At 48.5% G+C, this 70,199-nt stretch overlaps 1 protein-coding gene across 7 annotated transcripts; it reads right to left on the bottom strand.

The window, feature by feature from the left end:
- Window positions 1-18,940: 18,940 nt before the first annotated feature.
- Window positions 18,941-55,852, bottom strand: AKAP1 (A-kinase anchoring protein 1). 7 transcript variants are annotated; one of them, XM_082372877.1, is made up of 12 exons: window positions 55,631-55,852; window positions 45,604-45,927; window positions 30,838-32,485; window positions 28,205-28,338; window positions 26,514-26,640; window positions 25,579-25,706; window positions 23,525-23,702; window positions 22,053-22,203; window positions 21,585-21,652; window positions 20,666-20,739; window positions 20,370-20,432; window positions 18,941-19,949 (listed from the first exon to the last, which is right to left on the bottom strand). In XM_082372877.1, exons 3-12 carry the CDS (start codon window positions 32,459-32,461, stop codon window positions 19,875-19,877), a joined length of 2,622 nt encoding a protein of 873 aa, XP_082229003.1. In that variant the 5' UTR covers window positions 32,462-32,485; window positions 45,604-45,927; window positions 55,631-55,852; the 3' UTR covers window positions 18,941-19,874. The 7 variants fall into 7 exon arrangements, with proteins under 7 accessions (XP_082229003.1, XP_082229002.1, XP_082229004.1 ...); XM_082372876.1 differs by lacking the exon at window positions 55,631-55,852 and adding an exon at window positions 51,223-51,256 and having other exon boundaries at window positions 45,604-46,003; XM_082372878.1 differs by lacking the exon at window positions 55,631-55,852 and adding an exon at window positions 51,223-51,238.
- Between the last annotated feature and the right edge of the window lie 14,347 nt (window positions 55,853-70,199).

Genomic DNA, 70,199 nt, shown 5'->3' with positions numbered 1-70,199 from the left:
GAATGCTACATAACAGTAAAAAGAATAAACCACCGCTAAATGCAAAAGCATGGATGATCTCACATATTACGTTCAGTGAAAGAAGCCAGGCACAAGAGAATATACATTGTATTACTCAACTTACATGAAATTCAAGAACAGGCAAAATCAACCCATGGTGATAGAAGTCATGATGGTGGTTACCTCTTAGGGGGTATTGACTGCAAAGGGGCATAAGAGAACCTTCCAGGTGCTGTAAATATCCTGATCTGTGTAGGGTTACAGGGATGCATGTAAGAATGTAAAAGCCACCAAGTTGTATACCTAGGATTAGAGTACTTTACACATACTTTGCTGTATGTGTTATATCCCAATAAAAACGAAAGAATACTTATATTCCTTTACCAGATTCTATTGTCTGTGTGAGCTGTGAACAAATAAATCCACTAACTATCTTGGAAAAAGCACACTTAAATTACTTTATATTATTTTTTGCGCTAATGGCCTTAATTTTAAACATGTTCACAATTGAAATACACTACAATGTTTGCAAGCCATTTTGGCATGTCTTCATTGGGTAATAAACCGAAGCTTGAAGAAAGGGCCTCTCTGGCCCCCTCTGAACCTCTGGGAGGCCCCGTCCTGAACGCAGCCACAGGACAGGTGAAGACGGGTGGGGTCTGTGGGAGGTGGGAGATGGGACAGGGTCTGAGAAAGTGCCCACATTGGGGGCCCTGATGGGGCAGGAGGGTGGCCTCGGGGGCCCAGTCCAGGCTCTAGTCCCAGCTAGGTCTCTTGCTGGCTGAGACATCTCAGCCGAGCTATAAACCTCTGTGCTTCAGCCCTTTGGCTGCAATGTGAGGGTAACAGCAAAACTCCTAGAGAAGATGTCAAGAGAATTAAATCTGCCTTTGGCACCGGGCCTGGCACATTACAAGTGCTCAATAAAGTTTCGTGATTAGTGTTAAGATGATCGAGGGAGGATTATTGCGGCTGTAGTCTTGCCTGGACCTGCCTCAGAAATGCCTTTTCTAAAGGCAGGAGCCAAAGAAAGAAGATTTAGGATTAACTCTTCCAAAATAGCAAATGTTTTCTCTTTGGCATTAGGTCTAACACCAGCTGCATTGTTACACCCCAGGAGAAATGTGTCCTCATCAAGTCACAAAAGGCTGGTTTCAACCCACAGAGGGAACAACAACACAACAAAAATAGTCTGAAATCCTGAAAAAGCCAATAGCTTCAGGTACACATTATCCAGTCCATCTTTGATTTGGGGGTTCACTGAAGCATGGCTGACGCGTGGTTATCTTGGGTCCTATGTGTCGCTTCTGTAAATAGACTTTCATTTAAAAAGAAAAAATGGACTGACTTGGAAAAATGGAAAGAAATACGAGGAGCAGGGAGAAATACTTTTTCTCTCTATCCCTTCCCAGGAAATTGACAGGTCTGAGGAGTCTGGCTGTTCACACATTAGTTAACCTCTCGTAGCCACTGTTTCTGCCCTTGTACATGGGATGCACACAGTGGAGACTAGGAATGCAGATTCTGGAGTCAGACTCCAGGGGGTGTCTTCACACCATCACTTTCCAGTTGCTTGGCCTGGGACCAGTCGTGGGGCTCCCTGTGCTTCTGCTTCTTCACCTCTAAATGGAAGAAATAATGATACCTGCCTCCTGGGGTTCTTGTGAGGATGACAACACATGTTTGGTATATAGAACGGTGCCTGGCATAGGATGCACTCAATAGATGTTAGCTGCCGGTCACAAGCATACTGCACCCAGACACTGTCGTGCAGAATAATGAGGGAGTAGTAGTAGCGACCATCGTTATTGCTATTTAGACAGCCCCAGGACCTCTGGTCTTGTGGCTGCAGGTCCCTTTTGAGGAAGCCTTCAAGAAGGTCACACCAGTGATGGTTCAAGGCCTGGGAGACAACCTCCACCTACCTGAGATCCTCCCAACCTTCCGAGGGCAGTGACCATAGAGCTCAAAGGCATTTTAATGTCAGAGTGAAGAAAGCTGGCCTTAGTGGGCAGCGAGTCCACATTCCTCATTTATATGTGAGGAACCAAGGCTCAGAGAAGGCAAGCGACCCGCCCAAGGTCACATAGCAGAGTATGTGACCTGAGCTGGGAAGCCGGCTCAGGGCTCATGACTTGCCATAGCCCTGCCCTGCTCCTTCCCTCCCACAGCTCGTTCTGCCAGAGCTTCTGGCACCTCACACAGTCCTCCCACCTCACCATCTCCCGGGTGGGCTCTCTATCAGGTTATGGGCTCATCTAATTCTTGGCCACATCCTGCTGAAGACCCATTTTTCTTACTGAATCAGGCCGCCATTAGGTCCTGAAAGCCCCATAAGTCTTCTGTGGATGAGCACATCCTTTAATCTATTATTCCACAGTCCTATTTATATGTATTTATCCATATGGCTATATAAATAGGGCTTTGAGACATATACGTGGCAGGTTATTGCTGTAGCATAGCTGTTCTCCCCAAGAGGAAAACAAAAATGATGTATGGCTGAGGCTCTTTTCCATGCAGAAAGCTCCCATCTGATTTATTAAGAGTTAGGTGGCAGCCACATGCTCTGGAGGTAGAGAATCTATTGCAAAGTTATCTAAGACCAGGACGCTCTCAGCTCCAGACACCAAAAGGCAAGGCTGGGGCGTGGCAGGAGCTCAAAGAGGCTTAGAGAACCTGCTCACAGACGCCTGCCATGCCCTGGTCCATTAACTAGGAGCCCTTTGGTTGCAAATTTAAGCAAAAAGGGGGAGTTTGGTATAAAGATACTGGGTGTCTCCGGGAACCCAGAGAGGAACGTGGCTGGGTATCAGGAATGGCTGGGTTTGGAGAGATGAACACCAGTGTGTCTGTCTGTCTGTCTGTCTCTCCCCCTCACACCTCTGCTTCTCTCCATGCCTTGCTTCCAGTCCTCCTGCCCCCTCCAGAGTGACATTGTCCATATGGAAGAAGACACTCCCAAGTTCTCCTCTTACTGCTTCCACAGGCTGACTTTGCCTTTTCTCTGATCCCGAGTACAAGAAACCCATGGACTTGAACTCCTGTCCCCTGCTTGGTCCAAGGGCCATAAGCAGGGTCATGAGAGACCAGAGCAGCTACTGCAGGCAACATATGGACAGACTGGGTGTGAGAAGAAGCAGTTCCCCAGATGCAAGTGAAGGGATTTTGGTGAAGAAGTGCCAGTAGACAAAGCCACCAGATTGCTTATTCTGTTCATTTGTTCCATTCGCTGTGTAAACTCAGAAAAGGCACTTAACCTCTCTGTGCTCCAGCATCCTTAAGTGTAACATCAGAATTGTGGTGTGCTCCATAAAGGCAGACATTTGCAACTGTTGCATCTCCAGTGCCTAATCAGAGCCTGGAACACGGTCATGTTCAATAAATCTCTAAATACATAAATAATATCTAAACCTCTATTTAAATGAATGGAGGATAACTCCCTTGTAGGGTTGTTGGGAGGATTAATTGAGATAAAAATAACTAACATTTAGAGAGCACTTACTTGCCAGGAACTGTTCTAAGCATGTAATTTAGTATGTGAAGTGTGCTTACAATAGTGCCTGGTGCACGCACCCACACATAAGAATAAACTAGGGTCCCCGGAATTTAGGCAACGTGGTGAATGGCAAAAGCAGGATTCAGATCGAGGGCTTTCTGAAGCCACAATGCTACCTTCCCCATCACCGACATCTCTAGTCCGGTAGTTTCCAACCACGGATGGAGAGGTGGAGGAATGTGTATAAATCCAGGATGTGGAGCACATGTCCGTATATGTATAAAACATGGTGTTGAAGAAATATGTTGATCACAGATACATTTATGACCATTTCAAAATATATTACATGTTACAGTGTCTAATGAAGTACAAATTCATTGTAAATCACTCATGAACTCACAGTAGCCTAGGATGGTATTGTATTTTCTCAATCACAGAATACTGTGAGTACATCTGTTTTTTACGGGGAAGGTGGTGAAATTTTAATTTTGAGTGAAAACACTCAGATTAGGAACCTCTGAGCTAGCGCTACCTCCTCATGTCACAGATGAGAGTCAGGCTGGGGTGGGGGCCCAGGAAGTGACTCACCCAAGGCCACACGGTGAGTTAGGACAGGCTCAGGGCTAGAACTCAGTCCCGGGACAATCAAGGTTTCCGGAGGGCAAGGGTATCACACACTAGCGGGATGGTGGGGGGCACAGTCCCCTTCCTTTCTGACAATTCCAACACAGGTGAGGATGGGGAGTTACAGGGGGGTGTGCTCTGCTCTGGAGGGGAATGCAACTCTTATAAGCCTTGGAGATGATTTAGCATTTTCCGGTGAAGTTGGGGTATATACACCCTGTGATTTAGGATTGTGTCCTAGAGAAGCTCTAGACACATGAATAAGGAAATATGCTCAAGATGGTTCACTGGAGCTTTAAAAAATGGAATAAAGTAAATGACCATCAAGAGGAAAACATAAGTTGAAGCATTCGAAGACTTTCTTTCCAGTGGTTAGAAAGAATAATCCAGTTATATCCATTCACAGGAATAAACCTCATGGCTGGAAACAGGACAACCTGGGCTGGCGCTGGACCTGTTGTGAGGCCTTAGTCCCTTCTCCTCTCCAGGCCTCAGTTTCTTCATCTGTAAAATGGGAACGTGTGATTAGACCAGTGGTTTTCAAACTGTGCTTGGCAAAGCCCTAGAGAGGCTTCACAGGTTCTGCAAATTTAGATGCAAATGTCACCTTTCAAAAAGATTTTAAACTACTTTAAAACCGTAGGAAACAGCATGCACACTCCAATGTGCTTTGTACAAATGTTAACCCCTCGCAGACTGGTGGTGCCAGGGCAGTGTGAAGGCTGCTCCACTCCTATTCTACAGAACTCAGAGTGAGCTCCCCGCCTTCCCTGTTTCATCGGAGCGCATCCTGAGACGGCAAGGCAGCAGCTGTTAAAATCTGTTGCCATTTTCAACTGCTCAGCTGAGAAAGTCAAGGTTTTGTTTCAATGTCGTGTAACCAAAGCAAAACATAGCAATAATTTCTGTGTTTTAGAAGATGATAATGGTCATCCATAATTTCAAATTTGTACTTTTTGTTAAATTTTATTTACTAATGCAATAAAATTGTTAAAATAACCTTTTTCTTTTGCAAATTTTATATTCACAGGAGACTTGTAGTCCCAAGAGTTCCTGAATACCCTCATACAATTTCAGTTTCTCCTAATATTTGCCATCATACATTACGGTGGTATATTTGTCAAAACTAAGAAACCAACCTGGGTATATTACTATTAAGTAAACCCTAGATTTTATTTGGATTTCACCGGTTTTTTTCCCCACTAATGTCCTTTTTCTGTTCTAAGATCCAATCAATCCAGGATACCATATTACATTTTGTAAAATTTGTATTTTCCTCAATCTCAATATCCTCCTTTAACAAATAAATGTGCTAAATGTAAGCCCGTAGTTCTTTTCATTTAAATATTTATTTATTTATTTTTTTATTTTTGGCTGCATCGGGTCTTCATTGCTGCACGCGAGCTTTCTCTAGTTGTGTCGAGCAGGGGCTACTCTTCATTGTGGTGCACGGGCTTCATGGGCTTCTCATTGCGGTGGCTTCTCTTGTTGCAGGGCACGGGCTCTAGGCTCACGGGCTTCAGTAGTTGTGGCATGCGGGCTTCAGTAGTTGTGGCTCGCGGGCTCTAGAGTGCAGGCTCAGTAGTTGTGGCGCACGGGCTTTGTTGCTCCGCGGCATGTGGGATCTTCCCAGCCCAGGGCTCGAACCCGTGTCCCTGACATCCAGGGCAGACGGATTCTTAACCACTGCACCACCAGGGAAGCCTGAGCCCGTAGTTTTATACTAATAAAATTTTATCTATTTTGTGTAATGAAATTCCAGGAAGACTCTCTAGGGGAAAAGAGCAGGGATACACTGTTTTTTTAAACAGTTTGCAAACACCTGGAGGAGCTGATCCTTGAGGTCGGTGTGATCCCAACAGCCCGTGGGGCACAGTTCCAACACTGTTGGGTCTACCAGGACTTGCTAAAGAGAGCTAAGTCTCCAGCTCTCAGTGCGGAAGTTTCATGCCCTCTTTAGGTTGAAATTGCCTCTGGCTATTCATCCTGAAGGGACTGGGATGCTCTTCTCCAATAGAACGAACATGAACCAGGCATTCATTTATTCATTCAGGTGCATTAAATATTTAAGCACCTGCCATGTGCCTGGCAGTCTAGGAGCTGGGGCTACCGATGGGTCAAGTAGACAAATTACTGCCCTTGCGGAGCTTATATTCTAGTGGAGGAGATAATGATAAACGAGAGAGAAGTAAACTATACGATGTGTTAGATGGTGGTGCCTAGAGAAAAAACATAGTGGGAAAGGGACATGAAAGGTTGGTGGGAGGTGAAATTTTAGATAAGGAAGGAGCACACATCCTGGGGAAGAGCATCCTAGCAGAGGGATTGGCAAGTGCAAAAGCCCTGAGGCAGGAACACACCTGTGTGCTTGAGGAACAGCAAGAGGGCCGGTGAGGCTGTGGGGGAGAGACCAGTTAGGAGGCTGGATGGAACCTAAGGGGCTGCCCAGAGCCTTCCAGAAACGATAGCTGGAGACTTTCGGGCAGCCCTGAGGCTCTAGGTGAGCAGCAGGGGCTGAGCACTCATAGTCTGAGCTTATATACGAGTGTGACCACGTGTGCGTCCCTGGGGCAGCAGGAATACACCCTGACAGACAGTGGAGCATCTCAGATGTGTCCCTACATGGAGCGAACTGGTAGAGTAGGGCTGGCCTGGGTACCATGCTAGGGCGGCTGCTGGCACCTCTCCTGACCCAGCTCCCTGAGGAGCCACAGACGCAAGGAATGGGTGTTAGCCAGCCCCCCACGCCCAGCCTGCCCTCGGATGGGGCCCATGGGGGTGGAGTGAGGCAGGGCACTGCCCAGGCAGGTCTCCCTGTGCTGGCAGCAGGCCCTGAACTTAACAACCCACGGAGAAATGAACCCTGCAGCTCTTGGGGCTCTTGAGAAATTAGGAGAAACTTGGGAAGCAAGAGGAACTTCCTGCAATGCATGGCATGGGTGGGGGGGCGGTTAGAGATATTTTCATGTGAATATTAAACTGAAATGTCCTTCTACACATGGATAAATCTACAAAGTGTGGTCCATCCATTCAATGGAACTCAGCAGTAAAAAGGAAAGAGCCATTGATATTGGCACCAACATGGATGTGTCTCCACAAAGGATGCTGAGTGAAAGAAGCCAGCCAGAGGGACTTCCCCGGTGGCGCAGTGGTTAAGAATCCACCTGCCAATGCAGGGGACACGGGTTCGAGCCCTGGTCCGGGAAGATTCCCACATGCCGCGGAGCAACTAAGCCTGTGCACCACAACTACTGAGCCTGCGCTCTAGAGCCTGCGATCCACAACTCCTGAGCCTGCGCTCTAGAGCCCGCGAGCCACAACTACTGAGCCCACGTGCCACAACTACTGAAGCCCGCGCACCTAGAGCCCGTGCTCCGCAACAAAGAGAAGCCACCGCAATGAGAAGCCTGTGCACCGCAACAAAGAGTAGCCCCCGCTCACCGCAACTAGAGAAAGCCCGCGCGCAGCAACGAAGACCCAACTCAGCCATTAAAAAAGAAAAAGAAAGAAGCCAGCCAGAAAAGAACACATACTGTACGATTCCATGTATACAAAGTTCCAGAAAACACAATCTAATCTACAGTGACATAAAGCGGATTGCTGATTGCCTGGGGATGGGAGGGCAGCAGGGAGGGACAGGAGGGACTTCAAAGGGACTGGAGTAAATTGGGGGGACGATGAATACGTTCATGATCTTGACTGTGGAAATGGGTTCCCAGTTGTGTACATATGTCAGAATTTATCAAGTTGTGTGCTTCAAATATGTGCAACTTATGGTATGCCAATTATACATCAATAAATTTGAAAAATGTAAATGGAGTAAACACTCCAAGTAAAAGTTAGAGAGAGAATGGGAAAAACAAAAGGTGTGACTTTATTTTCCAAGATTTTACTTATACTTTATGTATATATGTACATTTATATATGTTTAAAACATGATTACATGTTCTATATTTCATGTATGTTATAATTTTATACATGATTATATACTATAATGTATACTTCTATGTATTGTACTTGTATGATATAAATATATTTGATTTTTATGTATCTTATATTTTATCTTACAAGTTTACAGGTTTATAAATATATTTAACATACTGTATATAATTTATACATATCGTGTGTTATATAAAATTTTGCATTTATTCATTTTATATATTGTGAACATATATATTTTTAAAATTTATTTATTTTATTTATTTTTGGCTGCGTTGGGTCTTCCTTGCTGTGCATGGGCTTTCTCTAGTTGTGGTGAGCGGGGGCTACTCTTCCTTGCGGTGCGCGGGCTTCTCATTGCGGTGGCTTCTCTTGTTGCGGGCTCTAGGCACGCGGGCTTCAGTAGTTGTGGCACGCGGGCTCAGTATTTGTGTCTCATGGGCTCTAGAGCACAGGCTCAGTAGTTGTGGCACTACTACATGGGCTTAGTTGCTCCGCGGCATGTGGGATCTTCCCGGACCAGAGCCCGAACCCGTGTTCCCCCACATTGGCGGGCAGATTCTTAACCACTGCACCACCAGGGAAGCCCATGAACACATTCTTGTGTGTGTATGTGTGTTTATAAAGAAAATCCCAGGCTGCCTAAGGGGTGGTTGATTCAATCGCCTCATTCCATCAGCCAAAGCTCTCTCCAAATTCCCAACTGTTTGAAGTTCTAGACTTCCAGCCTCTGTCTCCTGGCTGTGGCTTCATCTGCACCCCAGTATTAGTTTATAAAGGAGACACACATCACTTCCGCTATCACACCACTCCCCTGCTACTCCCCAGGGAACCTCGAATACAAAGCTGCTGCCTAAAAACTGAACTTTCTGTGACTGCTAGGGGTTCACAGCTGCACCTCACAGCAAGCAACTTACAAGGGCATCTTATTCCTCCGGCCACCCTGGTTGGGGCTTCTCCTCCGCCCCCCCGCCCAGCCCTCCTCCCTCCCGGCTCCCCACTTTCCTCTATGCCCCGCCCTGTTGGACCGCCTCAGATTCTTCTCTTCAGAGCAGGGCATTCTGCCTGCCCAGAGCCTCCTCCCAAACTCTCAAAATGTTCGACAGAACAAAAGACCAACAGAGGATAGTTGTGGCCACTGACAGCTATTTTTTTTCCAGCCTCCTACATATATATATATATATATACAGGTTTGTAACTGCACATGCATATGTATTCAGGTGTACACACACACAGGCTTACCCCCCGAACAACTACCGAGATGCTAACCCAAAAAGCAGCTCCCGAGGACTGGCCGGCCACCCCACCCCCTGGGTTCCTTTCCCCTCCCCACGCCCACGTCCCGGGGGCCCTCAGAGCTGCTGCCTCACCCCCTCACCCTCTGAAGTGTCTTTCCTTCCTGTCCTCAAGTGGTACTCCGCATCCCTGCTCTCTCCCTCCGGGGCTTCGTTTCCTGAGTAAGTAGCAAGCCCGCCAGTACAAAGGCTGAATAAACAGTCGGTAGAAATTAACTTGAACGTTCAGGGAGAAGAACAAAGACTTTCACATGAGCCGGGGTGGGAATCATAATTGCCAGAGAGAGAGGAGCCGCGGGCTCCGGGCTACAGGAGACACAGAAGCAGGGGTGTTGACAGTGGCAGAGACAGGCAGGTGCGATGCTGATTTGATAAGTAGAAGGGGGAGAATTCTAATGTAATGGAGATGCTGATGGAAAGGGGAATTGGGACCGAGAAAGGAGAGGGCTTCTGCAGGCAGCCAGCTGAGGATGTGTGCCCGGATGGGGGTGGGGGTCCCAGCCTCACTGCCCAGCCCAGCTGGGAAGGAAAGGGCATCTGGCAGCAGGGGCCTGGGTAGCAGGCGTTTTGATGGTGTCATCCCCCTGGAGCCATAATTATGGCCAAGGAAGCAACCCATGGTGGTTCAAGGGGACAGAGGAGAGGGGACCAGCAGTTGGGTCCTCAATGTGGAGGAAAGGATCCAGGGGAAGGGGGTAGACCCCACCCTGGAAGAACCCACAGAAGCAGATAAAGATGGTCTGTTTGAGAGACTTCTTGAAAGAAGCATTCAGCCAATGTTGCCCTCACACCTACCCCATTCAGCAGCTGAAGGGCATAAATAATAAACAAAATATTTATCAAGTGCATCCTAGATGTCTGAAACTTTAGGTTAGAGTTCCACAATTTGAGATGGCACTATTATTATTGACCCTAGTTCACAGATGAGCAAACTGAGGCCCAGAGAGGTTAAGTAACTTCCCTGAGATCACACAGCTCTTAGCCAGTCACAGCCAAAAAACAAGGAAATAGTCACGGAATTCCCTTTGCGGCATTTCATCCTCTTTTAACTGAGTTTCTGTAGTATCTGCCTGAAGGCAAATGCACTTAATCGTTTATTCTGTCAACAAAATATTTTTGCGGGCCTGTGATGCTCTGGGTCCTGTTTCATATACTAGTTACAGAAAGAGAAGACATGTCCTGCTCTCAAGAGACTCACAAATGCTAGGAGGCGATGTCTCAGTAGAAGGGTGCTCCACGTGCTGTGACGGCCCGGGCGGCCGTGAGGGATGGGTTGGGGGTACCGTTTCTCACCTGGGGGGGAGAATTCAGAAGTACGTCCTAGAAGAGGGACCCTCAACGTGTTAGAGGAAGAAGGGACAACCAGAAGCAGAGACAGCTTGAGCAGAGGCAAAGAGCAAGAGAACTCGACTTTCCAAAGTTTGGAATGACTGGAGTTGAAGGTTGAGGGGGGTTGGTGAGTCCGGAGGCTCTGAAGGCCCACAGCGTTCTGGAAGCCTTTCTGGACACACCAGGGGTCTCCCCTGAGGGTGGTGAGAATGGCCGGAGCCCCCATCCAGCCTGGAAATGAGGATAAAGAAATCTTCTGGGAGTGTTTCCCTCCCTGAGAGAAATGGAGGCGGCTCCCTAGGACCTGTGGCCGGTCCACTCAGGTTAGTGGGCGAGGATCCAAACATCAAACCGTGACCCTTTCGGAGGAACATCACGCCATGCCGCCTCCGGACGCCCAGGAAGCCGCAGGAGGGACACACAGTGTCCCTGTTGCGAAGTTGCTTCATGTTCTATATGTTCTCAGGTCCGAGGACACACCATAAATATTCATAGCTGGAAATACAAGTGAGGTCCCTCCGTGCTCCGGAAGAAACCACCCAGGACACCTGGCTTTTGTCATCCTGCCTTTAAATGCCAGGTCAGAGCCGAGGAAGAACTATACCCTCTAAAACCCGGCTTCATTCATTTGTTTAACAAAAGACATCTCCATGCTCTGTGGCCTCTTAATTTCCGTAGATGTTAAAGTGCAGAGAATTAAAGAATCAATGGGCAATTAAGGAAGCACTGGCAGATTCTGGCCAAGAGCGTATTATTTATTTATTCAGCCAGCCACACTGATTTTTAAAGCGCTAACTTTCCATTTTGTTTCTGACATCAAAAATAAATCAAACTAAACTGTACACGTCATAGCTGAAAAAAATTATTTGCACGATGCATTGCCCCTTTGTGGGCGGAGCCACCTGCAAAAGGAATTTTTGTCTGTGTCAAAAAAAAAAACAAAAGATATGAATTCATTCTGGCACTGGCCTCCCCTTAGGACACAGATAGGATTGAAAAGAGAGAATACGATTTTAATACACTAGTGATTTTTCCACCTAGTCTCAAGGTTCTTTTTTATTTCTGAGCATCCATCTTCCTGGATCATCTTGGGAGGGTTGCAAGATTTTAGTCCATTAACACAGTGGTTGCTTTGGTGAAATTTCAGAACGGGTAGATAAAATAGTAGGGACATAGGCTGGCCAGCCTCTGTGTTTCTGCTCCTGGTCCAGGACCTTTCATCTAAAGTGGGGGTTCCCTAGTGACCCCCCCTTTTTCCCTCCATCCAGCTGACACCATTTGACGTGCCTAACCTAAAAAGAAAAAGAAAAAATCGCCACCTAGCCTTTTGTTCCTTAACTGCTCCCCTATTTGGACGAGCCCTGTCCAAATATGGACAACGTGGATGTCCCTGCACCAGCGACCTTCACTGTCCCCCTCCGCAGCCTTCCCCCCTGACCCCGCTCACCCCTCTCCAGCAAGACCTCTATCCACTTCCACTCACGTTTACCCAAGCTACCCCAAGGTAGATTCTAGGACAGTGATTCTCAAACTTAAGCGTGCAGCAGAACCACCTGGATGGCACGTTAAAACGGTTTCTGATTCAGTAGATCTGGGGTAGAGCCTGAGAATTTGCATTTCTAATAAATTCTGAGATTGAGACCTTACTTGAAGAACCACTGTTCGAAGACAAATCGGTTGGTAGAGTCAATACCTCCAGAAACTTGTGCTATGGCGCCATCTAGTGGTCTAAGACCACAGTGGCAGCAATCTGTGCTGGGCGAATTGCAGACCCTGAAGATTATCCAAGAAATTCTTGGCTTGCGGGGAGTGCGTTTACCTTTGTTATCTCTACTTTTTTTTTTTTTTAGGTAAGCTTTTTATCGAAGTTAAATGATTTCTCTTCATCCTCTGAGCAACCACAAGCAGAACTGAGACTGGAGGACAAGTCTTTTGAAGCCAGAAATTCAACTGTACAGACTTTGGTGTTTGTCCCCCAGATTCTTCTAACGTAAGGCATGACAACTCTGACACACTGGCAGACAGCAAAACAGCCACCCAGGTTACACAATATTTAATTGCTAATTTAATTTAACCCAAAACGGTCCTCAACACTTCCTGGCAGCCAGGTTAAAGAAGGAAATAAGTGTTCCATCTTTTCACAATCTGAAGCAAGGGGGCATAACTGTTAAAGAGGAAAATCAAATTGCCCCAAGTTCTAGAAGCAGTAGATCTCAAATTTAAGAGGGCAGGAGTTTAGCTGGGGGATTTATTGAAAATGCAGATCCCCAGTCCCATTCTTAAGAGTTTCTGGTAGGACTCAGCACTTTGCTTTTTTTTTTTTTTTTTTTAATACATTTATTTATTTATTTATTTATGGCTGTGTTGGGTCTTCGTTTCTGTGTGAGGGCTTTCCCTAGTTGTGGCAAGCGGGGGCCACTCTTCATCGCGGTGCGCGCGGGCCTCTCACTGTCGCGGCCTCTCGTTGCGGAGCACAGGCTCCAGACGCGCAGGCTCAGTGGTTGTGGCTCACGGGCCCAGCTGCTCCGCGGCATGTGGGATCCTCCCAGACCAGGGCTCGAACCCGTGTCCCCTGCATTGGCAGGCAGATTCTGAACCACTGCGCCACCAGGGAAGCCCCACTTTTCATTTTTAACAGTCACTCCAGGTAAACTCTGAAGATGGCACGAGCCCCTGATTTGAGAAAGACTGTCTGAAAAAGTAACCTCCTGTTACTTTTGGAGGTTACAAGATGTTACAAGATGCTCATGTACTTACTGGATGATTCCATTCATATGAAGTTCCAGAATAGGTGAAACTAATCTTGAGGTGATAGAAGAATGATGATTACCTGGGGAGGGAGTATTGACTAGAAAACTCCATGAGAGAAACTCCGGGAAATGTTCCTCTTTCTTCACCAGACCATGGTTACCCAAGGTGTCATTATATGCAAAAATGTATACATTCTACACTCAAGATTTGTGCACTTTATACACAAATATAGAGTAGACACTGTACCTCAAAGGTAATAATATATATACACACATGTACATATATTTACCTCAATGCCCAGGCTGCAGCCCAGCTCAGTTAAATCTGCATCTCTGAGAACAGGTCCCAGGCATTGGTAGTTTTAGAAGCAGTTCCAATATGCAGCCAGGGTTGGACACAACCAACCCCCCTGGACCAGTGCTTCTCAAACCCTGATGTGCACACGAATCACCGGGAGTCTTGTTAAGATGAAGATGTGGGTCAGTGGGGGGCCTGAGAGTCTCTCCAGGTGCTGCCGGTGCACTGGGCTTGTGGACCACACTTTGCTGCCCCAATGAGGGCCTTCCTGGTCCACCCAGGGCTCTGGCCTGGTCACCCAGCCAGGAACAAGGCCTCCAGCAGGGGGCAGTCTACAAGACACAGAGCTGCCCCTACAGAGAATACCAAGGAACCTCAAGATTCTGTAATTCTCAACGTCTGAAGACTTCACGGTTGGAAGAGGCAGGACATACTGAGTTGGATTTTTAAACTGGGGGGACAAGTGCACAAGAGTTTACAGTGGGGGGTGGCTCAGCCAACTTTCTCCGTAAAGGACTAGGTATTTGGGGCTTTGCAGGGCAGCTTCTATCACAGGTTCTCAACTTCGTGGCTGCAGCACAAACGCAGCCCTAGACAACAGGTAAACAATGGCCATCGCTGTGTGAGAGTAAAACTATTTACAAACACAGGCCTGGCTGTGACCGTGTTTACGTCACACTATCATGCACGTGGCTGAAGAGGAACATGAGAACCTCATAATAGTCTCCCCGGAGAGGAAATGTATGTCTGGGGGACAGGAAAGGAGGCAGCCTTGCATTGTTATCTTCACGTATCTTTGGAATTGTGTACTGTGTACATTCATCGCCTTTTAAAAAACCAAAAACAGAGACAGAACTTGCCCACAGGACGCATTTGCAGACAGCCTGCTGTGAAGCTGTGTCTGCTCTTCTACCAGGCCCTTGTCCAAGTGCCATGAGCCAGACCCACGGGACAAGCCCCATCTCAGCAGGAGGAGGGCCTTGCTTCTCCTCCCCCTCCCCCCACCTTCCTCGGCCTCGCCTTCCTTCAGCGGAGCCTGGTGGAGGCCGCCTCCTGCCGGGAGCCCCCGCAGCAGCACAGGAAGGTGGGCCTCACTCGTCCTTGTCCACACGGCTCCTTTGGCTCCATGAAGAGAAGCAGAGGCACTGCATGCAGGGAAAAGCAGTCAAGTCTGGAAGGCTTGGGTTCAAGTCCAGCTCTGCTGATTCTGAGCCCCGGGTGCCCACCTCAACCAGTGGTTGCCAGGATCCCATAGGAAGTGAGGGAAGCCAGCTCCACAGCAAAGCACCATCTGTGCAGACCTCACGGAGCCCACCTCCCAATTAGAGATGCTTCTTAAAGGGCCAGAGTGCGTCCCATCCTTGCAGCCCTCTAAGCAGGATGCTTGGCATACAGCAGGCACTCAATGGAGAGGAAGAGATCAGTGGGAGTAGGCAGAGCTCCTGCCCTTCACCAAGTCAGGGGGACCGGGAGAGATGAGAAACCCATCCCTGGTCGAGGTAGGAGGTGGTCGCCTTCCCCAGCTTCTCACACGCCGTCTGTGGCCACCAGATGTCAGCTGGGCCTACTGCTAGCAACAAACAGCCAAGATCTCTCCTAGATAATCTGCTTTGTAAAAATACAAAATAAGTCAGTCTCATTAAGAGGAATCTCCAGGAAGGCCCTTACAGATCAGTCTAAAATCAAACCTGGCAAGTACCTCTGTGTACTAATTCGGTTAAGGGGACAGAGAGGACAAGGAACTTGCCCCAAGGCCATGACCAGAGCTCTGAGTCCTCAGAGGAAAGTTTGGGACCCAGAATGGTTCTGTTGATCAGGACAAGCTAGGATAGGCCACATGTGACCCCCAGACCTCATGACCCATGCCAGACCTGCTTCGTACACCACACGAGGTGTCTTGGGTTGGCTGCAGCTCTGTCCTACACAGAGCCTTTTAAATTCACCTATTGACTTTCCAGATTTCACCAAAAAAGAAAAAATTCTAGCAATGTGCTGTTTACAAACCACCTACCTCCTGTAAAGTGATGGAGAAAAGATGCTTTTGAATATAAGTTCAAAACAAAAAGCACCATTTTATGTTGATGAGAAAATACCATTCACGAGTTTTTTTTTTTTTTGGCCGCACCACGTGGCTTGTGGGATCTCAGTTCCCTGACCAGGGACTGAACCTGGGTCACAGCAGCGGAAGCCCAGAATCTTAACCACTGGACCACCTGGGAATTCCCACGAGCTTTTTAAAACTAAGCTTCAACCAAAACTTATAAAAAGCAGCTGTTGAGGAAAAACAGGAAAACATGATAATACCAATATACAATCCTTGAATGTACTTTTCTTAGAAATGGACAGATAGTACAGGCCAAAAAAAAGGGGGGGTGGAGGGAGATAGCAAAAAAGAAAAACAGATTTAAATAATTTACAAGCTGAATTTAATAGATTACATAAAACTTTATACCAAACCAACAATATGCATTGTTTTCAAATGTGATAGAACGTTTTCCATGATCCCCTCCCCCAAAAAATCATTCTAAAGTTCATCTGGAGAAAAAAAATGCACAAAAGAATCTAGCACTTTTTGAGTAAGAACATATCCATGAGGCTGTTAGTACTGGTGTGATGGTGACCAACGGAATAGTCCAGTCCTGAGCTGTCCAGACTGGCAGTCTCCAGCCACCTGTAGCTGTGGAGCACCTGAGCTACCGTGAGTCTGAACCCACAGGCTGGAGTGTAAAATACACACATGGGATTCCAAACTTAGTATAAAAACACTGTAAAATATCTCGATATTTCTAATGTCCATTACATGTTGAAAAAAATGGGTTAAACTATTATTAATTTCATCTGCTTTTTCCTTTCTATTGAGGCTCCTAGAAAATTTAAACTATGTCTACTGGACAGCACTGGTCCTGAAACGGGCCTGGGTTTTCAATTTTCTGTCCACATCCTTTATGACACTTGTTCACGGAGTCTTAGTCTTCCTTTTTGATCATCATAGAGTTAAGAATGTTCACTCTCTGGCCTAGATGCTGCCAAGTTTCTCCTGGATTTGTTTACATAAATTTTAATTTTTCAAACATGCAAAATGATGGATCTCTCCCGCCAGCGTTTTTCCAATTCTCAGTTCCAAAGCTTTCCTGTGGGCTGGTCAATTAGCCACTGCGGCGTGTGTTCGGGGACACGGAACGAGGCACGATCATCCTCATGTTGCTGCAGAGCAGTCGTGGTTGAGAACCTGGCTCTGAGTCTCAGCTCCACTCCATCTGCAAACTGGTCTAGTCCCCATCTTCTACTTCTGGCATCAGGCCCTGCCTCGCTGGGTTGTCATGAGGACTAATAAGCATTACCTGTAAAAGAGCACGGCGTCTGACGAGAAGTTCTCCAGCTAAACCTTGTTCGATCTTCAGCCCGCAGTGGTTAGGTGCCACCTCTAAGCTGTACAAGGTGCAGCAGTAACCCCAGAACCCAGCCTCCACGCTGATACCCCACTAGGTCTGGTCACTCCTCCCGTACCCAGCAGGGCCCCAAGAACCAGAGAGGGGCTACAGTCCACACAAACACCTGCAATGAGAACAGGCTGGATGCTCTAGCTCCTGGACTCAGCCATCCACCTCTCCCTTACACCCCCTCTCCAGCCCCAGCTTCTCCCAAGAGGTCAAGTTCACACTTAAGCTGGCCCCTGTATGGCCCAAAGGTAATTCAAAGAACATATCAAAAATGTACTCGCCCAGAGGGTCACCGTCTGGCCGGGTGGAATAAGCACCTCTGTAAAACCGTAAACCCACTCCTCTGTAAAAGCAGCAAGATTACCAGCAAAATGGTCAAACTCCAACTTTTTCAAAACTCTGGAAATTACTCAAAGGCCCCTAGCAATCTAAGAATTGTTTATCCGAAAAGTACATGCCTTTCAGCAACTTCCAACTCACTTTTCCTCCAGTATTCCAACCCTGAAGGTTAAAACCCGGGACACCAAGCACAGCCCACCTCCACATCCCCATGGCCTCCCCTCCCCTCCTCCGTCCTGGGGCCTTATCCAAGGATCCTGACCCCGTCATTTGTCAGACCAAGAGCCATCCCAGAGGAAGCCTGTCTCGGCTGGACCACCCTGGCTTTGGTCTCTGCTCCTTCACCTCGCCCATTCTCCTCCCTGCACCAGAATCATGTGGTTCCCACCATCAAAACCCCTCCGTGGCTCGCAAAGATAGAGACCAAACCTGCACACCCAGCTTTGTGAGCCTTCCTCAAACTAGCTTGAAGGCTCCCACACACCCTTTCCTGCTCCAGTGATGCAAACTGTAGGGAAAAAGCTTAGACCAGAGTATAATCCACCTTCGCCGAAGTCACACCCAATTGCCGCTGGGACTTAGGGCTGTTGGCGGGTAAGACCACATGAGAGCGGGCAGTGGGCCAAGCTCTGTACAAGCAGAGATATTGGGTTGGCCAAAAAGTTCATTCGGGTTTTCCCGTAACACCTTACAGGAAAAACCCAAATGAACTTTTTGGCCAACCCAACATTTCCATTTCATTTCGTTGCCTTACGAGGTTGGTACCATTACCTGATCCCACAGATGAGGGAAAGTGAGGCTTTTATTTTATCCACTTGGTACCCACAGCGCGGGAGAGTGGCTGCAGCTCTGCAGGAGGACGCCTTCAGTGTGAAGGACCCCGGGGCTAGCTCAGCTCTCCAGAGACCCCTGGAGGGGTGGGCAAGCCCAGAGGCACAGAGGCCTGGGCCTACCTTTAAGAGGAGGGGCCCCTGGATCAAGACTTAGCTCTGCTCTCACCATGTAAATGTATTTTTTTATATCATTCTTAGCACTACAGTACCTTAAATAACTTCACAGATCTATGAAGAATGCACAAAGAATTTGGGAAACCAGTGCTTTAAACTCAAGCCTGGCTATTTGAGACCATCACTGGAGGAAGCCAGAGGAAGCTTGGCTGCCACCATGTGGGGCAAAGGCGGGGAAAATACCAGATGGAAATTTCTGGCTAAACTGTCTTCAAAGAGCCATGGGTCTCCTAGTTTAGTTGGGACCCTACAGCCCATCACACTTACAACCATCCTTCACTCCCCTTTTTCACCATGGAAAAAAAGGACTCAAAGTTATAGTGTATACAATTTGAGATTTATACAAGTTTATAAGTTTAAGTTATTTAAACTGCACAATGCTGAATGCAGTCTAAAAAAGAATCAAACACAGACCACTGCAAGGTAATTCAATGAGCTGCTTTTTTTTCTTTTCTTTTTTTTTTAAACAAATTTGTACAGAAAAAAAAAAAAAAAAAAAAAAAAAATCCCCGGATCACACCTATACCATACGGTCACGCTGTCAGGTACGCAGGACGCGATGGGAGCTGGGACGGGCAGCGGTAGCCGGCACAAGTAACTTCTGCTCACAGACAACATGGGATGTGGAAAAATCGTGGGTTCCCTTTGTTCTCCAGTGTATCTTGTACAAAATAATTACATTTTTTAAACATATTTACAGAGTTTGCACAAATAGAAAATGGTTACAAATTACAACCAGGCTTGGCAAGACAACAGTTCCCCCCTCTCCCACTGACCGAGGCTGGAGGTATGATTGCTTTGTATTTACAGATGCATTAAAAAGTCTGCCTTCTTAGAGACCTAGATGGAATTTATAAAAAACGGTTAAATATCATAAATTCATTTGTAAGCTGTACAAGTGATCGATGCCCATCAGTCAGTTCATGTCTTGCTCCCTGAAGAGAGACTCTAAAGGTAAAAGAAACCCTTCCCCACAAGCAACACCTCCCTTGGCCTGTCTGCTACAGGGGTTTGGGTTTGGGGAGGGGAGGAAATAGGAATAAGGGAGGAACGGAATGGAGGGGGGCCGGACAACCTAGTTGAGACAGTTTTCCTTCCACTTTTTTTTTAAATAAACAGCTTGTAACCAGGTTAAGCAGACTGGCTTGTTACACGCCATGCTATCTATGGCTTTGAAAAGAACCCACAGTTCTTTCCTTGTCTCAGAGACGAAACATCTCAACATGACTACAGTACAGAAAGAAAGGATTTCTGGGGAGGACAAATGTTTGTAATTCTGATGTAAAGTCTTTGCCTTGAGTACCAAGCCCAATTTCAACAGTGCAAAAAAGACTCCAGTAGCGGCGTGGGGACGGGGTCAGAGGCTCGAGTAATAGCTGTCCACCCACTGAGCAAGTCCTCGCTCCACCAGCGACCGGTTTATCAACACCACCTAGGAGAGAGAGGTCCCTTGAGAGCATGGCCACGGCACCAGGGACCACTTCCCAAGCCAGCATGGGTTCCCCCCTCACAGTCCAGGCTGCCCCTGCAGGCGCCTGAGTCATGGGGTGGAAATTTGATTCATCTTCTGGGTCAACAGGGGACTCACTTACAGGTTCTGTCGGCATGCAAACAGCCTTTCCAATAGGCTGAGGAAATCTAGGCTTTAGGACCAGGAGATGAAGGGGAAAACCCAAATGGACAAGGTCCAGGAAGGCTCACGGACATTCTGTTGTGGGGACTGTCACGTGCCCTGTGGGATGTTTAGCAGCATCTCCGGTCTCTGCCCACTAAGATGACACTAGCATTACTCCCAACTGTGGCCACCAACCGCGTCTCTGGACGTTAAAAGGGGAAGGAGGACAGAACTCACCTCGTCTCCAATCACGCTCCAGAGCTGAATCAGAGGAAGGCCGGCTGGACTGTAACTCGTCACCTGAAAAAAACAAAAACAAAACCCTCCACAGCACGTCTAAGAGCTACGCCACGCACCTCTCCTTAAAGACTGCCGGCCAAGCCGCGGCGTGAGCCACAGGAAAGCAGGCTCCGAAGAGTCGGTTCCCAAGAAGCCCAGAGAGTTAGGCGAGGCTGGGAGGGACTGCAGATGCCAGGCCGGAGGCTCCCGAGACAGACCCTGTCCAGCCTGCCCCACGCCCCCCAGCCACATACCTGAGCCAGCAGTGCTGTATTGCCCGTCATCTCGCTCACAGCTGCATCCGCCTCAGGTGAGAAGTGGTCATCATCTTTAGGAGAAGGAAAAGCAGCATTTAGACTCTCACTGAGGCGAGGTACTCGTCACTCACAGAGCTGGCAGGTGTTTTCCAAGCAGAAGACTTCACACGCTCCCGTGGACTTAAGAACTCCATGGGGCGTAGCCACACCTACGCCAGGTTCAGAGCCCCAAGCCTCCCCGGGGCTCCAAGTGGGTACACTCGGGGTGCCTGCTGCATGCCAACCACTGGGGGATGGAGGGCCAAAGGGACAGAAACTCTGCCTTCAGCGGAAATATCGCTACCACCACCACCATTTATTTGGGGGCCGAGTGGACTGAGAAGGTTGTATGTGCTCTCACACCGAATCAAGAACACGCTTTACAGGCGAGAACACGGAGACACAGGCCAGTGGCCAGAGGTCAACCAGCTCCCAGAGCGATGTAGGTGGAACTCAGATCCAGGCAGCTGGCCACACAGCCCAATTCAGGCAGTGACTCTAAGTGGGCAGGGCACGCAGACCACATTCTTTGTCAGATTATACAGGTCACGTCCTTGTACAAGGACATACCCAAGGCGAGAGGTAGTGAGGACGGGAGGGGCAGGATTAAGGTCTGGGAACATCTCATGAACTACGTTCTGGGAGGTGCCTCTGTTGGACCTGGAAGGGTGGTCCACGGGCCAGCAGCACTGACATCACTGGAGAACTTGTTAGAAATGCAAGTTCTCGGGCTTTCGCCCAGACCTATTCCATCAGAAGAGTGGCAGCAATCTGTGTTTGCTTAAGCCCTGTAGGTGAGAACAAGGGTCTCAAAGAGAAAGACCTACTTTCAACACCTGCCTGCATCCCCCCCCAAGCCAGAGGCCCCACCTTTTACCTGACAGGGGCATCACGCTGTCCAGAAGGACCTCTGCTCCCTGGAACGGCAGGGTCACAAAGTCAGACCTAGAAAGGCAAGAAGGGCACAAGCTGAACACGGACTTCACAGCTCACTCACTCTGGGCTGACATTCACCTTCTGCTTAGCGCCGTGACCCCCACAACCCAGGGTGAAGCCACACGGAGGTACACACGACAGGCAGCAGGCCACAGCGCCCAGCTCGCCCTGCCGCAGGCCTGGCCTCAGAGGCGCTGCTTGCATCCAGCTCCCAAAGAGAAGCCGCCTCACTTTCGCCTAATGACACTTGGGGGAATTCTTCTACCAGACGGGCCTTTCTAGCTCCGTCTGGCTGAGGCGAGCATGGAGTTTGTTTATATCATACTCTGCTAAAACAGAGTAGGCAGCAGCAGGGAAGAATCAACCCACGTCCCAGGCTCCAGCTCTGCAGAAACCACACCCGACTCACCGGATCTGCCGGAGCACGTCTACTTTCACTCTCTTGTATCCACCGTAGTCAACGTAGCGAATCTCGACTTCATTGGTCTCCTCGTAGGAGGCCACCACTTGGGCTCGCCACCAGGCACCGTCCATGCCAGGGGCAGCGCAGATGACCGTTACTGCAGGGCAGGACGAGAGCACGTGCAAAGGCCTGGCGCAGGGCAGGGCGACAGCAAGCATCCCCCAAGGGAGGGACTTGGCCCGTCTTGCATCTGTGCCGCCCAAAAAGCTACCCAGACCAAAAAGTGTTCATCCACATCTGTTTACTCTGAGACTTACTGAAGCCAGAGGTAGACACAGATAATTGGAATAAACCAAGTAAATTCCAAAATTCAGGGAATGGACCAGCAAATCTGCCTTATACTCTTAAGGGAATGTCCCAGAAGAAAAGAGAGCCTCCAAGTGCAGATCTCAGTGGCTGGTTGCTAGCACCTGCTCTGGCCCACGACAGCTCAGATGGAGGGCTCATCAGAAGGCTCCCAGGCCTAAACCCCACTTCTTCTGGTCTTTGCTTCAGGAAGGTACTGAGAGCACTAATGCCCGGGGCAGCCAACCAGGCCAGAGAGCAAGTGCCCCCAAGTGTCACCAACCACACCCTGGGGTAGCAGGGGTGGGGGCCTGTGACACAGCTGGCCACACTGTGTCCTAACCCTTAAAGGCAGCCCCTGGCGCAGTCACCTCCTGGCCTCCAGTTTGGTCTTTACTTCTGGGTTGAAGCAACATCAGAGAATCTGACAAAAGTGAAATCCTTATTCCTCTAAAAGAAAAACCAAAAAAAAGTGCTACCAAAATCTCAAAGGTTTTCTTTACGCCTTAAAGCCCTCTGGGGGCTCCAGGTTAGGAGTCCCTGATGGGGTGGGTTAGAGACACGTTTTGACATTCGATTCCCGCTAACGAGGGCAACAAAGGTAACAGCTCCTGCACAGGGACCACCTAGGCAAGTCACTGACTTCACTGACTTGAAGCTCCTGCACAGGGACCACCTGGGCAAGTCACTGACTTTCTCACCTGTCGACTAGAGATGACCCAACCCACCACAGGACTTTGTTGCACTTGGGGATCTTCTATGGGACCTGCATCTGCATCAGGTACTGTGCATGTTTAACACACACAGTAGCCAACTGCAATTCCTAGATCAAGTGGGCATCAGCCCCACTCAACAGGTAAGTAGCAGAGCTGGATCCAAACCCAGGTGCCAACACTCTACTCTGACCCCTTTCCTCCATCAGCCGATGGAAACGCCATATTGGGCTCGCCAGGAAACTCAGCCCAGCACGCTCCATGCCAACAGCAAGAACCCAGGGATGCTGTTCCCATGAAGGGTCCAGAGCAGCCTCCTCCCGGTCAAGACCAAGGGCAGAACAACAGGAGACCCCCAACGCTTCTCCCCAAGCCTGGCCAGAGCCCAGGTTCCCCTCTGACCCCCAGGGCAGCACTTACTTTCCACTGGAGTGGGCAAGGTGGGGATTCCAGGCTGAGAGTAGCAGAGGTACATCTGCTGGTCCAGGCTGCGCAGCGCATGGAAGGTAGGGTGTGTGTGCTGCTGCACAAACAGGTGCCCAGCATTGACCTGGTTGACCACGATCACCTCCACAGTGATGCCATCCGGGAGCATGAGCTGCAGAGAGGAGAGGGGTAGTGAGCACTGCGGCAACTCTTCTCATGTCTGGGATAAGCACTGAGGCCCCAGGGCAAGTCTCTGAACTGGCACATCTTTGAAAAAGGCATGACTACCCAAAGCAACATGGCACCCAGATGACAGAGGTTCAAGGAAAACTATTTTAGCCGTGCAGTGTTTGGCTCCACTGTGGCCCTTGCCCTGCAATACCACAAGTAACCACTAGAGGCGGCCTCAGCTCAGCTGGGCAGAGAGGCTCCCAGGAGCCAGCTGTGGATGGAACGTCCCGTCTCCCACTGGCCTGGGCACAACTTCCCTCCCTCGCCTCTTCAAGAGTCTATAAGAGCCAGGGAAGGCAAACAGGAATGAGGTGGCCACTGAGAACAAGAGTAAGAGGTAGACCGGCCCTCGGACCCCTTAGCCAGCTAGCTCACTGGGACCGGCAGCTGACCCCAGGAGTTCCGGTTTGACAGCATCTCTCTGCTCTGCCTTTCTACCAGCAAGCAGCGGCCTGAGGTCAGGTCCACTGTCAAGGTCTGCATAGTCTGAGTCATTTGTTCTTCTCGACTCTCAACAGACGTCCTCCCAACTCATTCCCACTCTGGGATTCGGAATGTAGGTTTGCTTGGTGCGAGGTCCCATGTTAAAGACCCTAGAAGAGGCCAAGATCGGTCTCTCAAAAAAAAAAAAAACTGTCCCTAAGGCACTAGCTTCCCTGATACTAAGGCAACATCCAGGTGCGCTGGACACAGTAGGGCATCTACTCCACCTCCCAGCCAGGTGGCCACAAAAAGAGCCACTGGCTGGGAGTTCTGTGCCTCCCCCTGCTCCCGCCCCCGTCCTCTCAGTGCTGCTGGCTGAGAGGCACCTCTCCGGTCCCACCCAGCCACAGAGCACAAGGGGAGGAAGCCTCACCAACCACTCAATTACTTAAAAAAAGAGTGGGTCTGGGGTCGAACCTCGTGGGAAAAACCCTATGATTCAGAAGTAAAGCATGGAGTGGGGTTCAGCCCATTCCCAAATACCCATGGGAAAGGAAAGGGGCATTCACCTCTTCCCGCAAAGCACAAGGGTCTTTGGAAGGAGGAAGATACCCTCCCCTAAACAAAATCCAGAGAGACCATTTGCTTGGAGCTGCACATTCACTCCACCTGTGAAATGCAGTGTTCTCGGCCTTCAGAACCCTACAGCTCCACTCCCGGTGAGACGGGGCTCAACAGGGCTGGGGGCACACAGCAGAGAAGGGTGACAGGCCCCAGAGAGCCTGCAGCCCCAGCACGCGGGCCCCCGATGCGCCCGCTCCCCCTCTGCCAGGGCTTCCGGGGTGCGGGCGGAGGCAGGGGTTCTTCTCCTTTATGACCCAGGAACCTCCCACGAGGCAGGAAGGCGAAGGGGATCCTTCGCCAGGGCCACCGCTAGACCTGGCTCAACTAGGAGGAAGGAACAACGACACAGCAAGAGCCCGTTCGAGCCCAAAACGGTGGGTCCCAACCAGGTCTCAGAGGTGACCCAGGACACAGCACCAGCTTTAAGGAGTCCCGAGCCAGCCTGCACACACCCAGTCTGGACAGACTTATAATCCTTTCTAGGCAAATGCCCTGAAAACACAAAGGGTGCCCAGGCGGCAGAGCCAGGGGAGAGTGGTCCTTCCAAGCAGGGACCGAGAGGCCTGTGGCTTCCTACCAGCACTCCGGCCCTCAACCCGATCCAGAGAACACAGGCTAGAAGCAGAACTGACTGGTGGAGGGCAGAGGTGAGAGGGCACAGGCACCAGTGCGCTCCCGGCCTTCCTGGCCCACGGTCTTGGGAGTCTCCTGTTTGGGGCAGGTTGGGGGAAAGGGGCACAGGCAGCCCCGGCCCCCAGGAGCATGCTCACCCAGGAAGTCATTGGAAGAGAAGGCAGTGCCAGCGAAGGCAGTGGCGGAGCGTAGATGTTGGTGAGGTTCAGTTCCTTGAACTTCTTCCCAATCAAGCTCAGTGCCTTGTCCACATGATGCTGAGAGCCTAAGTGGGGTGTGGGGAGCAGGACACAGTCACAGGGGTAAGACAAACAGCAAAAGTGAACTCAGGCACACCTCCCACTGCACGGGACTTTTCCTAGAGTTCAGGTACATCTTTAATGTGCCAAAATGCCCGGCCTGGGCTTCCCTGGTGGCGCAGTGGTTGAAAATCTGCCTGCCAATGCAGGGGACACGGGTTCGAGCCCTGCTCTGGGAAGATCCCACATGCCGCGGAGCAACTGGGCCCGTGAGCCACAGCTACTGAGCCTGCCGCGATAGTGAGAGGCCCGTGCACCGCGATGAAGAGTGGCCCCCACTTGCCACAACTAGAGAAAGCCCTCGCACGGAAACGAAGACCCAACACATCTATAAATAAATAAATAAATTTATAAAAAAAAAAAAAAAAAAATGCCCGGCCTCGCCTTAGGATGAAAGGCATCTAAAGAAGCTTGACGCCTGTTGACCTTTCAAACGAGACCTCTATTGTTGTGACTACACTCAAGGTAACAGGAGCCTAGCAGACAGGGAGGCCCGGCCTTCATCCACCATCAACCCAGGACCCCTGGCCTGCCCGAGTGCCCACACCTTTCCTGACCAGAAGACCAGACTCGGGGGGGACCCGAGTCTCCTTCAAGCACCAGAAGTGGAGATGAGGGTAAAGGGAAGCCCCACTCCCTTCACCTAGGGTGAGAAGCAGGGCTTTCCATTCAGAGGCTTAAATTCCAAAAGGGGAGCAACTGGGACTCAAATGCTTCAAGTTACTTACATTTCAGGTAAGAAAACTAAACACAGGGCAGCAGCTGCCACTGACCTTCTATGTGGCAGATCTGGATGTTCTGGGTGTATGGCAGGGTTGAGATGTAGATCTTGGCACCAGATGTCTGCTTCAGAAAACTCACATACCGTCCCTGCTTGCCAATCAGCCGACCAACTAGGTGCTTCCAGAGAGAAAGAAAGATGAGAACTTAATGAGAAATCAATTCCCTGCATCCCCAAGACCTGCCTTTGTTTTATACCAGGTCAGACTCGAACATAGTATGTGTTAACACGTCAGCACTCACTTGCCAGGCACGGTTCTAAGCACTTACATTTACTCAGAGTAAATGTATGAAACAAACAGCATGTGTTTATCACCATTTTACAGTTGAGGGAACAAACCCAGAGAGGTTAAGTAACTCGCCCAAGCTCACACAGCTACTAAGCGGCTGAACTAGGCAGTATGGTTCCAGGCCTCGGCAGTTTCGATTTCATCCCCGACAGTGGGGCCCATATTCAGAAGCTGCAAAGGCAGTTATTTTCTCCTCCCAGATCCACACTGTGAGATAGATGTTTCACTAGCACAAAGTCTGATTTACAAGTCGTCCACCTCTCCAAGTCTGCTCAGGTCCGAAGAAGAGGCTCGATTTGAAAATAAAGGTCTATGAAAGAACCCTTGGGCTCCTGCTGCCAACTCCAGAACACAGGTGCCCCGCAGGCCAGAGGAGCCAAACTTAGCCACAGTGTAAGACAAGCCCTGAAACATTCCCCAACGACCCCACCCCGAGGAGCTGCTAGGGACGTGGTCACTCCTCACCCAGAGCTGCCTGGGTGTGCCCTTTGCAACCACTGAAGGAGAAGAGGGCAGGACTGCCATCAGGGTCACCAGGGGAAGAAACAGCTGAGGGAGCCAGAACCGCAGGGCAGAGCAGCCCCCTAGACCGCGAGTTCAAACCAATCCAAGTCTCCACCTCGGTGGGAGGCTAAGAGCCTCAGGAGAATGCAGTTGGCCAATTATTTCTGAGCCCCAGAGACAAACACCACAATCAAGCTAGTAAGATGTAAGTTAGAAAAGAAGCTAGAGAAACCACTCGAGCACCCTGGAACTGGGGGACTGGTGAAGTAAATTGACATTCACACAATGTATAATGCAGTTAAAATTACATTTTCAAAGAATAACACAGGAAAACTAAATTGTTAAATACTTAAAAGCATTAATTAAAGCAACATAATCTTAGTTTTGTTTAAAAACCACAGGGTGCAAGATGAGAAGGAAATAAAAGTCTTCCCAGTCACTCTCAGGGGTAGAATTAGAGCTGATTTTTATTTTCTTCCTACACTGCTATACTTCTCAAGCCCTCTAAGATACAGATGTATGCTGTGCTCAATTATAAAACACACTCTGCGTTGGAGAGCATGAGCAGGGCACAGTGAGGGGACTCCTGGCCGGCCCCTGCCCTCAGTCTGGTCTTGCTGGCATCTCCAAACAGATCTGAGCCCCAGAACCAAAAGAAAAGCCCCAGAGGAGGGGAGCAGGCCTGCGAGTTTGAAGAGGATGCTCCTGAAGGCAGCTGGAGGGATTTCACTCTGCAGGAAGCTCTCTGGACCCTGGCGAAGTGGAGCGCTCCCATCCCTTCAGCCTCTGGCTCCCTGGGGGCTTCTTCCGGTTTACGGCCCCTCCCTCAGACCCCTGCCCCCAGCCCGATGACGCTGCGCCTGGGGGCACTGAGAGCTCGCAGCCCTTACCTTAGGCACCTCGATCTCCCAGACGGTGAGGTCGACCTTCTTGGGATGGGAGCCTGCCTGGGCATTTTGGAAACCGTCAGGCTTCCTGAGGCCACAGCAGCTGTCCACCGAATCCATGCTGTTCCCGTCCGAACCTGCAGGGGAGGAAGCAACACGCACAGACACCAGCCAGACCAGTTAATAACATCCAACTTCCAAACTCGCATTCCTGGGAGGCCCCCGCCCCATGCCCCCTCCCTCAAACTTGGCAGGCGACTGTCAACTCGCAGTCTAGAAGGCTCAGAACAGCCCCAATGAAAGGAGGCCTGGGGGTGTAGAGACACCTAATTTTAGCCTGTCACTTGCAGTCCCACTTGCTTAACTGGCAGCCGCGCCCAGCACAGCTGCTGGAGCAGAGACAAGTGGTGAACTGGGAAGAGACCGACGCTGGCCCAGGAAGGGGGGTCCACGGGGTGGTGTGTGGGGGGGGGCCAGCAGGTCCCACGGTCTCAGCAGCTGGAAGGAGGTTCAGGCCCCCATGGAGACCAACCCGTCACAGCTGGTCCGCACCCTTCCAACTATGCAGCCCCTCAGACGAAGGGCCCCTGGTCCCCAAGGCCCCAGGCCTGTGCACACAAGCGGTGGCCTTCAGCCAAGCAGAGCTAGAGACAGTCCTCCATCGCCCTCATCCCGGACAGGGCCCTGCCAGAGAAGGTGACTGAAGGAGGCCCCCCTTCCCTCTGCTTAGGCCTGACTCGTGCCCCTCTGAATGCTCTTCTGGGCTCAGGGTGGGTCTTGGACCCCCGCTCAAAACCGGAGCGAAAGCTTGGTCCCGAGAGGAGAGAGCGGGGAGCGGGACTGGCTCCGACAGAGGCCGCCCTATTCCCATGCAGGGTGTGCCAAGGGGCCCATCACAGGAAAACGGGGGCCAGACCAGCTTCAGAGAAGTGGCTCTGGCTTAAATATGGAAGACTCAACTGCCAGAAGGAGATCACCCCTGAGAGTCTACTAACTAGGTTATTTTCCACATGGTTTCTCCAAACCCTGGACGGACATAATCCTCTGCCGAGCAATCCACATTCTACCTGGATGCCGAGGAGGCAGGCGTTGCTGCCAGCTAAGGACGAGTCACCGCAAAGTGACTCCTTCAACCCCGGGGGCTCAGACGGGCTTCACGCAGGGAACACCACCCCTTCGGAGAGAAGCCTGCTTAGCCGACCTGCTAGAACCGGAGGCGGCTGACACGGGGCTCGGCTCGTACACGGCCCCCAGCCGCTGCCCGACAGAACAGGACGGGCCTGTCACCCCAGTGACACCTAGAGGCGGCTCCAACCACACCAGGACTCCGGCAAGGCCGGCTCCACTCAGCTGGGTGGTCCCTGGGCCACTCTAAGCTTTGACTTCCTCGCGCCCAAGGCAGGGCTACTGCGGGAGAATGCTGGAAGGCTCGAGCCTGGAGCCGGGCACAGCTAGTGCTCAGTGGGTGGCTCCACCATGCTCCCACCTGCCATGCCCATGCCCCCCTGCTCACCACTCCCTCCCCTGAAGCCTGGACACATCTGAGTAGCTACTACAGTCAAACTGGAGTCAGCATGGTGAGGCTGAGGGGCAAGAGGCAAAGGGAAAAACTCCTTTATTCCTAAAAGATTTTCACCCTTTTTAAGATGCTTTAAAATAATTTTAAAACATTTTAACATCCCTGAAGTTGGGTGCATCTTATGGTCTCTGGCTTCCTACACTCATGAGCAGTAGCATTTTTTTTTTCTTTTAGAGGTACACACAAAACAGTAGTGTCTTAATCAACAATAGCATCTTACAGGTGTGTGGTACACACCAGATGCTGCTGAAAGCAGTAAAATTCCCAAGAGTCCCAACCTTCCTGGAGCTGAAACGGCAGGGAGTGGCTCCAGGACAAGCAAGCTGGATACCCACAGAGGGAATCCATGGCCTCTTTCCGTGAGATAAATGAAAATACCCCAGGGAAGCTGCAAAACCAGGGTCAGGAGCTGCTGACCTGTAAGTTAGCGGTCTGAACTGTCTACGCTGGGGTCAGCACTCGAAAAACCCAGTGGACACTTCGTTACCAAAGTGCCCCTTTCCCGGGGGTGGAACTGCAGCTGCACAGAAAGGAAATGGCTGAGGTTCTCTGCGAAGGAATAGGTGACAACAACACGCAGGAAGGCGCGAGCCTCCCGCAAGGATTCAAGGCTGTGGCCATTCTCTGGGCACTTACCCTGAAAGAGCTTCTGGAGAAGGAAAGCAGGCGAAGACATGGGAACAAGCACATGATTAAAAGGAAATAAATCATTAAAAAAGCTTACCCATTCTTGGTACTCAAGGGAATTAAAGCTGAGGAGGCCTCTCCTTTTTTTTTAAAAAAAAGCTATTTACGAGGTTAGCGTTTAGGAGAGAGAGACACACTTAGGTTAATGGGTGAACCCAACTTTGAGCTGGTTCCTTCGGAAGGACTGGGAAGGGTCCCTGGCTGACGAACCAAGTTACAGCTCCCGTGGCTTTGGGGTTCAGGGCAGCTTAACTTCACAGTTACCCACCAGCTCTATGCTGTACCCCGACTTTCTGCAGGCCGGCTGCCTTTCCCGACCAAATAGAGGGAGACCCCCTGGTCCTCTGAGGGACACCCCAGGCCCTCCTACCTCCCGAATGATCTGCTTCCGCATCCACGGTCCATCCATCCTCAGCCCCCAGGTCCGACAGCTCCCCTTTCAGCACCCCGTTGCTGAAGGGCACAGTACTTTCTGGCAGCAGCGGGGTGGTAGCCTCGTCCCTGGGGCTGGAGGTGGTCTCTGTACAAGAGTCTTCGAGCCCCAAAGTGCTGACAGAATCTGAGCACCGCCCAGAGGAGGCCACTGAGGGGACACCCTGGCCGTTGTTGGACATGCAGGTGACACAAGCGGCATCTTCCGCCAGGATGCTTGCCTCGTCCAGTGACTCTCCAAGCGGGGCAGCCGGTGGAGGGCGGGCGGCCAGGGAGATGTGGTGTGTGGAGTTCTTTGGCTTCCTGTCCTTGGTGGGGCTGGACAGAGGGCTGGTCAGGCAGCTCACGTAGGTCTTTGGTGGCGGCAGATCCTCTGCCAGCAGGTCTGCGGAGGGGAGGACGGAGCCCACCGGGCCCGTGGCTGCCTCTGCTGTGGCCAGAGCAGGCTCCGCGGCGCGCTGGCCCAGGGCAGTTTTCTGGTCGGCTCGGGCACAGCTCTCCTCCTCCTTCGGCCCTTGGGGCTGAGCAGCCGAGGCCTGATACATCCGACCCGCGATCCTGCCCATCGTGGTGGTCAGCACCTCCTCGGTGGCCTCCAAGATCACTTTGGAGATGATCTGGAAGGCAGCCTGCTCGACCTTCTCGTTTTTGTCCAAGGTCTCTTCCTTGCCCAGCTCGCGGCTGAAGTCTCCGTCCCAGCCTCTGCTCCCCCTGACCCGGGGCGTTGGCGTCTCATCGGGCGTCGCCAGCTCCGCGTGGGCCGACTCCACGAAGCTACTCAGCAACTGCCCCACGGGGTCCTCGCCCACCGCCAGCAGGCTGCTCCTCCCCTTCTCTCCCCCTCCTCCCAAGGGAGCCAGGCTGGGGGCTCTGCTGCTCGGCAACTCGGGGCCCTGCTCCCGGGACACGGGACCTTCTTCCAGCACGTTTTCTCCCATCACCGCGTCACCTGTGCCTTCGGCGCCACCCATCTCCCTGGTCTTCTCCCCGGGGCCCACCTTCTCTGCGGGGGCTGCAGGCGGGCCCTGCCGGCGCCACCCTGCCGGCCTGCCCATCACGGTCTCTCGATTACACACCTCAGCCGCTTCGTGGGGGAACGGAACGCCTTTTGGGGACGGCAGGGGACGCTCTAGAGGAGCAGACTTAGCTTCGTCACCCGTCAGAGCGAGCTCCATCCTTGCACTGTCCTCTCTGCGTGGTCCTGGACGAAACCTCGTGTCCGCGGTGCTGGGAAGGCCGCGCGAGGACTCTGATCGCCGGTAGGCCGGGTGTGCCCGCAGCAGGGCGGGCGGCTCCCCAGGGGGCTTGCTGGCGGTGGGGAGCTCCCTCTCAGGCGGCTGGGCGGCACCGGGGGGCGGGGCCGCTGCTCCGGGAGACGGGTCCTCCACGGGGACCGCTTCCTCCGCGGCAGGGCCAGCCCTCAGCTTCACAGCGCTGGCCCCCATCTGTTTGTTGTGGCTGCTGATGTGCTCTTTTTTACGAGAGAAAAACCACCACCAGCCGAGGAGCGCCAGCACTCCAGGCAGTGCCAAGGGGAAAAGTGAGCGGAACTGGATCGCCATCCTGGAGGCCTGAAGCAATTATACCTGCGAGAACAGGAGAGAGAAGGGGATGCTATGAGAGCCAGGTAAGAGGATCCTGATAGGACTGCACAGCAAAGACAGCCAAGAGGTGACGGCAGAGCCTCTGCCCCCCCCACTCTCCCTGACCCTGGCTGATCCTTGGAGGCGGGTGGGCAGGAAGCCACACCTCCCCCCGCGCTCCTGCTCCCTCATCCACGCACACTCCCTTGGAACAAGCTGAGCCTTCTCTGGAAACCAAATCCCTTCCTGCCTCACTTCTTGATGCCAAATTCTCCCTATGTTCCCCCAAGGGACTAGTTATGTTTAGTGCTTTAGTTCTCTAAACTCCCAGAACACTTATCTATTCAGATGGTGTTGGAGCATTTTTAAATACCAATGGAATCCACAGGTACATGTCTCTCGCATGCACCCCCAAAATCATGAGTCAATGAAATAGTAGTTTCGCAGCAGTAAAGTCAGAACAGAGGACGAGTAAGAGTTTTAAAAGGATAGGGGAGGACTTCCCTGGTGGCACAGTGGTTAAGAATCTGCCTGCCAATGCAGGGGACACGGGTTCGAGCCCTGGTCCAGGAAGATCCCACATGCCGCGGAGCAGCTAAGCCCGTGTGCCACAACTACTGAGCCCACATGCTGCAACTACTGAAGCTGGTGCACCTAGAGCTTGTGCTCCGCAACAAGAGAAGCCACTGCAATGAGAAGCCTGCGCACCGCAACAAAGAGTAGCCCCCTCTCACTGCAACTAGAGAAAGCCCACACACAGCAACAAAGACACAACGCAGCCCTCCCAGAAAAAGGACAGGGGATACTCCAAGGTGAGGGACCAGTAAAACACACAGTGGCGTGGAGATAGGGTCATGTTTGAGAGTCAAGTCATTTAGTGGGCTCGATGAGGGTCCTGCACCCGCTGCAGAGTCTGGACTTTTTCCTGTAGACAACAGAGAAACAGCTTTGGTCTGCAAGGCACACACACCAAACTGTGTTTCTAGCTTATTCTGGGAGCAGGACAAAGAGTACATCAAGCGAAAGAAAGCTGAAGACCTAGTCCGTTAGATCCAGGTAAGCAGAAATAAGAGCCTAGACGAAGGCGGTAGACACGTAAAGGAGACAGGGAACTGTTTTTTTCACCTGTAAGATGGGGACACACCTTGTAAAGGATGGCTGGTATAAGATCACTTGAGATACGTGTTAATCCTTGTAAAGCAGGGTTAGCTCTCATTAGAGGTATGTGACAAACTTATTCTAGAATACACACTTGTATCCTCTGCCTCCCATACAGCAAATTTTATTGTCTGCAAAAACTGTAAGTCTTCTTAAAACCAAAAATCCTCCACTGATATGGTGAATTACTCAATTTGGTTTGTGCTTTGTTGCAGAGATGAATGTAAATGCTTTAACAACTCTTATTTACTTATGTCAATGTTTAATTTACTTGTATCAATGTTCTCGGGAAAAACCAGAGCACAGAGTTCCCCAGGTGGTTCTAATGTTCAGGCAAGGCAACAAAAGTTCAACCACTGCAAAAAAAAAAAAAAAAAGTCCTGGAGACTTTGCTTCTCAAAGTGCAGTTTATGGACCAGAAGCACTGAGCATCACCTGAGAACCTGCTATAAATACAGTATCTCAGCCCTACCCCAGACCACTGAACAAGACCAGCAAAGGATTCACAAGCAACATGACAGCTTGTGAAGGAATCGAGGAAAAGTGTTCTGCTCCAAAGTGAGGGGGTCAGGGAGGGGTGGGAGGGGTCATCTCCAGAAACTCCTTCATCTGTAAAGATAAACCTTCTTGCTAATATTTGAAGATGAAGCAATGGGATTGGAAAATACAAAGCAGAGTTAAACAATGGCCAGGGCTCAGAAGACTGTATTAATCCCTTCAGGCAGAAAACTTCTATGATGCTACCTTAGAGCTTCAGATTCAAACACGGAACCTCACTAGATGCTTTCCCTTGCATTGCTTAATCCTCAACCACCGGGTTTGGAATATGTATTACCATCCTAAAGGTTAAAATAACTCAAGGTCACACAGCCAAGAGGTTGAACTCAGGTTCTACTCCACATTAAATCTAGAACCCACTTTAATGAGTCTGCGCAGACGAGGCATTGTACAGGCCAAGGAAAGGAGAAGCTTGTACCCCTCTTAAAACTTGATGGCCCTATTTTTTGACCCACCTCCTCGAGTAATGGAAATAAGAACAAAAATAAACAAATGGGACCTAATGAAACTTAAAAGCTTTTGCACAGCAAAGGAAACCATAAACAAGATGAAAAGACAACCCTCAGAATGGGAGAAAATATTTGCAAATGAATCAATGGATAAAGGATTACTCTCCAAAATATACAAACAGCTCATGCAGCTCAATATCAAAACAACAAATAACTCAATCAAAAAATGGGTAGAAGACCTAAATAGACGTTTCTCCAAAGAAGATATACAGATGGCCAAGAGGCACATGAAAAGATGCTCAACATCACTAATTATTAGAGAATGCAAATCAAAACTACAATGAGGTATCACCTCACACCAGTCAAAATGGCCATCATCAAAAAATCTACAAACGATAAATGCTGGAGAGGGTGTGGAGAAAAGGAAACCAACCCTCTTGCACTGTTGGTGGGAATGTAAATTGATACAGCCACTATGGAGAACAGTAGAATAGAAAAACAGAATTACCATATGACCCAACAATCCCACAACTGGGCATATACCCTGAGAAAACCATAATTCAAAAAGACACATGCACCCCCAATGTTCACTGCAGCACTAATTACAGGTCATGGAAGCAACCTAAATGCCCATCGACAGATGAATGGATAAAGAAGATGTGGTACATATATACAATGGAATATTACTCAGCCATAAAAAGGAACAAAATTGGGTCATTTGTAGAGACGTGGGTGGACCTAGAGACTGTCATACAGAGTGAAGTAAGTCAGAAAGAGAAAAACAAATAGCGTATATTAACGCATATATGTGGAATCTAGAAAAACGGTACAGATGAACCTGTTTGCAAGGCAGAAATTGAGACACAGGTGTAGGGAACAGATGAATGGACACCAAGGGGGGAAAGGAGTGGGGTGGCATGAATTGGGAGATTGGGATTGACATATATACACTATTATGTACAAAATAGGTAACTAATGAGAACCTGCTATATATAGCACAGGGAACTTAACTCCTCTTTGCTGTACAGCAGAAACTAACACAACACTGTAAAACAACTATACCCCAATTTAAAAAAACAAAACAAAACACCTTGATGACCCTACCCTATGACCCAAAAATCCCACACCTGGAATCTTTCCTTAAAAAAAAACCACAGGCAGAGGTCTATATAAGAGTGCTCACTGGGGTATCATTTGAAACAAGACTCGAAGCAATGGCTGCTAAATCTATTGTAGACTCCACGGTCATACCAGTTTTGGAGAACGAAGCCGATTCTCACGTACTGACATGGAAAAATTGCCGTGATACAGAAAATAAAAGCTGTAGACCACTGTGGGCATGTGATGTCTATGTCCACATAATCCCATGGAAAAACTGGGAAGGAGCCATACCAAGCCTTTCAGCTGTGGAAGAGGGGAAGGTTTGTACATTGATCTTGTAGCCTACAAACCTTCCCAAACTTGTTTTCTTCCTTATCTGCAAATAGAGATAGTCTTCCCTTTTTCCTTTTGGAAAGAGAGATTTTTAAATTTCTTTAACAGAGATTCTCCAACTTGGCTGCCCATCCGCATCACTTGGGAAGCTTTTAAAATCTCACAGTGGCACCCAGATCAATTACATCAGAATCTGAGGGTGAGACCTGGGCATTGGGTTTTTTTTTTTTTTTTTCAACCCGGGTGATTCCAATGTGCAGTCAAGTTGGGGAAATCACTGTTCTGTAACAACCTGCACACACCCGCCAAAAGGTGGTGGTAGATTATGGAGATTTGCTTTCTGTTCAATGTCCTTCACATTAAATAAATAAATAAATAAAAAGAAATTTGAGAAGGAAAAGAGATTATGGGGGACGGGCACACTCAGGATAAGGCAGTCTGTCCGCGGCCCGTTATCTATCGGGAAATCAAGTCCCACCCAACAGATCACGTGCAACAGGAAGTGGGGCTGGGGTCTGAACACAGGTTTTCTTCTCATCAGTAAAGTTATATTCTAATTCCTTATTATTCTAATCCCATTTCAGCAGGGCTTAGAGTTGTGATTCCCATAGTATTCTAGCAATTCTCTGCTCTCAGGTAAAAGATTAAATGGAATGGGATGGAGAGGAAGAAAAAGAATCCTATGTCTTAACTACCCATAGGGGGCAGTCTCCTCACTTTACACACCAAGGACCCAAGGCCACAGACTTACATTGGTGTGTGTGTGTGTGTGTGTGTGTGTGTGTAAGGGGGGAGTTGTTACCAAGACGTACACTGCTTCTCAAAATAGCTGGAAGAAGCCCCCACCCACCCCCCACTTTGGAACTAAAAGCTGATCACAGGGGTCTGCTCTCCAGCAGGTGTCCCCATCCCACCCCCAAGATCTCAGAAGTTGGCTACAGTACAATAAGGCAGAGGCCCAACACAAACCACCAGTCTAGCTTTGGTTCTGCACTCCAGGAGATGCACATCGCGACCCAGACCACAGCCCACTGTGTCCCGGGCCTCCCAGGCCACCTCCTGCCACCTCATCTGTTCCGTTCCCAGTCCTAGTTCAGACTGAACGCACAGAACCAGCCGCCTGGGGCCATGACACGTGCTCCCTGCCTGCTGCTCTGTAGCCCAGGGACACCGCTGCCACTTGCCCAACTAACCCTGCCAGCCGAGCTCGGTCCCCAAGGGACTGAGGCTCAAGCCCCCAGATCCACCATCTATAGCCCCCCCCGCCCCCCAACAGGCTACTCAGCTAATGACAGCTCAGGAAACACTTTCTGCATTTCCAAGCCAGACAAATACCCCGTTGTTGTGCCAGAAGGGCCTCAGAGAAGGCGGGTGATACTGCCACCGTGAAGCAGTGTCACCCACCCCACGGGACCCTGAATGTCCCACCTGATCCCGGTGCCCAGCACTCACCCCAGGGACTGGAGCTGAGGCACCAGGAGCCGCTGCTTCTACGTGAGGAGCAGCGGCGGCCCCTCTTCTCCACGCCCACCAGGACAGGGAGAGCTCCAGGCGCTTGAGAAAAGAGGTGTGAGAGCCCCAGACAGAAGGAGAACGCGGGGCTCCTTCACTTTTCCCTAGCAACCAGGGGATTGTGAGTCGTCTCAGGAGCCAGCTCCACCGAGAACAGAGCCAGGAGCCGCCGGGATCAGCACACACCCCGCCCAAAGGTGGCGGGTTCAGGAGGCTAGTGGGTTTCACCAAGGGCGCGGCAGCCTGGGGGCACCTCACGGAGAGCCCCGCTTCTCACCAGTCAAGAAGAGTCCCTCACTTCCTCGGCCCTTCAACTTCGAAGGGCCCGACCTGAGCCAATTCACTCAGACGGACTTGTGCATCGGTATGGCGCCGTTTTCCCTGCTTTACCCGGTCTGATGGGCCTGGACAGCTGGTGCGGGACGCACCCACCTTCCCTGAAGCCTGACGGGGCTGCCTTCACTCGCACACACAGCTGCAGCCCTCACGAGGCCCACTGCTACCTTCCTTCTCTGGGCACAGACTCATGAGCAGCGCTCTCTTTGCCCTGGTTTTGTGTGCGTGTGGTTTTTTTTTTTCTTTTTTAAACCTGAACCTCTGAAGATGTAAGTGGCATTTAACACTGGAGGTCTAACGGCCTTCACACTCACTCACTAACGAAGACGGCCTCCTCCCCCAGGGCCTCCCACCCCAGGCCCAGGACACTCAGGCGCGCCGGCAGGAAAAACCTCGCAGAAGAATGCAGAGCCGGCCCTAGCATTGGTGAGGAGGAGACCTGGCTATTTTGAATCTGGTGGCACTGAAGAGCTGCCTGCTTATTTTTAGCAGGTCCATTTGCTGGGAAATAGATGCAGGCTGGCTGGCTGCCCAGTGGTCACACAGAGCTCAAGGCAGGCACGTGCCAGAGCCCCACAGGCTGCAGCACTCACCTGGTCTGTCCAGGTTCTAAAAAGATTTCTTCCTTCTCCCAGAGAAGCAGGCAGCTTCTCAGAACAGCTTACCTCTGGAGGAGTAATGGTCTCACTCCCAAGCACGATGACCAGTGCAGGCACTGCAGTCTAGAGCCTTCTGCTAAATAAGAAGGCAAATCTCTGGGAGATTTACTAAACAAGAAAACAAAGAGTGTTGGTTCCACTAAGTCAATTTGGCTGTGGTTATTGTGGAAAAAGAGCTGCATGTGATTAATGATGGGGGGGGAAAAAAAATCGATCCTAAAACAAGAGCTTAGGGTGCCAAGAGCCTTACAAGTCCAGTGTGGGCTTGGGCCTGCCCAGTGAAGCCAGATCTACTCTTGTGATCCGGGTCTTAGTTGCAGCATGCAGACTCTTAGTTGCGGCATGTGGGTTTCTTAGTTGCGGCATGCATGCGGGATCTAGTTCCCTGACCAGGGATTGAACCCAGGCCCCCTGCACTGGGAGCGCAGAATCTTACCAGTGGGCCACCAGGGAAGTCCCTACTCTGTGTTCTGAGTGGACTTTTAAACACTCTCCAAGAAATCTGAACATTTCTTCCATTATTCCAGCGTTACATATTCACTTTTGCTGAAGACCGGTCCCTGGGTGTTCACCAACAGGGGGCGCAAGACAGCCCATCTCTAGAGTGTCCAGCACATCAAATTCTTGCTAAGGGGCTTCCCCTCTTGAAGGGGGCCTTCCAAGGACAGGGAACAGCTACATGACTCAGAACCTAAAGCCTAGCACTTGCTGCCACTGCATTCAGAGAATAACAGCAGGCTGCTGGCTAGGCCCGTGTCGTCCCCCACCTGCTCCCCACCCCAGAGGAAGGCCACATACACAGAGGTCTTTACAAGACTACAAGGGTGTCTCTGGGTTTGTACAGGATGCATTTACCCAATTCCTCATCAGGCTGAGGTTCCGCACATACAAATACGTTTAAGTCGCTGCAAGAAAACGCTTCTGGCCACCAGAAGCTCACAATCCCGATGGAGAAATCTCTCTGTGTGTCTCTCACACACAGATGCACCAAGCTGAGCCTGACTTCAGAAGTGGGCAAAGAGAACACAAGGAGGCTGTCTCAAAGAAGGCCATGATTTCCTTAGGTTGTAATGGTGGGCTAACAGCATAAATTAACGTTCTAAACCCAAGATGCCTTGGGGGATGGAGGGGGCAGCAGAGTAGAGCAGGATGAGTCCCGGAGCGGGAGCTGGAGCTGAATAGCTGGCGGGGCCGGACAAAAGGTGTTTGACCTTTACTGTCAGGACAACGGGAAGAGGCTGTGGCAGCTGTGACACAGCCAAAGCAGAGCAGGTCGCCAAGAGGCAAAGGCCTGGGCCATCCCTGAGGGGCGACTGCAGTCCAGGACTGGTGGCCACTTAAGTCACAGGGGGCTCCTGAGCACTGGAAATGTGACCGGTGTGACTGAGGAACTGAATCTTAAATTGTATTTGATGTTAATTTAAATCTAAATAGCCACATACAGCTGGTGGCTACCCAGTGTACAGCGCAGCGCTAGGCGGTGTCCCCAGAGACCTGAAGGAAACACAAGAGCTGGATAAATGCTGCAATGGCCAGCGCCTACCTTGCTGAGCAGAGTTTGGTCCTGCCCCTGGGGGTGGGGGACGATGGTGAGCTGGGCCACTGACCCTCAGCGGCATGGCTGGGGCCCAGGAATCACAGCGCTGGGGCCATGCCTCAGGCGGTTGGTCTCGCCCGCCCGGGCCCATGTTCACAGGGTTGTTACCTTCATCCTTAGGGGGCCTGGATGGGCTGTGACTCATGTTGGCACCCTAAAGGCTCCAAATTAGCTCACAGTGGGGACTGTTCCCCACACCCTCCATTGTGATGGTCCAGCACAGCGGCCAGGGGAGCCAGTGCGGCCAGACCAACCACACTGCCCGTTCTGGGTGCACAAGCTGTCCCACAAAAGTCACGGAACACTTCCAGTCTGCTTTCCGGGAGACCGGAGGCTTCCCCCAGTAACATCTGGGTGGGAGAACCTGCTCACTGAAGCCTTCTCCAACCAAAGCGGAAACTCGGGGTCCAGTACCTGAGCTCCAGGTAAGAAGAGTCAGAAGCAAAAAATCCCATCTGGACATGGTCTCAAATTAAGAGCTCTTTCTCCTCCAGCTCAACTGAAAATTAAACTTCCACTTAGGAAAACTCGAGAAATCAGGGACCCACGCAGGGTTAACTGCCCAACCTCTCTCCTCCTCTGACCAAACCCACAGCCATCCAGTCTCACTAGGCTTCAGATGATATGGGAAAATCAGCATCTCCTACAAAGGGCTTCCCATTGCTTCCCTTGGGGGTAGGAATGTGGTTTTTAAAAACGTGAACGACTATGTCACATCCATCCTGCCCCTTATCCCTGGCTCCTGGCAACCTTCTTGCTTTACAAGTGAATTCTGACAGGTTTCTGAGGACAGTGATAGAGCAGGTGCCAGGAAACTGTTCCCAGGCACATGGAGTTCCCACCCATGACCACAGAACACAAGACTGCCCAAAAGGTATGAAGGTGTGCTCTGACAACAAGCTCACCTGAAAGCTAATAAGGACGGCATGTGCCTTCAGAAGGAATCAGAAAAGATGCTGGTATGAGGCAAAAGACCCTTCCCACCACCGCCTCGGGTGGGAAAAGCAAAGAGGTAAGACACTGACTTTCCAAATGGCAGACAGTGCAATATGACCAACTCAGAAATCACATAAAGGCATAAGGTAATTTCTACTCAACAAATATTTATTGGTGCCAACAGGGTACAAAGCTCGGTGGGACACAGACAGGAATCAACAAACGCACTGCCCTCTTTCAAGCCTTTCAATTTCTTTGGGGGCAAAGCCCCCCAATGACCTCTTCTCCAGTGGGCCTGGTACTGCCACCCTCTGCCACTGACCAAAAAAGCCAGCCCAAAAGTCTGCCACAGCCCAAAAGTCAGGCAAGTGTCCTGGCTGGGCCAGGGGGCGGGGGTAGGAATCAGGCTGCCAGACACCCCAAATTAGGATGTTCTGGTGTCCTGGGGTGAGAGATGAAAGGATGTTAGCCTTAATGGCAGTGCCGTGGGAGCCAAGGGGGCTGGGGTGTCCCATTCAGCATGCAGACTTTCATTCTCACCACGACTTGGTACCCAGGTCCAGATCCCCTCTCATTTCAACTACTCCTGAAGTAAAGCCCGGCCTTTTGCTGGTGTGGCAGAAGGGACCTGGGGGCCTGGTTGTCTCTGCCGTCTTTCCACCAGCCCTCCGCCTTCAGCTGCACAGCTCCGACCCCTGCCTTCAAAGACGCTTGTCCTTGGGCACAGATCAGCGTGCCTCTGGTTGGCTGCCCACCCTCGCACGCTTTCTCACCAAGACGAGGGAGTAAAACAAGAAAGGAGGGGGGCACCAATCCAGGAAGCAACACAAGAGAAGGGGAGAAGGAAGTCCCAGGATGCAGGGGAAGCAGAGCCAGGGGACCGGGGACGCTTCCCAGGAGCGACTCGGAACTGCTGAGTCTGCCGTAAGTTTAAGCACGAGAGGAGCTTCCGGAGAGGAGCTTCCCGGCAATGGACTGCAGTGGCCAAGGCCCTGGGGAGAGTCAGAGAACTGGTGAGACATACAAAGAAAACCAAGCTAAGGAAACAAAGGAAATTAACTAGGAGAAGAGAAGGGAGGGGGGAGACAAGAGAAGAAATATGGATTGCAGCCATAGCAATATTTAGATCGCAACACTGTAATGTAACCAAATGTTGGGTTACCTCTATACTGAGAGGATGAGGGGGAAAAAGTGTAGGAATGGGCCAAGTCCTTATCTTCCAGAGCAGAAAAACAAAACATAATATTTTTAAAAAGGAAGGAAGGAAAAAAAGGAGTAGTATACTATTTAGAAATACAGTCAGTCCTCCCTATCTATGGATGCAGAACCCAAGGATAGAGACTGTAAGGGATTTGAGCATCCACAGATTTTGGTATCTGCAGGGGTCCTGGAACAAATCCCCCAGGAGACCAAGAGACAACTGTGTAGAGGTAAATGGCAGGGAGGACAGCTGCCTCTAGAAGAGAACAGGACAGGGTGCGGAAGCACTCCGGGCAAAGGGCTGTTCTTTCAAACCTTAGCAGAGTCAAAAGTCAAATCTGTCTACAAGCAACGCCTTGATAGAAAAATACATTCTTAAATATTAACTACAACGGATGCTCTACTACCATACAACTTTGTTTCTTGTTAACCATTATAACAAACATGTATTAGTGCCAATTCATCTATGTACAAACTTATACTGCTTTATTTTCCCATAACTGATACCGATCTTCCTTCAGAAACCCCCAACTGCCCCGCTGATGTACCGTAACAATCAGAAAGAGAACAGGCTTACTGACAGCTAGACCCTTTCAGAGACAAGGCGTGTGATCTCCCCACCCCGCTGAGGTCTCGCCAGCATCAGGCAGCAGAACCCCCCAGGGCTAGCCATTTAATAAAGATTTTAATACCCACAGCGAGCCAGGTTCCACTGGGGTTGGGGGCGGGGAGGTGGGGGAGCCCTCCGGAAGCAAAGGTGGAGGGAGGGGTAGGGAGTCACATTTCAGATGACGAGATAATACCGCAAAGACGCCGGAACCTGCAGCCTCTCTCAACAGATTCAGACAGCTGAGCCCCGGGCATCCCCTGTATGTAATGCATTAACCATACTCCTGTGCATCCAGAACGGTACTAGTTGGGAGAGCTGAGAAAGCAAATCACTTTCCGTGTGGTGTAGATTAAACAAGGAACCCAGGCTGACGAAGGGGCTGGATAAAGTGTGCCTGGGAGAGGAGGAGCTTTAGACAGAATGGTCAGGGAAGGTCTCTCTGCAGAGGTGGCAGGAGAGTGAACAGCAAGGAGCAGCTCTGCCAAGATCTTGAGAGGACACGGAAAGGAGAGGGGGAGAAAGTTCCAGCTGGGAGAAGACGTGCCAGCAACCTAAGGCAGGAACAAGCCTGGCTGACTCAGGAGACAGCAAGAAGGGGAGGCAAAGACGAGGCTGGAGGGCTGCTGCCAGAGACACTGCTCCCCGGCACCACTGCGCAGAAGCCACGCTGAAGGTTAAGAACCTGGAAGAACAGGTTCACCCAACTCCCTCCAGAGAGGGGGACCAACTTGCCCCAAGAGCCAGGGGACTGTAGTTTCTGAATCAACAGAAGTTGACTGCAGCATCCACTCCAGGACAGAGTGCCTCTGTGGCTGGTAGCATGACGGGTACATACTGTGTGAGCCAACAGAGGTCCCCTGAGTTCTCAGCGAATGCATCTGCCAGGAAGCCCTGGGGTCGTCAGCCTTGGAGGACCGCAGCTAAGCCCTCACCCACAGCGCCTCCACACCCTCAAATGAATCTATCTCAGTAAGGTGGCCCAGCCCCCCTCCGGGGGGGGGGCGGTTGCGGATGGAGGACAGAGACAGACAGACACACACACACACACAGCCCCACAGAAGTCCTTGCCACTTCTTTGAATCGGACTCTACGAAAACAACCTTGTTCTCCAGCCAACATAAACCACAGGCAACAGAGGACCTTATATGGCTCTAAGCTTTCTTAATCAGAAACAAGGGAGATGGGCTGGAGCTGGCAGCTCCAAGTGAGAAGAAAGAAGGGACAAGAAAGGGGGGAGAAAGGAGGGCAGCGAGGAACAAAACTTGTTTGTCAAACCCCTTTTTCGTATCTCTTCAGCCTCAGTGGCTTCCCAGTAAGAATTCCTCCTGAAGGGCATGGGTTTGCCTTCTCTCGTGGTTTTATTTTGGCTTAAGTCAGAGGATGCCAGTTATAAGGCTGCCGCGGATTCACAGTTTTACAGAGTTTTTAGTGGCCTGTCCTCAGGTTGGGTGACTTCCCATGACGACAGAACTAATGTGATTTTCCTGAGAAATCAGCTGCTGGGTCGTCCTCCCCTACCTAGGACAGCAATCCTGACCTAGGAGTGCCTGCTCACTGGGCTGCCTCGGTCACATGCCTGCCTGGCCCAGGAGGCAGGGGTGGGTCCTTGCCACACGTCCAGATAGAAAAGGCAGCCCAGGGACCTCATAAGTGGCCGCACACACATACACATCCCCCACGACAGTCTCTAGGGTGGCTTTATTCTCCTTCCTCCCCTGATTAGGAGAGGCAGCAGCTCTGGCACCAGGACCTGCCCCGTACACTGAAGCCACATGCACTTGGCCCTCCTAAAGGATACCACCTGCTAAAAATAGCAGGACAGCACATGCTTGGCTGGGCGGGCCTCACCAAAGTCAAAGGACAAAGCAAGGAGGTTAGTCTCAGCATGATCTCTCCTCACTAGAGACCAAGCTCACGCCCATCCCAGTGCAGCTCAGGGCAAGCCACTCCTATCTCTCAGGAGGGTCAGGAAGGGGGGAGGGGCAGGAGATCTGTCTTCCCGGCCAAGGCTGGAGGGAAGGGGCTGGGGGGGCAGGGCAGCGTGCTGAGGGCTGAGGGCTGAGGGCTGGGCTGGAAGGATCCTGCTGCCTGCTCCAACAGGGAGCAAGCCGAGCTACTCTCAGGCGACGGCCAGTTGAGGCCAGGGGATGGTCTCCAGGGGATGGTCTCGCAACACTGTGAGGTCTGAGAGGCCACACTATTATTAGCCAGGGAATGAGTGACTTCAAGGCTGCCTTTTCAACCAGGTGACCAAACTAAGCCAGAGTCTTCAGAGCAGTTTTCCAGGCCCTAAGGCATGGTTACATAGCCTAGGAGGCTGTCTGCCCTTGGTCACAATCACTACTTGTGCAGCTTGAAGGCACTGGACGGTTGCATAATTCTGATGAAACACTTGCCTTAAAGATCCTTAACTTCTGTTTCCTGTAAAATGATAACATCCAAAGAAATGGGATACAAATACCTCCTAGGGCTGAATGAGGCTGTAATGACCTAACAGTTTGACTCAGTTTGTGGGATTTTATTCTTTTAAAAACCCAGTTTCACTTTCTGGATGAGGATGGAGGGGTAATGGGGCAGTTAACAAGAAACAGCCTCTAAGCATGGAGCTAGAGATACTGAACCCTGATCTAAGCCCCAAGACAGCCCAGTCCTGTGCCCTAGGATCAGCTTACCTTCCTCAGGGCCTCCGTTTCCACATACACAAACTAGAAATTCTTTTTTTTTTAAATTAATTAATTTATTTTTGGCTGCATTGGGTCTTCACTGCTGCATGCGCGCTTTCTCTAGTTGTGGCGAGCGGGGGCTATTCTTCGTTGCGGTGCGCGGGCTTCTCATTGCAGTGGCTTCTCTGGTTGCAGAGCACGGGCTCTAGGCGCGAGGGCTTTAGTAGTTGTGGTTCTCGGGCTCTAGAGCGCAGGCTCAGTAGTTGTGGCGCATGGGCTTAGTTGCTCCTCAGCATGTGGAATCTTCCCGGACCAGGGCTCGAACCTGGTCCCCTGCATTGACAGGCGGATTCTTAACCACTGCGCCACCAGGGAAGTCCACAAACTAGGAATTCTTAACCTCATAGGACTGAGAGAGAATAAAAAGGGAATAACGTGCAAAAACCCTGCTAAGTTATCAGGTATACGGTAGGTGCTCAATAAGTGTCTGTTATGCATCTTCTGCTGTTGGGGTCCAAAAAAAGAATTCACATTATATGCCAAAGGCCAGTCTAGCAGGGTTCAAACTAAGCACACCCAGGACTAGATGAGGGGCATCTGGAAATAAAGCCCACTCCCCAGAGCCGGCCCCACACCAACACTTCGGGATCCCCACTGGGGACCAACTCTCCCCGAGGCCTTCAGTAAAGCCAGGCCTCCTAACACTGAGATGGATTGGAGGAGCAGAATGAAAACGACGCTTGTCCGTAAGGTGTCTGCAACCTGGTTCAGCACAGGGCCCACAATAAGACCTGCAGGAAGTCATCAGGTGAGTGAAGGACCAAATAGCAAGTCTCCTGACGTAACGACCAAGGCCAGTGAGCACATGCCTTGGAGAACCAGCGAGGACCTTTACACTGATAAACAGGCTCTCAAGCCAAAACAGCTGTCCAAAGGCTTAGCATCTGGCCCCTTCACTTCACACTCCCATCCCGAGACCCCTCACTACACTCCTTTCTCAAACTGTTTCATAATTGATCACTGCCCTCCAAGCTGGCAGACCGGAACTTGTTCTGAACATGCCATGGAGAGAGCTGATAAATAACTTGTTACCAAAGCTCTTGGGTTTGTGGAATATGGAAGACTAAGCCCAAACACATGATGCTTTACAAGGCGAGACAATGAAGCTTTTAGAGTTGGGCAAAGAACTAAGTCCAGTGCTGTCCAACAGAGCTTTCTGTGATGATGAAAATGTTCCAGAACCTGCACTGTCCAGTACTGCAGCCACTGGCCACATGAAGCTACTGAGCACTTGAAATGTGACTATTGTCACCAAGGAACTAATTTTTTAATTTTACTTAATGCTTTAAAAAATTTATATGTAACTAGCTACACATAACTAGTAGCTACCCTATAGGACAAGGCAGCTCTAGACCCTCAACCCTAAAGACAGATTTAGGAGAATAAAGATATTGTAAAAAATAAAAATATTTAGTACAGTAGCACCTTAGATTTAAGTGAACTTCAAATGCACCTAAAACAGTGGATTGTCATTTTTTTCTTAGACTTTGGCTGGTACTACCCAGGCATCCCCAGCCCAAACACACCCTGCCTCCCATACCCAACCCTGCAGGCAAACTCTACCTCCCAGCAGCCCTAAGGGGCTGACTAACTCCAGGGCTCTTAGGGGCACAATCCGAATGCCTTTGATGTTGAGCAACCTTCTTTCACCAGCTGAAGAAACTAAGACCTTGAGGGCCAACAGACCTGCCTGGAACCCCAGCCAGGTTTCAACCCTGAAAGCGGCACCCAGATCTCAACCTCCACCCAACCCACAACCCCCAATCCAGGGCTCTTGCTAAGCCCAGGGTGAAACAAGCCTCATCAGCCCTCAGCACTGCATACCTTTACTTCCAGAACTCTTCTGGGGCCCTGCTTTGTTCTAAGTACATGGGCCTCAGTGAGGACCGGCTAAGTACAGGCTGTACTACCAGATGGGGACAGAATGTTTACTGTCAACTGCTGCAAACTTATCAAACCGAGCTGCAGAAACATTCACATGGCAAGAACTGGACAGAACGAAGACCACTTAGTAGAACCATTTAGGAGGAGGAAAAGGACACCTCGAAAGTTCCTTATAACTGAAAGCCAGTCCTCAGAATGCTGAATGATAACACACATTCCTTTACTGCAACAAGCTGCTTAGAAAGCAACAGAAAGATTAGGTGAAAAGCCCATAGACTTGATGACTCCTTGTCCTTCTCACGAAAGCCCTCCAGAGGACCTAGTTTAAGTCCAAACCCACACTTGTCGGTTTCTCTATCCCTCTATTTGTATTTTTTATTAGTCATTGAAACGATCCCGAATGAACTCTAGCTTCACCCTCCTCAACTGCACTCAGAGGTGTCAGGATTAAAGGATTAGGGAGGCGTTTGCTTGTAACTCACCTCCCAGAGTAACTATCAAGGAAGAGGTGTCCCCTAAATTTTAGTTTCCTTGTCCCCACCAGCTACTTCTGCAGCTACTCTGTCCTACCCGAAACACTGTCACTGTTTTACACGGCCCAAGTTTAAAACTAGGTACGAGGGCCAGCAGGTTTGCTCGGTGGAAATGCCACACACAATGGGTACTTGATGTTAAATGATCAAAGGTGAAACCTGTGTGAGACATTACACCAGAAAGGGATGTGGAAGAAACAACCTGCCCTAGAAATGAAGGTTTAGGATTAAAATACATCCCACAAAGATTAGCAACTCAAACCGTATGAAATGATTTCAGTGGGATAAGAGCCCCATAAGGACCCACCACCACCTGCCCAGAGCAGAGGAAAACTCCCTAGAAAGGCAAGCTGAAGGTATTAACTCACACCCAAAACTTCCCCACAAGAGCACAGCAGTCCAAACTGCAGAGAAGCCCACTCATTCTAGACTCACAGGGAAGATTAGGAAGGAGGAGCCTGGGGAGAGCGGGCTGGAAGGCACCAGCTCACCAGGCACATGGGGTGTTGCAGGCTTGAGCCAGGAGGCTGGCTGGCAAACTGTGGGGAAGCCAATTTGTTTTCCCCCTCCTTCCAACCAAGTTTCCAGGTCAGAGGTTGGGGAGTAGGGTACTTTTATTAAAATTCAACTCAACAGATTCAAGGGAAACTTAAAGTCAGTCTCAGAGACTCTTTAGGAAGGGGGGGGGGGGAATCAATGCTTGAGCACCCATCATGTACCAGGCACAGTGACATGCGCCACAAATATTATCTTAATTTGTCTTTAGGATGAGAGAACACTGAAAAGCCTAAAACTAGCCTTCACCCACAAACAATGGTTACAACCTGGCCTGGGTTCAAAGCCCAAGAATAATCTGGGTTACCAGGTAGAGCAAAACAAATTACTTTAAAATACTGATGCTGAGCAACCTTATACTGGAGACACATCCCCTTGGCACCTGAGCAGCCACTTCCAACAGACACCTTCACTGTCACCCTGCAGTGGCCAAGTTTGAGTGTACTTCCTAGAAACAGCTGGGAGGAGGAAATGATATTCCTCCAGCTGGGCTCCAGCTAGACAGTAGACCAGTCTCACTCACAGGCTGGGAGGGGATCAGTTACCTGCAACTTCTGGGCCATCACCTGACAATACATATGACAATAGGGCCTATTTAATCCAGGTAGGCACAAAGGCTTCAAAGATTTGCATACCTGTAGGACCCAGAGAACCTACTCTAGCCTAGGGCCATTCTTCATCCGAGAATATACCCAGGAATTACTACCCAGAACCCACAAAACTAGTTTTGAGGTTCAAGAGGAAAGGTTCAACACAAGTCAGAAAAGCTCCCCCAAAATTACTTCACTTGTTTCCAGTGCTGAGAAAGTCTTAAATAATCAGCAGGTGAACCACCTGAACTTCAAGAAAAGAGGAATCTGATAAATGGTCAAATCATGCTGCCCTCTCTGCATTTCAAAGATGCTCTGTACCTTTAAGAGCAAAGAGGGTGGGTGGTGCTTACTAAGAGCCCAAACTTCTAAATAGAATTTAAGAAAAAAAACTAATTTGGGAAGGTCTTAGTTACAATAACAGGGTAGCAAGGTAAGGTTACTAGTTGCCAGAATTAATAGCTTCTTGTGAATGGTGTTTCCTGATCAATAATTTCGACAAAGGGGGTGGGGGGCTTCGATAGCAAACCAACCAACAGATATGACTGTACCAAGGGTCCAGCAACCCAGATTTCCCTGCAGGAAATAAATTTAAACACCAAGCAGCCTGAACTTCATAGGGGAAAGATGGCTAGTTTAACTTAATTGTCCTGCCCACACACCCTACCCGACTTGAGAGGCCTCCTCTCACACCTGGAGTTAAGTGCACCGGGTTTGTGTTAGCGGAGGCCGAGGGGCAAGAAGGCGCCGGCCAACCTCTGCATCTCCGCGGAGAAGGGAGACCGCGAAACTCCCAGGGCTTCCAAACAGTCCCAGGTCGATTCGGCACCACCCACCACCAAAAGCTCCTACCCGTCTCTCATGCCTTCCTTGGAGGGGAAATGGGAGGAACCGCACCCAAGGGCACAAAATAGTAAAACTGGTGAAAGCCCGCCCCCAAGGCGTCCAGACCCAGGCCTGCCCAAACACACTTTGATCCGGAACCCCGAAACTAGCGTGGTCCCTCCGGCCCGAGGACCGGAGGTGGGTGCAGGCGGAGCCCGACACTGACCCACAAGCCCGCGGGCATTAAGTCAGCGGGCACACGGGACAGGACAGCCTCTGCCTCTCCGACACCCTTTAAGGGGCTGCAAAAGCTAATCCTCTTGAGAGACACCAAGCCTTTTACATCGGGACCCCAACTCGGTTCAAACGGTTTCCCTCCGCCCGCAACACGGTTCCAATCACGACCTATCTCCTAGCTCATCCTCCCGGTTCTGCAAACCGAGCCCCTTCCCCTGGTTCGCCGCACTGAACTCACAGGGGCAGAGCTACCAGCTCCGGTGTGCCACCGCCGGCCTCGGTGGTGAGCACCCCCGGGCGAGATGAAGGGGCCCAGAAGTTGGGCGAGGTTCCTGAAGTGACCAATTCAACTCCAATCCCTCAGGAGGGGGGAAGGAGTGCCCGCAGGCCTTGGGACACTTCCTCGCCCTTGTGAGCACCTGGCCCTGCCCACAGCCCGCCCGCCGGCGCCTCTCCCGGCTCAGACTGGGTACACACGACCTTTGAAAAGTAAACGCGTGTGGGGTTGGGCGACCTTGGGTGGAACACACTCAGGTCCGTCTCTCGGGAGAGTGTGCGCGCTCGGGGAAAGTTAAGCCGCAGAGGGGTATCCCGGGCGTCGCGCCCTCGCCTCCCGCCCCCGAGGATGGTGACGCGCGTGGAGAACACCGCGCGGCTGCAGAGCGCGGCCCCAGCCAAGCACACGCGATTTGTCAGCAAGAGCCCGGCGGAGAAGGACGAGGGAGCGCGCAGGCGACGAAAGAGAAAGGGCCTGCTTGACAGCAGGCGACGGGCCGGAACCCCTCTGCACGCCCTCAGCGTCGGGAGCCTCGCACCCCGTGAGTCCTGGAGCACGCGACGCACCCTGCACCTGCACCCTAGGCTCACCATCACCCCAGCGGCGCCGCCCTCGGGGCCCCGGCAGGTGGTCCCCAGTTCAGCCGCTCCCTGCGGCCCCAACTTACCAGCTCCTCGGCGACCGTCGGGATGCAGAGTCCTCGCGCCGCCGCCGCCGCCGCCGCCGCCCCCGCGGCCCCTCGGCCCCCCCCCCCCCCGCCTCTGCCCCTCTGCCACTCCGGCCCCGCAGCGTTGCACTCCAGCCGCTCCCCCACGTGCTCGCCCAGACCCGTGGAGCACAGAGACATTAAATACTGAGGACGCGCAGAGACGTGCCCGCGGCGCGACGCAAGGCCCCGCCCCCCGCCCTCTTGCCCCCGCGCCTTCCCGGCTCACCTGCGCGTGCGCGCCGCCGGCCGCTCCCGCCAGCGCCTCTGCCAGCTGCGCCAGAGGGGGCGCGGTCTAGAGTGTTCCCCCAACATCCCGCCCCCGCCGCCCGCAGCCGGGCCTTGCTCAGGCTCTCGCGAGATGAGCTGTAATCTCGGCTGGGCTCGGGAAAGAGGCCTGGCTGGAGTCTTCGGAACGCCCCTCGCTCCTCCCCCACCTACGAACCTCGAAGGTCTGGCCCCCCAGCCCTGCGCGAGTTCGCCAGCCTCGGGTGTGGGAAATCTCGAGGGGCCAGTTAGACCATCTGCCTGGCTCTGTATAGAGAGGCCCCTGGAAAAGGCAGAGGGGCAGGTGATGCGCAGGGCTCCTCTTGCCTCCCTTGCCTATATATACTATATATTATAGATAGAATATAGCTCTATATTATATAGATATATTCAATGTAATTCATCATTACATTGTACGCATGATTTAGTGATATTAATAATTGCACGATAATAACTGCGTAACGGGAGTACGTGGCACCACTCAAATGCGGCATTCTTGCGCATTTTCACAGCTTGGTGATGTCAAAGTGAAACAAACTTTCCTCTAAAGGGGGTTGGGTTTTGGAATAATTCCTGCCAAGAGATAGTCATCATGATCTATCAGTGACTCCCTGAGGAAACTTGGGAAAATAAATTGCCCCCAAACAGGTGAACAGGGTGGGGTTCCAGCTGGCCAGAGACATAGGGACTCTAAGTGAAAAGAGATCATGCTAAGAACTATTACTTGGAAACATGGTTAATCCTAACTAGTTATCAAATGCAAATTTAAATGATGATGAGCTACCTATTGAGTTGTAAGTATAAGTTCATATATGTATATGAATCCCAATTGCATGGTGTGATTAGGGACATGAAGGAAACAATCAGGAAAGAAATAACAAGAGACCTATTTTAGGTTCTGTGGTTCAAAAAGGCCTAAGGTGAAACTTAAACTGAAACCTACTTGATGAGAAGGAGCTGGCCTTGCAAACTGTACTTGAGAATAAGGGTTGGGGAGTAGTCCAGCAGAGGCAGCAACACTGCCTGTGTTGCAGGAAACAGCGTTTGCTGAACTAGATGAGTGTGGATGGACTACAGTGAGGTGGGGAGAGTGCTAGAAAAGAAGGTTGGAGACTATAAAGGGAGGAGGGGTTTTTTTGGGGGGGCAGGGGGTGTGAGGGAACTGGACCACTTTATAAGCCATAGTAAAGCTTAGGTTTTCTTCTACTCTGTTTAGCTCTCAGGCATACTTCTACCCCAGGGCCTTTGCACTTGCTATTCCCTCCAACTGGAATATTCTGCAGAGCTCAACTCCCTCACCTCTTTCAAGTCCTTTGCTCAAAGATCACCTACTCAGTCTCAGTGAAACCTTCCTTGGAGTCCCTGTTTAATAACTGTAAAGACACACATACACACACAATTCCCTGTCCTTCACGCCTTCTTTATTTTTCTTCACAGCATTTACCACTATCTACAAACTACATATTTCTTTTACTTCGTGAGTGGAGGCATTGTTGAGGGTATGGCACATCGAGGGCACTCAGTCAAAATATGTTTAGTGAATGAATGGGAAGCCATTAAAGAGGGTTAAGTAGAGAGTGACACAGTATAATTTCTGTTTGGATATGGGAGCTGTAGCTACTGTGGAAAGAATGGGCTAGAGGAACACTAGCATAGAAGCAGTGAGACCAGTTGGGAGGCTGGTGCAGTGATCCAGGTGAGAAATGATGTTGGCTGAGCCGAGAGTCATGGCAGTGAACATGAAGAGACTGCTTTGGACTCAAGACAGATTTTAGAAGTAGTAGCAACAAGACTCGCTCATGTTGTTGGGGGTAAAGAAGAGGGAGCAATGCTTCCTCTGGCCTGAGTTACTGTGTGAAATGGGGTACAGTTTATTGAGACGGGGGAAGATGGGGGCAGAGAATCATTCGTTTCATTTTGGACCCATTAAGTTTGTAATGTGTTCGTAACATCCAAGTGCAAATAGTAATTAAGCTGGATATGCAAGCCTGCAGCTCAGAGGACTTGGGCTCAGAGGAGTGGATGGGAAATAAAATTATGTATTGAAAACCATGTAAAAAGTGGATATTTTAAAGGAAGACAATGCCCTGGTGGTGGTGGTGGAGGTAGGAAATGTCCACAAGGAAGAAACTGAAAAAATGATGCCAGGGGGGTGAGACCTGGAAAGGTGGCAGGAAAAAATGGGGGGACGGAGGCAGAGGGGAGGAAGAGGAAGAAAGAGGGAGATGGGGCTATGAGTATGGTTATGAGAAGGAGGGACAGAAAGCAGGGGCAAAGAAGGCGGAGATGTCAGTCATATCTATGCCTGGGGATGAGGGCAAAGCCTGCCAGGATAAAAGGAATGAGGGGAGAAAAGAGGAGTGGGAGAACGGGAACACTAGGGAAGGTACAAGACTCAAGTCCAAGGGGGAGAGGTGAGAACACAGATTAACTGTAATCACAACTAGAAATCAGCCCAGCAGCTGTGGCTGAGGAGGTGGCCACAAGGTCAGGGCAGTTCAGAGGTCAAAGAGTGATCCTAGTATGAGATTAGAAGATAGAGGAATGAGAAGGGAGGTGAGGATGGAATGTGAGTCTAAGAACGTGGCCATGAGGAAAATAGGATTCTATTATTAGACTTAAACTCCAACAGGAGCTCATAATGGGCAAAAGCCTGCTTAAGGCAGGGATTTTAAGCTAGGTTGCCCAAGCTTCTGGATGTCCATGAGCTCCCCGAAATTGCTCACATAGTTTTATAAGTATGGTATTTTCTGTGGAAATAAGGGTTTTTTTTAATATATTGTTTTTGTCTCATTAGATTAATATAACACCCCGAACAAAGTGAAACAAACCTCTCTTACTCTCCATCCCACTCCCTGTTCCCTTAAGCTGCAGAAGCATTTGGTTCTGCCCCAGGACATGTGTGTCTGCAGGGAAGAATAAATGATCTCCTTCTAGGGAAGTCAATGGAAAGAGTTGGGAAGTAACAACACTAATGGCTAATACTTAATGAGCACTTAACGCACAGCACCGTTTACAGCACCTTATTCTAACCTCCACAAACCTCAGTCACACAGCAGCAGAGACAAAGTTTTTAACCCAAGAAATTTGGCTCGGAACCCATGGGTTAACCAGTTCACTATACTAGAAGCGGATCTAGGGATCCAGAGAGCAGTTTTATACAGGAACGTGTCTGCTATAGATTGAATTGTGGCCCCCTGCCAAAAAAAAGATAATGATGAAGTCCTAACCCCCAGTACCTCTGAATGTGACTTTATTTGGAAATACGGCTGTTGCAGATGTAATTAGTTGAGCTGAGGTCATAAATGGAGTAGATTGGACCCCTAATGCAATATGACTGGTGTCCTTATAAGAAGATGGCCATGCGAAGACAGGGAAACAGAGAGAACATCATGTGATGACAGCAGATTGGATTTATGCATCTATAAGCCAAGGAATGCCAAAGATTGCCCGCAAACCACCAGAAGCAAGTAAGAGCCAAGGAAGGATTCCCGTGCAGGCTTCAGAGGGAACAGAGCCTGCTAACATCTTGATTTTGGACTTAATCACTCCTATACTGTGAGACAATACATTTCTATTGTTTTAAGCCATCCAGTTGGTGGTGCTTTGTCACAGCAGCCCTAAGAAACTGATACAGTGCCCTTCTTTCTTGAACCCACGGATGCCAGGTGGTACAAGAGAATGTGAAGTCATTCAGCAGTTGATAAAAGGTGGCTGTCCCCTTCCTCCCATCTGGACCCAAGGTGCCATGGCTTCACAAGGCAGAGGCCTCATCCAAGTGGCTATGATGAAAGGGCCTCAAATAGGCACTACCCAGGCTCTGACACCATCACCACTACATAGTTCTTGGGAATTTTCCAGCTACATATTTAAGATCTTAATTCTGGTTCTCTTCAGTGGGTGTCTGGCAGGTTGGCCATTTCCCAGAGCCCCCTCCACTCTTCCCAGCTTCTTCCAGTTTTGAAGTGGAGCCTGAGAAACTCTGCAAGCTACTCCAGACAGGGTGAAATTCTACCCCAAACCAATTTAGGTCCTTCAACTATAGCCAAGCTCGTGCATATAGAGAAGCAATTAAACCTTCTATAGATAGATTGTTACCTACCTCATTTTGTTCCACGAGAGGCATCTCTTTGGGGCCAACTGTTGGGATCCGTAAGGCCGCACATGCTGGGTGCTGTATGAATGTTTGAATTGCTTGGACTCTATAAGAAAAACTGCAGTGAGCCCTCTCTGGTAAGGTTAATAATCTTTATGAAATATTTTTGTTAGTTTGCATACCTTGCTGTGCACCACTGCAGCTGGGATGGTCTGAAACAGCAAGATCCCGAAGTCTCAAGTAACTGCAGAGAGACAGGAACCTCCCTGGGGATGAGACATTTCGTCAAGGTGACCCACCTCTAGGAGGGATGGGGCAGAGCACATAGCACTATGGGGCCTCAGACCCCCCTCAAATTTTCCATTGCCCCCAGCCTCCGCATACCCTCTGCTATTTCTCTGGAACCATTTCCTTGCTCTATCCATTCTAAAACCTGGCAAGTTTCTTAGTCATCTCTGTCTTCTGTTTGATCAGGCATTCAGGTTTCCCATAGACTAGCACATTCTCCCCAGGACTATCACTAGTCTACCCAGTGGCATTGTGCAGATTAGGTAACAAGGGTCCCTTCCCCCAGACAGACAGCTCTGTGCCAGGCACCATGGTGAGCGCAGTGCAATAGCACAGCCTAGATTTCAGTCCCTACTTGCCCTTGGGCTGGATACCCTTGTGCAGAACTTGACCTGCACAACCCTCCGTGACATTCCGGTAGTTGGGAGGCAGCCTTCACAGAGCGAGTGCTGTCTACCATGACACAGTCATCCAACCAGACGCCTGAGGGTTTTGGGCACCATACTGAAGTGGCTTCATTCATCTAATTGCTGCCAAAGCCTAAAGCACTGCCTTGCTCAGCACAGGTACACTTGTGACCTCAAGGAACTTTGCCTAGACTCTGTTTCCTCACCTGTAAAATGAGGATAATAATAAGACCTACTTCATGGGATCGTTGTGACAATTAAGTGAGATATTCAGCATAAAATACTTTGCACAGTGCTGGGCCCAAGAATAAAAACAATTATTGCATTTCAAGTTCTTTCATCAATCAATCAAGAGCAAGTCAAGGTTCATTCAACAAATATGTATTAACAACTATTTTGTGCCAGGCATCGTGTAGGGTGTTGTGGTTACCAAGGTGAATACCCCCAATGTGGTAGGGAAGGCAGACGTGAATGTACACAAAGGCTGTGTACAGCGGGATCAGGGCTGTGACAGAGGTCAGTACAGAGGTGGGAGGAGAGGTGGTAAATGTCAACGAGTTTCATTCTGCTTGTGATAGGGTTAAGGAAGCTTGACTATATCATTGGTACCCCTTCTGCATTTGACATTCACCAAAATAAAATGTATTGCTTTAGTTCTGTTGTTGCGTATCAATTCACCCCCAAACTGAAATGGCTTTAAACAACCATTGTGGGCTTCCCTGGTGGCGCAGTGGTTGAGAATCCACCTGCCAATGCAGGGGACTCAGGTTCGATCCCTGGTCTGGGAAGATCCCACATGCCGCGGAGCAACTAAGCCCATGCGCCACAACTACTGAGCCTGTGTGCCACAACTACTGAAGCCCACGCACCTAGAGCCCGTGCTCCACAATGAGAGAAGCCACCACAATGAGAAGCCCGCGCACTGCAATGAAGAGTAGCCCCCGCTCGCCACAACTAGAGAAAGCCCACGTGCAGCAACGAAGACCCAACACAACCAAAAATAAATAAATTAAATAAATAACTTAAAAAAAAACAACAACCATTGATTGTCAGCTCATCAGGAGGGTTTGTTTCTGCTCCAGATGTTGTTGGCGGGGTGACTCAACTGAGATTGGAGGATCCAAGATGGCGTCACTCACATGTCTGGTGCCTGAGGTGAGATGGCTGGAACAGCTGGGCTGGCCAGGCATTTACCTCTCCCTCCTCGTGGTCTCTCCAGCAAGGAAGTGGAACGTGTCTATATAGTGGCTTGGGGTTCCAAGGGGATGAAGGCTGAATCTGCCAGGTGTCTTAAGACCTAGGTCCAGACCTAGGCAGCAACACTTGTGCTGCATTCTATTGGTCAAAATAAGTCACCAGGCCAGTCCAGGTTCAAGGGAAGCACCAATAGACTCCACCTCTGGGTGAGAGAAGAGGCAGAGAACTGGGGACATGTTTAACCCACCACCTGTTATATCATATTCCATTTTACAGCCTATTTATTTATTTAATAAATTTATTTATTTATTTATTTATTTATTTATTTATTTATTTTTGACTGCACTGGTCTTCGTTGCTGCGCACAGGCTTTCTCTAGTTGCGGTGAGCGGGGGCTACTCTTCTTTGCGGTGCACGGGCTTCTCATTGCAGTGGCTTCTCTTGTTGTGAAGCATGGGCTCTAGGTGTGCGGGCTTCAGTAGTTGTGGCACACAGGCTCAGTAGTTGTGGCTCGCGGGCTCTAGAGCGCAGGCTCAGTAGTTGTGGCGCAGGGGCTTTGTTGCTCTGTGGCATGTGAGATCTTCCAGGACCAGGGCTCGAACCTACGTACCCTGCATTGGCAGGCGGATTCTTAACCACTGTGCCACCAGGGAAGTCCCATTACAGCTGATTTATGACTTAGGAGGTATCTATCAATAATTGGTGAGATCCCGTGGCTGCTTCAGAAATCGGTGGCGTGAAATGCAGTGTGGTACAGCAATGATAGAACACAGGGTTCAAATCCTCATTTCAGTACTAACTTGCTGTATGACCCTCGGGCAAGTTATCAAACCTCTCTTCCCACCCTTTCCTCATCTGTAAAATGAGGGGCAGTAAGATCTAATTTGCCAGGGTTATTTTGAGTATTAGAGAGAATGCATGGAAAGTGCCGGCGCCTGGTAGATGAGATAGCTGAGCAGTTCTGTAATACTGTTGTTATTAGGCTGCCTTTCTTCTTCTTCTTTTTTTTTTTTTTTTCTTCTTCTTTTTTAAATTTAATTAAATTTAATTTTTTTTTCAGTTATCTTCGGGTCTTTGAGCATTTCCTGGGCAAAGAGAAACATTTTATTTTTAATATTTATTATTTATTTACTTATTTTTGACTGTGTTGGGTCTGTTGCTGCCTGTGGGCTTTCTCTAGTTGCGGCGATTGGGGGCTACTCTTAGTTGCGGTGCGCGGGCTTCTCATCGCGGTGGCTTCTCTTGTCGCAGAGCACAGGCTCTAGGTGCGTGGGCTTCAGTACTTGCGGCACTCGGGCTCAGTAGCTGTGGCTCACGGGCTCTAGAGCGCAGGCTCAGCAGCTGTGGCTCGCGGGCTTAGTTGCTCTGCGGCATGTGGGATCTTCCCGGACCAGGGCACGAACCCGTGTCCCCTGCGTTGGCAGGCAGATTCTCAACCACTGTGCCACCAGGGAAGCCCTGTCTTTCTTCTTAAGTAAGGTAATAGGACTGGTAATAGAGTGGTTTCTTCTACCTGTCAGGGGAACACCTAACAGACCTCTAGTATTGCTTGCCCCTCGCTGAAAACCTCAGCAATTATGCTGTGGAGTTGAGGCATGGCTTTGTGAATTTGTTCAACCTTTTGGAAAGCAATTTAGTAATCATTAACAAGAGTCGTAAAAAACGTTCATATCCTTTGACCCAATAACCAGATTTCAAGAAAATTATTCCAAGGGAACTGATTCAAATGAAAAGCAAAATCCATATACATCAAGTTCTTCATTGCCATTTTCTGTAGAATGGCTAAAAATAGAGAAACAGCTTAAATGTCTAGTAATAAAGAAATGGTTAGCTAAATTATGATACGAATAAAAACTTGTTGGAATATTACATGATTCCTAAAGTGACAATTATTATCACTACATGAAAGCATGGAAACATTTCTTAACAAAATGCTAAGTGACAAATTCAGAATTAAAGAATTTCTCTACATAAACAACAACTAGAGACAAACAAGGAAAAAAAATTTGTTAGTGTTTGGGAAGTGGTTTTGAAATTGATTTATTTTCTTTAAAAATATTCCTTATTTTTTTATATCAAAATCAGAAGAAAAATTTAGGCAGGGCCATGTGGGAAAGTGGTTTATTAAAAAAGAAATGCCACGTCATAAAAGCCAGAGAATAAACTGCAGAGCTTTTAAAAATACAAATGCCCAAGCTCCTCCCTGGAGATTCTAATTCATAAGGTCCCAGATAGGGCCCAGTTACTTATATTTTTTCAGAGCTCCACAAATGATTTTGATGTACACGAGGGTGAAACTCATCATTATCCTTTCAAATGATCTAATAAACACTCTGTTTGATCAGAAATAGAAATACAAGGAAAACTTACATAACTAGAACTCTTTTTCCCTAATAAAATTGGTTCCTACTTGTGGGCCTTCTCCATTTCCAGTTATTTAGTTGTACTCTGATAAATTGTGGCCTTTGTACATAATCCAGAACACAGAAAGGACAGCTTTCGATAAACATGTGTGGTTCTGTACAATGTAAGGAAACAACATGACATAAGAGCTGATGACCTGGGGTTTAGCAGGAAGAGTAATAGCATCAGAAAAAAAATCTCATCTCCGTATCAGTCAAAAGATATTGACAGAATTTCAAGGATCATCTCCCACTGTGACCAGCTGTGGCCCTTTCTTGAGGAATAGAGATAGTGGGTAGGCTCATGAAAATTAATATGCATATTTTTCTTTCTTTTTATATTGCTAACATTAACCCATAGACAGTTATTGTTAAAAACGGAAGAGTAGGAACAGATAAAGCCAAATAGAGCCTTGTTCTACCCAACTTAGCTTCCACAGAATATAGTGAAAGAGACAGTAGATTCTTTGCGAAAATCCTGGAGTTAACCAGTTTTCACAATAACTGTTTCCTGAGACCATCATTTCCCAAAGTGAGCTCTTTGTAAAAAGCAGTTCCTCAGAAGGCTGAAAGGTATTGCCTGAAAAGGGGTTCCGTGATGAAATAAATTTGGAATGCAGGATTTAACTGAGGTAGAGAGGTTTCTTTGCAGGACTTGTCAGGGCCTTTGTGAATCTCTGAGAAAGAATTGTAGTATGAAATATGAAAACCTCCTCTTGGTCGATGAGACATGATTTGCAAAACACTTCCATAGACCATATGATTTCCAGTAAGAGCTAAATAAACGTTAGTTGTTAAGTCAAAGAAAATTAATACAGGGTATTATGATCCTAGGTTTACATTACTAAATTTGCATATTTCACCTAAGGAAAATTAACTTTTGTGTAAAAATTAGGAGATAAAATTTCTAGAAAATTCAAGAGCCTCTCCAGACAAATCCTTAGAACTGATGAAAAAGTTGACTACAATTTCCAGTAAAAAGAAAGTTGCCAAAAAAAAAAGCAAATAATTAGAAAATTTGATTTTAAAAATACCATTCATAATAGGACAAAAATCTATACGCTATATAGGAATAAGTCTTATAAAATATGGTCAGACTTCTATGAAAAACAATTTAAAGCTTTTACTGAAAGACTTAAAAGTATTCCTAAACAAATGGAGAGATGATACCATGTTTGTGGCTGGGGAGACTCAATGTAGTAAAGATGTAATAGTCTCCATCTTTCACTTCCTTTTCTTCCTAACGAAGACCTTTACCTCTCATCCTTTCATTTTCTTGTTTCTTGTAATGTCCAAAAACAAAGACGGTAGTAGCTCTTTCACTGCCAGAATGTCTTCTGCCTATCTTAATAAGCCTCTAGTGAGACACATTTTAGAACTCCATCTAAAGATGCCCAATGGGGCTTCCCTGGTGGCGCAGTGGTTGAGAATCTGCCTGCCAATGCAGCGGACGCAGGTTCGAGCCCTGGTCTGGGAGGATCCCACATGCCGCGGAGCGGCTGGGCCCGTGAGCCACAATTACTGAGCCTGTGCGTCTGGAGCCTGTGCTCTGCAACAAGAGAGGCCACGATAGTGAGAGGCCCGCGCACCGCGATGAAGAGTGGCCCCTGCTCGCTGCAACTAGAGAAAGCCCTCGCACAGAAACGAAGACCCAACACAGCCATAAATGAATAAATAAATAAATAAATAAAATTAAAAAAAAATAAAGATGCCCAATGGTACCCTGGTAGTTGTTTTTAAGGTTTCCAGTGTAATATTCGTGTAATATCAGATTCTGTGAGGGGCCTAGGCAATTTATTTGTGTCTTCCAACCATTGGATATCTCTTTGGATGGCTTAGCTAGAAAGGGCTTTTCTTGTGTTAGAAATTGCCAATTTAATTTACTAAGCAGTGTGCGATAGAGATAAATGAAGGTACCTTCCTGGTTCACAATAATACTCCTAGTGGCCACATTTGTGCTACAGTTCCCCTGATAATAAACTCAACCTCAAGTCACAGAGGTGGGCAAGCAATCCCACCTGGGTTAATTATAATGCCTCATTCCTCAGGCCTGTAATTGGACCCGTGGTGGATACATGACCTGAGCTGGGCTGATCAGCCTTTCCTCATAGAGGGAAGGATAAAGCTAACAGGAAAAGAGCAGAAGAGATAAGAGACTGATAGTTTTTGAATCCCTGGCTCCAGTCACCCCTCTTCTTTCATGGGTGGAGGATACAAGCCAAAAAAGGTCCCCCTTTTGCTTAAATTAGTTCAGTATGGCTTGCCGTCTCTTGCAACCAAAGACTCTTCACGGTAAGTAAGCAGGTGGAAGCTTCCATGCATCGATTTCCCAGGAGTCTCCACCGGCTACTAGTAATGCAGTCAGAGGTTATTCAGGGAAGTAGAAATGCTCCAAGTCATAGAGTAGGAATTTATTATAGGAAGGAGACTTACACAATGGTGGGAGAAACTGGTGAAGAGAAGGACCAGGAGGAAAGTTGGGTATCAGAGAAGAGATCACTGTTTGGTCAATCTGAGAAGCTAAGCACATCCAGTACCAAAATGAGATAGATGGCAAAGCCGAGTCTCATGGGAGGTCAGTGGGAAGCTGTGCCTTTGGGGAGCGACTGCCTTTGTGGATCACTGTCAAGCATCTGGTGTCGGGGGCCACTCTTAGTCATCAGGGTTAGCAGTTGGTAAGAAGAGGCAGATCTGGAGCAGAGGAGAACACGGACGAGCTGGAACCCACAGGCACCTCTGCATCTATCTGTAACCGCTTCTGACCACAACAACCTGCAGAGGGTGATGGCCGCTGCTTCCTCTGCACCTTCCAAATCTCATGCCAGTTCCTTTTTTGGCCAAATCCTACCTGGAACCATACAGAGAAGGGGATCCTGGGAAATGTACATCCCAACTTACCCAAACAGACACAGTACAAATTATCCTAACTTTATCCAGGAGGCGCACATTGAGAACTTCCTGTAAAAGAAGGACAACCAGACGCTACTGCACTTGACTTGACCGTGGGCTCTGCAACAGTCTGACCGTCCAGATACTTCTCATCGGGCAATTTTTCTCACCCCCTTCCAGGTTCTTAGCTCTGCAGCCCTCTTCTCTTATACCTAAGAGCCCTTGGTCCTCCTCCCAAATCTGTAGACTCAGCCCTGTCACAATTTCTAGGACCAATTCTAACTTTAGAAAAGGAAGATTAATGTTTAGTCTGATGATCGGGGACACAACATAAAGGTAAGTTTGCTCTGAGATCATCTTTGACTTCTTGCTCTGTCCTAGGTTCCTTTGGCTGGGGCCAACAAGGCCCTTTTCATTATCATCCTAGTCCTCCCAGGACTAAGTCCCTAACTGGCTTTGGCTCTCCCCAAGCCGCACCCAAGTCCTGCCTCTGAACTCCAGCTGGGAGAAATGGCTGCTACCTGCAAACATGTTTTCCCAAAACCGGCGCCTACAGGCTTGATTTCCAATTGCAGCAAACCCATGACATGCTTGAGCAATACTCTTCCAAGCCATTTTGAACCCCAACGTTGTATACACAAGTGACTCTTGTTCTCCAGAATCAAAGGGTCACCTGCTTGTCGTGAGTAGCCTCTCATCACCTACTCACCTCCCTTTCAACGTTCGCTAAAATTTAACTCTCTTTTGATGACCAGTTTCTGTGCCATACTCAAACAGCTTCTTTAATTTCTTTTTTTTGTATAGAACACAAGTGGACCTGTTCATCCCTTCCAGCCCAGCACAGCTGAGTTTGACATTCAGTTATATTTCATTTTTCTGACTAAATTTCTCTTCAGTTTAATACCAGCATCAGCAGCTAACTTACTCTTTCAAAGAAAAAACCATTGTGGTTATTGTTATTTTTAAATTACCTAAGGAAAATTTCTGTGTGCCCAACACTGAGCAAAGAACCACAGTGTCATGGTGAGATGGAAGACCAGTCATTCACTCAATTAGCTCACACGTGCTCAGGTATTTAAGATGCTTGTCCTGGCAAAATGACAAATGGCTGCATGTCATGGATCTTTGGGGTCACTCAAAAGTACTTTAAGTGGTGACTGTGACATCCAAGAAGGCCAAGGGTGTTAATTTATTAGCTGCTCTGTTGCTACCCTGTATCCGCCTCTTGTCATATCAGATGACCCTGATGTCTCCTATTTTACAAAACAACTGCTTATCATTGATTGCCCTGTTCCCCAGATTCCATGTTCTGCCTGCCACACTGGAGAGCCTCCTAGCACCCAAACCTGTGGGCTGCATTCCCAGGGCATATCCTGGGTGGGTGTGTCAAGTGCCAGGTCCCCACCCCTTCCAGTGCACCTTGTTTCTTTAATGCTCTGGACCAGATTGGCTAGGATGGCTGCCATTACCAATAACACATTGAACACTGGATGTACTGACTCATGGAAATAGTTTTAAATACCTCTGCTGGTTCCAGGGAAACATATCAAGAGAAAATACAGGAATCCGTAAGATAGCTTAGATCATTAAATCACCTCTTATGAGCCATCTAAACTCTAACAAGTCGAGCAAGATTATCATTTACCCTTTATAGCCATCAAATTAGGCTCTAGTTCAAGTGTTTGATCCAATGGCACTTTTATGCACTTACAGCTCATTGGGCTCTTGTGTAATCACTGCAGCTATATTTAAGTCTGTTTTATAGAAGTTGGAGCAGCACACTTTTATTGTTCTAGGTGATTACAGATTTTATAATCTTTTCTCCTAGGATGTATTTTTGACCATGTCTCTGACTTATTTAATGCTGAGTCCTTGGTTAGGAGCCCACTGTCCCATTTTAATAGTATTCCTATGAAGAAATGAAATACATCTTTATTTTTTCATTCAATGAATATGTTAATGTTTAAATGATCCATTCTACTACTGAGGACATTATGAGCAGTCTGCCTCTGATTTGTGCACTGAGTGTGTGTGTGTGTGTGTGTGTGTGTGTGTGTGTGTGTGTGTATAGCCAATAGTGAGGGAAGGGGTGGTGTGGAATGGATATGATCCTTGGAGAAGAAGCTCTATTCTAGGACTGATAAGTGTGACAAGTTTCCCAAATGGTAAAAAAAAAATAGAGAGCCTGCTGGTTGGGATGACACTGAGCCAGGCTCTCCCAAAGATTCAACACTTTCAGCTTCCCCTAGTTTTCCTCCCTTAGAATTTCAGCTCATTCTCGTTCTTTCTCTGGACAAAACGGAGCCATTCCTTTTTATCTTGACCCTACTTTGGCTAGAGGCCCTAGCATCTTTTCCCCGAAGTCTCAGCCTCTCCTAAGTACCTCCCAGGGATGTCCACATCTTAATCCCCAGAACATGTGAATATGCTACCTTGCAGGGCAAAGGGGACTTGGCAGATGTCATTAAGTGAAGGATCTTGAGATGGGAAGATTATTCTGGGTTATTTGTGTGGGCACAACATAATCACAAGGGTCCTTATAAGAGGGATGCAGGAGGGTTAGAGCCAGAGAAGGAGATGTGACTATGGAAGCAGAAGTTGGAGTGATGTGGGGCTATGAGCCAAAGAACGTGGACAGCCTCTAGAAGCTAGAAAAGGCGAGGTAACAGTGTCTCCAGAAAGAAGGCAACCTGACCAATATCTTAGCCTAGTAAGACCCATTTTGGACTTCTGATCTCCAGAACTATAAGAGAATAAATTTGTCTTATGCCACTCAATTTGGGGTGACTTGTTACAGCAGCAATAAGAAACTAATACAGTGCCCCAGCCAACATTGACTAGAAGGTAGAGACAGAGGGCTTATCTAGAGCTGTGCTGCCCAATATGGTAACCATAGCCACATGCAGCTACTGAGCAGTTGAAATGTGGGAGGTCTGGATTAAGATGTGCTGCCAGTGTAAAATACACACCAGATCTTAGGAACTTCATTAATATTTTGGATACATTGGATACATTGGGTTAAATACATTTGGATACATTGGGTTAAATACCTAGAATTCCTTTCACCTGATTATTTTTACTTGTTTAAATGTAGCCACTAGAAAATTTAAAGTTACACTTGTGACTTGCATTATATTTCTATTGATCAGCGCTGTTTTAGGGATTTGGATGAATCTTGCTGCTGGAGTTTCTTTTATTACTGTGAAACCTGACTGGGTTGGACCAGGCTTTGCTTCCAGCTCAGATGTCTCTAGTCCCTGTTGAGTACTCCAGGATGCTGCCAGAAGGAGGACCAGTCCTGAAGTTCCCTGCCTGTCTTGAGTCCTTGTATTCCACTTTAAAAGTTTTATGGACTGGGGGCCACCTTTAAGAAAAAGAACAGAAAATTAGGTATGGGTCTTGGAGCAGTCTGTGCAAATAAAGGGCTTGGAAGCTTAAGCCTCATTTAGCCTCATGGTGATCTGCCTCTGCCCCCTCTCCCAAATCTCACCTAGCGGGTCTCCTTTCTCCTAGTTGCTGATCTGCCAGGTTTTCCAGTCTCCATAGATTCTCGCTATTCAAAGACAACATCCGAAGTGGACACCACAGCCCTTAATCCAGGCAAAAGGGGCCCAAGCCTTGAGCTTTACACAACAGATAAGTGTATTGAGGAATGTAAGAGTGCCCATCATTTGGGGTTTGGCGGTCAGTGCTACCACAGCACAGTCCATAAACCCTAAACATTTGTTCTCATGACCCACACTGCTCAGGTCCCAAGAAACGGCTTCCTTACATTTCTAACCCTATGTCCTGGAAACACAAAGGGACTGAGACCAGATGCCATGAAGATTTGTCAGTGGTGCTACCGCTAACATAGAGCTAGACATCGCCTCCGAGCGAGCGCAAGGAGGAGGAAGCATTTAAGAGAAAAAGACAAATCAATTAACTTGTCAAATCCTTCCTCTCAGCTAGCTTGAATGCAACAGATTCCTGCATAACAAGGTTATCATTTCCCGGTGGTGCAGGTTCTGGTATTTGCAAGAGTTGCAAGTAAAAGCTAAGGGATACTTTGTAACACTAAATAATTCATATTACTCTTAAATTTGTATATATGCATGTTTAGATGCAACATTCAGGAAACATTATATGAATTGGCAACTAGGTGGACAAATACAGTGGCAACTAGATGCATATTGAATGCAAAAATGATGAATTTTCATTAACATTTGAATAAGACGTAAATTTTTCCAAAATTTAGACATACATTTCAGCTTTATTTAAATAATTTTGAAAATGAGTACAAGATCATCATAGAGATAGAAAATACAAAAGTGAAGCTCAGTGAAGAAAAAAGATGAAGGAAAAGGAAGTATTGATAGAAAGCAGTCCGCTTACATAGAGAACAGACTTGTGGTTGCCAAGGGGAAGAGAGGGTGGGAGAGGAACTAATTGGGAGTTTGAGGTTAGCAGATGCAAACTATTATATATAGAATGGATAAACAACACGTCCTACTGTATAGCACAGGGAAATATATTCAATATCCTGTGATAAACCATAATGGAATAGAATATAAAAAAGAATATATATATATATATATATATATATATATACACACATACATATATGTATGTATAACTGAATCACTTTGCTGTACAGCAGAAATTAACACAACGTTGTAAGTCGACTATACTTCAATAAGAAAAAAAATCAGTGCTTAAATTTCTAAAAACTAGAAACAATGAAAGTGAGCAGATTTCTGCTGAGCATGACCCACATAAAAAGACAGACAGGATTTTACAAATTTTTTACCTAATAAAGATTTCATTACTAATCAAATAACAATGAACAAAAAAATTTCCAACTCATATTTTGGAAAGATTAGATGAAATCCCTGCAACTTCATATTCTCCATTAAATAAAGGCTTAATTATTGATTAAAATGATAACAGCAACAAAAAGAATTATTCATAACAAAGTTATGACTCAGGGAGCCAAATGCAATTCTGGCCTGTCTGATAGCATATGAAGAAAACTGCATTTATAAAAGCTGAAATTGAATGTGAAAACGAAAAACCTCTGGAGCTTTACTGTGTTTATTGGACAGTGAGCATGAAAAATGGCTGTCACGTCCTTCTGACAGTGTAAATATATTTCTAGCAAGATGCAATCCAATTCAAATTAATGATTACAATTTTCCATTGCATGAATATAGCAGAATTAAATTTAGTATTTAATTTTACAGCAAAATTATTTTAGATGGAGAAAGAAATTGTAGAAATAGCTGTTATATGTTTTTATATCCTAGGTCCAAAAGCAGTATTTTGTTACCACTGTGACAAAATTTTAAAGCAAGCCTCATGATCAGTTTTGGCCAATTAAGATGTTTGTGTCTGGAATCTCTTAGGTTCTTGACTAAAATGAAACACCACTTGCATACAAAAAATATTACATATGCAACTACTATGATTAATTTTTTAAAAGAGTGAATAAACAGCAAAACAAAAATAGTATTCAACAGAGACAAATGATGTTCTTATATTATGTATGATGCTCTTATAAAATAGTATGTGTCCAGATGGCAAATAGGCACCTGAAAAGAAGCTCAACATCGCTAATTATTAGAAAAATGCAAATCAAAACTACAATGAGGTATCACCTCACACCAGTCAGAATGGCCATCATCAAAAATATACATACAATAAATGCTGGGGAGGGTGTGGAGAAAAGGGAACCCTCCTAAACTGTTGGTGGGAATGTAAATTGATGCAGTCACTAGGAGAACAGTACGGAGTTTCCTTTAAAAACTAAAAATAGAGTTGTCATACGATCCAGCAATCCCACTCCTGGGCATATATCCAGACAAAACTATAATTCAAAAAGATACATGCACCCCTATGTTCATAGCAGCACTATTTACAATAGCCAAGACATGGAAACAACCTAAATGTCCATCAACAGATGAATGGATAAAGAATATGTGGTACATATATACAATGAAATACTACTCAGCCGTAAAAAAGAATGAATTAATGCTATTTGCAGCTACATGGATGGACCTAGAGATTATCGTATGAAGCAACGTAAATCAGAAAGAGAAAGACAAATACCGTAGGATATCACTTATATGTGGAATCTAAAATATGACACAAATGAACTTATCTACAAAATAAACAGACTCACAGACATAGAGAATGGACTTGTGGTTGCCAAGGGAAAGGGGGATGGAGGAGGGTTGGATTGGGAGTTTGGGATTAGCAGATGCAAACTATTATGTATAGAATGGATAAACAACCAGATCCTACTCTATAGCACAGGGAACTATATTCAATATCCTGTAATTAACCATAATGGAAAAGAATTTTTAAAATTAGAGGATAAAATTGTATGTGTCCAATATTTAATCAAGCATAATGATGCTTTTTGTGGCAATGGCAGCTCAATATTTACAGAAAACAATGGAAATTTTCTCAGTTTCATAAAAATTATTTTACAACATAATGCAAAAATGTTCAGCATGGAAAAAGAGAAAAAAAGAAAAAATAAATTTAAAAACAGAAAAACAAAAGATAAAAAAGAAAAAACAACTACAAAAAAGGGAAAAAATGTTCAGCATGTAATATAGGTTAAAAAATGCATCAGATGATCACTATATAGAATGGAGGACTCAAAATGAGATTATTAATTTAATGTGTTTTAAAGTAAGAGGAGAAATCATATACAACATACTTAGAAGTAAATTTTACTTAGGTACTCAACTTACTTAGATTATATTACAGAATATAATCAAAAGTATTATTTCTTTTTCTTTATTATTATAAAGGTAACATTTCAAAAGTCATGGAAAACAAGTAATATATATTATATATGTTGATGAACCACCAGAAGGAAAAAAAAACAAGGAAATTGAAATTAATATTCACTGCAGTAATAATTACATTCAGTTATCTTTGCTATTTTGCTGGCTTTAAGTCATGTTAAAAACCACAGCTTTATGGATTTTTGAAAAATTTTGTTGTCATGAAAGTATATTTGTTTTGTTGTGATGAAGCTGTATGTGTTAGAGAGTTAGAATTTATTTTATTTAACTGTTTATTAGTTTGATTCTAAACTCTTAATTATTTAGACATATGGTACATGAATTTATTTAATATTCTTACTTGGGCCCAGCAAATGTTAGGTGTAGACCCAGTTGCCACCCACCACCTTTCTCAGGTCTGCAGATTCAGAGCCTTTAGGAACCCAACTTGCAGCTACACCAGTTTGCCAAGTCCCGGTCACACCAATTCCCAGGTTCTTCCACAACCCACATAGCTAGTTGTTGATGTACCATCAGGTCTCAGGCACAAGGGCACATATGTAACTACCATAAAAGTCTCCAAAGTGTAAAACATACTAAATCAACCATGTGTGAG

The sequence above is a fragment of the Balaenoptera borealis genome (genome assembly GCF_965194805.1).
Source record: "Balaenoptera borealis genome assembly, chromosome: 20".
NCBI lineage: Eukaryota > Metazoa > Chordata > Mammalia > Artiodactyla > Balaenopteridae > Balaenoptera > Balaenoptera borealis.
This window is presented reverse-complemented; position numbering and strand designations above follow the sequence as displayed.

Coding starts and splice junctions, on each gene's coding strand:
- AKAP1 (XM_082372877.1), bottom strand. CDS start 32,461: ATGGCGATCCAGTTCCGCTCACTTTTCCCCTTGGCACTGCCTGGAGTG. Junction 21,653..22,052: donor GACGTGCTCCGGCAGATCCG/GTGAGTCGGGTG, acceptor TTGCCTTTCTAG/GTCTGACTTTGTGACCCTGC. Junction 20,740..21,584: donor CAGCGTGATGCCCCTGTCAG/GTAAAAGGTGGG, acceptor CTTCTCCTAAAG/ATGATGACCACTTCTCACCT.